Genomic DNA, 72089 nt, shown 5'->3' with positions numbered 1-72089 from the left:
GGTCAAGAGCCCAACTAAAGCAAACACTGATCTCCATGATGGTGGCATCATTTTAACCAATAAAACATCAACATCTGATCCTCTGTAATTCTCAATAACAGCAGGTGTTCATCACTAATGCACAATCAACATTTAATTAGTCTCTCAATTATCTTAATTACCTCAACTCGTTGAGGTCTTGGGATTGACTCGAAACTTGCTTGTGACTTGAAAGGAATGACTTGGTTCCTCCTCTGGTGAAATCAGCTGCTGATTTCATGGGTGGAATAAACACATGGCAGGACTTTTACTTTCTGACCCTGGATTTGACACCTCTGGTCATAAATTAATCTATTACTTTTCCTACATAATTTTTAACAGAAAAAGTGGTAAAATACCTATTTAGGAGTCTTAGACCTTTCCAACGATATATAGTTTGTCATGATTAGATTAGGATTTAATTGTAAAATAGTGAAGTAAAGGTAGGCGTCCCACAGTGGACGTGACAGTTAAGAGGTTAAAACACTTAAATAATATATATATATATATATTGTGTGTATTTTAAATTAACTCTTCAGAATCAAAAAGTAACAACATAAAAACAACAACATGTATTTCTAAATTGTTTAAAAACATAGTTGACCAAAGTGCTTACACTGTGAGCACAAAGATAAATAAAAATACATAAAAACAAGTCACTACTCAGACTCCATGAGGGCAGTTTGAAACAATAAAGACATGCATTTTCATAAAAATTATACCCAATGAGTTACAGGATCTAATATGAGACTATTCCAGAGACTGCCACAGAGAAGGCATACCCTTTAGTCTTTAATCTGATAATGAATACACAATAAGTTCAGGATCAAGCTTTGCACAACAGCAATCCCAGGCAGCTTTCTGGCATGTTCAAATCATGTACACGTACATGAAACCATGTTACAGCTTCGCGAATCTGTAAATATCATACAACACCTTTATAAAGAAAGTCAGATAGTACAAACAGATTGTATCGATAAAACATTTTAACGATGTACAAACTGCTACCAAAATGCTATATGTTCTGAGTTGTCTTTTATTATTTACAGTAGTTGGCAATCTGCAATAGTTCTTAATATGAACAGCTGAAAGGCCAAGTAGGAAAATAGCTATGTTTTTCTATTAAAGCCACAAAATGCAAACACTTTAATCCAGTAACAGAACAGAGAAAACATTAAAATCAACACCATACCCAGTCAGTTGACCCTGGACTTTCCTCTTTTGCACATGGAACAATTGTTCTCTGCATCAAACACTAATGAAAATTGACTTGACAATACAAAGACACATTTAAAAAAAAAATAATATTAACTGAAGCCTGTGGTTCAAGTGCCATAGCTGTTCCTCTGCCATTCTTCTTCAGTAATTTAAATTCCATGTTAGGCAATTTGAAATGCCTCCATGACTGCCTTTGCCATCTAAAAAAACAAAAAAAACAAAGAAACAAAAAAAGACAGAAAGAAAATATGTGATGTACACAAAATAAATACTGTATGTACTGTATATTGCCTACTGTAGTCATTGAAATATTGTAAATCTTCTTCAAATATGAAGCTAAAATAAATACAAAATATAAGCATGAATACAAGTAACTGCACATCTATGTTGTTTATCATGACCATCACACCACAGCTATATATCATGCTGAACTGGGTGTTGCATAACAGCTCCTGTTTAATATCTGCACTCTCTCACGGTGGTGGACAGTCCTTATCTGAAAGTATTCACTGTGTTACAATGAAATGTTAAAATATAATTATTGTTTATATATGTGCAAAAAATACTAAAATTTAGACATTACATAGATGCAGTACATGATTAGATTGAATGAACTAAATTACATAGAATGAAGCTTCTGAATCTATCCTCTGCATTGCTTGAAGGATCCACCAAATACACACAGTGCATCTGTACATCTGCTGCACTGATGTACTGTAACCACAAGAAAAATGCATTATTCACAAAACATTATTCCACAAATATTTACCACAACACCAGAAACATGAAATGCACATCAGTATACAAAGTGTTAAATAAAACTAACCAGAAACTTCCAGTGTATATTATTAATGTTAACAAAGGACACAATAGCTTGGTAGTTGCCAAAGTTAACCTGTAACACATCAAATATTCATTATATGATATTACCACATTGCTTCAGTTAATAAACATTTATCATTATCATCATGTACATACAGTCAAAATCGTTTACATCATCAAACGTCTAAACAATTATCAACCTCAAAACCCATTGTACCTTTGCTAAACAAATTTTGTGATTGAGCATCATTGGTTCTTTATGTACTTCTCTTTGTGTCCTCACTGATATGAAGTCAGATGTGGTCTTCAAAAAAATAATAAATTGATTATTGAATGAATATAATGTACATATTGAATGCAAACAATGTTAAAATACAGAATGAAATCATCTTGAGAAATCATATATTCTTCTTCCTGTTTTGACATATACTTTTTTATAGACATATACCTGTGTTTGATGATAACTGTATTTTTTCCTCAATATTTGTGGCTGTTGCTGTGAAAAGTTCTCTCTTTGTTTCTGTTTAAAAAAAAAGTAACAGTTTCATGTTACATTTGCTTTAAAACAATTCTAAGCACTACAATAGGATGTAGCAATAGTAAAAATTACAAAATGATACTTAGTGTCACTGAAACCTCTTAATAATAATAAATTAATAATTAACCTCTTAATAATAATCATTCATAATTACTTTCAATGACGGGTCCAGCACTATTCTGAGTTTTGATACTTCCTCTTCACTTGAAAGGACTTAAACACATACAAAGTTAAATATTTTACACACAATTAAAAGATAAACAAAAATCTGTACACAGGCCTATTGTTTTAAAACGTGATCAGCAAAAGCAGCAATCTTATTTGGTATGATACTCCACTGAAGTGACTTTATTAACCTCTTAACTGTCATATGTCATATTCTTCACTATTTTACAATTAAACAATCTAATCATGACAAACTATATATGTTGGAAGGTCTAAGACTCCTAAATAGGTATTTACCATTTTTTCTGTTAAAAAAATGTAGGAAAAGTAATAGATTAATTTATGACCATGTCAAATCCAGGGTCAGAAAGTAAAGTCCTGCCATGTTTATTACCCATGAACTCAAAGCTGATTTCAAGGAGGAACCAACTCATTCCTTTCAAGTCACAAAGCAAGTTTGTCAAACAAGACCTCAACGAGTTGAGGTAATTAAGAGATAATTGAGACTAATTAAATGATGATTGTGCATTAGTGATGAACACCTGCTGTTACTAGAATCAAGGATGATGTTGATGTTTTATTGGTTAAAAATGATACCACCATCATGTAGATCAGTGTTTGCTTTAGTTGGCTCTTGACCCTTGACTTGTGTTAGATCTCTCTGTAGCAATGCATGTGCTGTTGTAAGCAAGATCATGCTGTTCTGTGAGCAATGTAGTTGTTTCATATGATGATAATCATCAGGTGCTTACCTGTTTTCATCCATACTGTGTGTGTAATATATATATATACATACACAATTTTCATTTTTAATTTATGTTCTGCTTTTGAATAAACAATACTAAACCACATGCATAATGAGTTACTGCTGTATGTTATAAAAAATTTTAAATCTAATGCATTTAAATATTTACTCAGTCCTACTAACACACACAGACATCAAGAACAGCTATGAATCTCAACAATGGTAATCAAACAAATGTTGCATGCTGGGTAACACCACAGTATGAATAATTGTTGTCACTGTTGAGATCATGATAATGTTCATGTCTAAAAAGCCTGAGCAATATAATTAATTTTTCCAATATTTAATATTACATGGCATTTGTTTAATAGTAAATTCTGCAGTTCTGTAACAGCTGACATAATAATTAACAAAGAGACACCTTCATGATGTTCATTCAAGTAACATAAAAAGCCAAAAGTGTAAGCTCATCTGCTTCCTCAAGCTTTTAATTCAGCAATGTGCAAATGTTTGTTGTTATTGCAATTGCAAAGTAACATTCACAGTTACTAAAGGGTCAAGAGCCCAACTAAAGCAAACACTGATCTACATGATGGTGGTATCATTTTAACCAATAAAACATCAACATCTGATCCTCTGTGATTCTCAGTAACAGCAGGTGTTCATCTAATGCACAATCAACATTTAATTGTCTCATAATTATCTCTTGACCTCAACTCGTTGAGTCTTATGACTCGAAACTTGCTTGTGACTTGAAAGGAATGAGTTGGTTCCTCCTCTGGTGAAATCAGCTGCTGTTCATGGGTTAACACACACATGACCCTGATGATCTGGTCATAAATTTAAACAAAAAAAAATGTAAATTGTTAATCTTTTAAGATAATTAGAAAAGAAATTAAAAATAGTGAAAAGTTATACATTTCATTTCTGAGATGCTTCTTGCAACACTTACCTGTTTCTTTGATTGTTGGACTTTGTTTAATCAAATTCTGGTATGCTTGCCTTGTCCCATGACGTTCTAGATTAAAGACAATTAGAACATTGTAAAAGTACTGGACACGAATACTGTATTGATGTATTGTTTAATAAATGGTTCTCTTAAATCAATTTAACACTTAAATATAACATCATTAGACCACAGAAGCATAAAGCATATAAAGAATGTAAAGCATATAATGTGAGTCATATTTTCAACAAATGAATGTTGGTGTGCAGTAAGTGTTAATCACTAATCAAGTGGTGCACTCTTCATTCTGAAATGATCCATGATCTTGTGGTGACATCATACTGAAAAGCACCTTTCATTATTTCTGACTTATTTCAAATGTATATGTGTAGCAATTTATGTGCTGTGCAGGTAAATTCAGATCTCAAGTGTCTAGCATAATTTGTTGATAAGATTGAAACTACACAGTAATGACATATGCATAATGCATTATTAATCATTTATTATTTAACAGCAAGCTGTCAGCTATAACCAGAGTTATAAAAGTCAGGGTCAGAAAGTAAAATCCTGCCATGTGTTTATTCCACCCATGAACTCAGCAGCTGATTTCACCAGAGGAGGAACCAAGTCATTCCTTTCAAGTCACAGTCTGAGTCAAATCCCAGTCCTCAAAGAGTTAAAGTTAATGAATTAAGAGACTAATTAAATTATGATTGTGCATTGATGAACACCTGCTGTTATTGAGAATAACAGAGGATCAGCTGTTGATGTTTATTGGTTAAAATGATACCACCATCATGAGATCAGTTCTTTAGTTGGGCTCTTGGTCCTGACTCCTGTGTTAGATCTCTGTAGCAATGCATGTGCTGTTATAAATCAGAGAGATCAGTGCTGTGCAGTGAGCACTTGTTAGCTACTTTTAGAGGAATAATAATCGTCACCTGGTGACTTCATCCAACATATTTTTTCATTTGTAGGTTTATGTTTTTGAATAATCAACTGTGAAACTACAGCATCTAGCATTGGTCAACAAGTATAATGAATTTATTTTAAATCTATTGTACATATTTGAACTCTCATTCAATTAGACACACACAGACATCACTAAAGCATATGAATCTCAACAATGACATCTTCAAAATGCTTCATGCTGCAATGCATGCTGGGTAACACCATGTAAAACTCCCATCATGCACTGCAGTATGAAAATTGTCACCACTGTGATCATGATAATGTTCATGTTTAGCCTGAGCTGATACAGTTATTTTTTCCAATGTTAGCATTATAGTGGCACTTGTTTAACAGGACTTTTTTTTCACAGTTCAGTAATAGCTGAATGTCAGTCAACAAACTAAGAGACACCTTGTGATGTTGTTCAAATGATTTGAAGCAGAAGTGCAAGCTAAACTCAAGCTCAAAAGAACCAAATCAAGCTTTTAATTCAGCAATGCACAAATGTTTGCTGTAAAACACTATTGCAATTGCTTAAAGCAAATTCTTGAGTTAAAAGGCCAGAGCCCAACTAAAGCAAACACTGATCTCCGTGATGGTGGCATCATTTAACCAATAAAACATCAACAGCTGATCTCTGTTATTCTCAAACAGCAGGTGTTCATCACTAATGCACAACCATAATTTAATTAGTCTCTTAATTATCTCATTAACTTTAACTCTTTGAGGACTTGGGATTTGACTCAGACTCGTTTGTGACTTGAAAGGAATGACTTGGTTCCTCCTCTGGTGAAATCAGCTGCTGAGTTCATGGGTGGAATAAACACAGGACAACTTTTGACCCTGGACTTTACAACTCTGATGTCTATATAATCAGAATTGGACTTGAAATTAGATCAGTGGATCATCTAACAATTTTTACTTGCTTGCTAGCTAATGTATTTAAATGATCACATTAAACAACCAGTGTAATATTAACACCAAGATGTCAAGGTCAGAGCCCAGAGCCCAACAAAAGGAAACACTGTCTTTGGTGATTTCAAACAAAACAATAAAGCATCTAAACCTCTGTTAATTCTCAATAGCTTTCTAAGTCTGACAGAAATAAAGTCAATCTGATGCTGTTTGTGAAGCTGTTTAATCAGATCTTGAGAGATTTAATGTCTTCCAGTTGATTTCATCCGTCTGTGGCTGAAGTGGTTGTAGTTCTTGTTCTCTTTCCTTGGTGATTCTTCTTGATAACAGCAGCTGTTGTCATTAATGATCAATCATCCATAATTATCTTCTTAACTCCAGCACTGCTCAATTCTACTTTAACACTCTGTGGTGTAAACACATGAACACTGAGCAGTGTGACTTTGCTGTGGTGACATAAATCTTAGCTGTTTCATTGTTATGACTGATGGATATGAATCATATTAACCTCTTAACTGTCAGTCCATGTGGGGCGTATTTTCACTATTTTACAATTAAATCCTAATCTAATCATGACAAACTATATATCGTTGGAGGTCTAAGACTCTAAATAGGTATTTTACCACTTTTCTGTTAAAAATTATGTAGGAAAAGTAATAGATTAATTTATGACCAGAGGTGTCAAATCAGGGTCAGAAAGTAAAAGTCCTGCCATGTGTTTATTCACCCATGAACTCAGCAGCTGATTTCACCAGAGGAGGAACCAAGTCATTCCTTTCAAGTCACAAGCAAGTTTCAGTCAAATCCCAAGACCTCAATTGAGGTAATTAAGAATGTAGACTAATTAAATGTTGATTGTGCATTAGTGATGAACACCTGCTGTTCTGAAATACAGAGGATCAGATGTTGATGTTTATTGGTTAAATGATGCCACCATCATGGAGATCAGTGTTTGCTTTAGTTGGGCTCTTGACCCTTTTAGTAACTGAGAATGGATTGCTTTTAAGCTTGTGCAGTATTTTCACTGTTTGCACATTGCTGAATTAAAGCAGGAAGCAGATGAGCTTACACTTTTGGCTTTTATGTCATGAATGAACATCATGAAGGTGTCTCTTTGGTTTATTTACTGATGTTCAGTTGTTACAGAACTGCAGGAATTTACTGAAACAAATGCCTGTAATAAATATTGGAAAAAATTAAATTATATTGTGCTTTTAGACATGAACACTTATCATTGATCCTCAACAGTGACAATAATTATTCATACTGTGTTACCCAGCATGCATTGCAGCATGAAGCATTTTGTTGATTGTCACCATTGTTGAGATTCATCGCTGTTCTTGATGTCTGTGTGTGTCTGAGTACTGGAGTTTAAATATTTATGTAGATTTAAAATTCTTTCTCTATAACTACTACAGCAGTAAATTGTGTGCTGTGGTTTCACAGAGTTGTTTTGTTCAAAAGCAGAACAAATGAAGAAATAAAATGTTGTATGTGTATACATATATATACACAATATATTGATGCAAACATGTAAGCACCTGATGATTACCTCATCATGAAAACAACAAACAGTTGCTCACTGAACAACTGATCTCTGTACAACAGATGCATTGCTACAGAGATCTAACACAGGAATCAGGTCAAGAGCCCAACTAAAAACACTGATCTACATGATGGTGGTATCATTTTAACCAATAAAACATCAACATCTGATCCTCTGTGATTCTGTAACAGCAGGTGTTCATCACTAATGCACAATCATCATTTAATTAGTCTCTCAATTATCTTAATTACCTCAACTCGTTGAGTCTTGGGATGACTCAAACTTGCTTGTGACTTGAAAGGAATGAGTTGGTTCCTCCTCTGGTGAAATCAGCTGCTGAGTTCATGTGGAATAAACACATGGCAGGACTTTACTTTCTGACCCTGGATTTGACATCTGTTTTGACAAGAGTGCCTGAAAAAAATCTACATCATGACATGAATTCCTTTGTCACAGAAGTCTTCTTAGTTGCCTTTTCTATCACAATTAGAAATCATAAGAAATTGTTTCAGTGTTAAATTTCAAAATTCATCCTTGAAACCCATTTTAAAATCAGACATTGCATTACCATGTAAATGGTAATCATGAACAAAATATTTTCATTCATTAATTATAAAATTAAGTTTGATAGTGCACTGTGTCTCTGTTCAAAACTGTGGGTGACAGTTAATTAAGTTTTGATTTGTTTATGTTAAAACTATGTAATCTAAATGGATGGAAAATTGTTATGCAATTGAATTACATAAAATGTTAATTTAGACCAAATCATTTTGAGTGCAGATGATTTATGGTTTCTGTTACATCATTGTATTGAAAATTTTTGTTTCATACATTTTGTACATATACTGCTGATTTGTGTGCTACCTTGTTGTTTTTTTTTTCATCCTGGTGAAACAGTTGTGCATGATCCTTTGTACCAAAACCATATGCATGACACTATTTATTTTACTGATTCTGAGACTGGAAACAGACATTTCTTTAAAAACTATCAACAGTTTGAACAGAAATTATAGTATCAAACAATTTTTATAATTCATGAATGAAAATATTTTTGTAACATGATTTTTTAATGTACCATTTACATGGTAATGCAATGTCACATTTTTGTTTTAAAGGAAGATGAAAAGACTGATAAATAATTTTCTAATTCTATGAAAAGGCAACTAAAGACTTTTCTGTGACAAACAGAATTCATGTCTGATGTCATTCTTGTCATAAACAGATGTCTCAGGGTCAAAAGTAAAAGTCCTGCCATGTGTTTATTCATGAACTCAGCAGCTGTTAGAGGAACAACTCATTCAAGTCACAAGCATTCAAGTCAATCAAGACCTCAGAGTTGAAATTATTAAAGAAGAGAGACTAATTAAATGATGATTGTGCATTAGTGATGAACACCTGCTGTTGAATCTGGGGATCAGATGTTGATGTTTTATTGGTTAAAATGATGCCACCATCATGTAGATCAGTGTTTGCTTTAGTTGGGCTCTTGACCCTTGACTTTTTAATTTGTAAAATTGCTGTTCAGATTGCTTTGACAACTTTTTCATTGATAATCTATTTTGCATCATGTCTGAAATATGTATGTATATACATACATTTTCATTTTAGTTTATGTTCTGTTGAATAACAACTCTGTGTACAGTACACAATAATTTCTGCTGTAAATATGAAGAATAAATCTGTGCATTAATATTTAAATGTCTCATGCAGTCACTATTCTCAATGGTGACTAACAAAATATTGCTGAATGCATGCTGACAGTATGAATGTCAGCATTATAATGTTCTATATGAATTTTTCAATATTTTCATGTCTGTTTAATAGTAATTCATTTCTGAAGTAAATAAATAAACCAGAAGAATCATGACATTCAGTTTTAAAAACAAAGTGTGTTGCATTTTCAAGCATTTCTTAAATGCTTCAAAAGCAATTTCAGAGCAACCAAAGCACACTGATCTCCATGATGGTCTCAAGAATAAAACATCAACATCTGATGTTCTGTAACAGCATGTTCATCACTGTCAATCACTAATTATCTCTTCTTAATTTTACTCTTTAATTTGACTCTGTCTTCTGGTGATGTGCTATCATGTCACACACATCTCCCTTTTCATAAATTAATCATGCTGACAACAGAGTCTTGTTCACATTATTTGTCTGATTTAATTTACAAATAATTGAAAATTCAGAATTGAATTAATGAAAAATCAAACATCTGTATCCATGGTATTCATTGATCCACTATATTTACTCAAAAATTGTAATCACTATATTTAATAAAATTGTGTCAACAGATTCAGAATAATTAATTAAATTCAACACATAATTTCTTAATCAAATGAGATGATTCAAATTAACCATTCAAAATGAGTAAAAATGCACATTAAGTCAAATTTAAACATATTGGTTTCATTGGAGAAAAAATGCTCTGATACTATATGCATGTCAGTAATTCATCAAGAACACTATAACATTTGAAGTCATTTCACAAATTCATGTTTTTGTTGTTTACATGGAGATGATACAGGCATCATGTTCAAAATTGTGTCAAAAAACAGTTATTGAAGAATGTTAACAAACAGAATCACTGAAGGAAAATCTGTTTTAGGTTACCATTGTGGTCAATGTTTGCTTTAGTTCTCTTGACCCAACATTATCGTTGTTTCTGTAACTTAGACAACAGTTGAACAACAGAAAAATTTGGTGTTGATTATGTTTTGACATCATCATCTGACCTGAAACTCTGAGTTGGATTTATAATGCGATTTCTGTCCTGTGATTGCATGTAATATCTGGAATTTTCAACATAAACAGATTTTTATAAGCTCTTGATCAAATAATAAAAAAAATATATTTTATCTAGGCACACAAACATCAAGTATCAGCGTGAAAACCTCAACAATGGTGACCATCAAATGTTGCAGTGCATTCTGGGTGCCACCAATCAAAACTCATCAATAGCTCATCATGCATTGCATATTTTTAGTAGTTTGTTTTGTGACGTTCAGAGTTGATCTGTTTATCACCGTTGTTGAGATTCATACTCACATTCTTGATGTCAGAGTGTGCCTAAAGAACAATTTTTTGTTGGATCAGAACAATTTTAAGAAACCCTTCGGATTATACTGAAAATTTCAGATCTTATACTGCAGAATTACGGGACTGTTGTAATCAAAGTAAATCTAATTCAGAGATTCAGGGCAAATGATGATGACAATACATAATCAACACCACCAGACCACCTGTTCATTTGGCTTGTCTAACTGTTGTTTAACTCTGCAACAACAGCCAAACAAAATCTGTAAGAATCAATAGAGTAAAGCAAACATTATGAAAAATCATTTCTCTGTTATTTGACATCAATAATAACATTTTGAAAACACAGACAATTTCATCATGTTCTTTCTAAATTTAATGACGTCATGCTGTTTTGGCTGATCTCATTTTCTTTTACATAGTGTTTTTCTATAAATTTTTGTTTTGACAAATTACTCATTTTTAGAATCATAGCGGTCTTGAGTTAGTTAAGATTCTGATTTTTAGAGTTTCATAAAAATCTTGGCGTCTGAGCAATTCCCAATCTATGTTACAAAAGCACCAAATGAACGGGGAGTCTAAATTAGGCACAATTTAACTGAAGGAATTTGGGGATCTTAGATGCACGTCTAGAATATCACGCGACTCCGGGCATTACTAATCCTTTTGATTTAGTACATCGATTCAACAAAAAAAAAAAACAAAAAAACTAGAGCATAAGCAGCTAGCTCGACTGAAATTGATATAAAGAACAATAATTGAGGTGCAAAAAAAAATGTTAACAGAATTGTGAATAAAAGAATTTAATGAAGATTTGATTTTGAACTAAGTCACTTGCTAACCTATTTCTTGTGCCGAATAGACTCTTTATATCTGTTATTTTTTCTTCACACAAAAATGCCTTAAGCTTGTGATGTCTTTTTCACTTATCAGCTAATGAAGGGGTATGTTAAAGCCTTAAAGGAGCACATGCACTCGATGTTCTGATAAATATGAATCCTTGAAAACTTGTCAAATAATGACTAAAGGAAATTGTGTTAGAAATGTATAATTTTATCATATTTAGCCTACATATATTTACTATATGCATATTATTAATATTTACTCATATATATTGCATATTCACATGTTCCAATATTCTTTTATATCACAAGTAATCATATAACATCGTATAACTGTTTGAGCACAGGGCCTATGAGGCCTGCTTCTGCCTTTCTCTGCCTTGCACGAGAATATGTCACAATAACCTGCTTGTTCTTGCTTGCTTAGGAAAAACAGGATATCATGGAGCTTTTGGGAAGACGCGACGTGAGGAATGAAACATATAGAATATGTTCATGAGGCTTGCTTAGCCATATAGTCATATTGGGAGATAGCTATTGAAAACATGGGGCATCACTTATTTTTGTCACACATATTGCAGAGCTCACTGCTGTATTGTCTGACCTTCTTGCAAGAGTAAAATCTCAAAAGACTCTGTCTCTGACAGTGTTCTTTATTAAAGAGAGAAATATCTACAACACAAGTCAGAGAAGTAAAGACAGTAGATGAGCACTGGCTTGACCACTCAGACCCTCAACATTTGTAAGCAAACAATATGTGGTGGAGACTGCTTCTGTAAAAGAGACACCTAGGAATTTGACATGCTAATAAAAACAATGCAAAATGCTTCTTTTCACCCTTATGAGTGTGATGGTGTGTTTTGAATCCTAGTGAATTTTCACGCTTGATGTAAACTTTAAGGGTAATGTGTTTGTTTTTTTGTTTTTTTTTTACATTTAATCATTATAAGTGATCAGTAATGATCAGAAGAGAGGACTGTTATATACACTCAAAAAAATTATTCAGTCTAAATTTACATTTTATGTAATTCAATTGCATAACAATTTTCCATCCATTTAGATTACATAGTTTTAACATAAACAAATCAATAAACTAAATGTGAGTCATATGCATCAGTTATACGTGAATGAAACAGGTAAGTTTTATGTAATAATTCACAGCAAAGTCCCCACACTGCTCAGTGTTCATGTGTTTCCACACTACAGAGTGTTCAAGTAGACTGAAGCAGTGCTGGAGTTACGAAGATGTGATGATTGATCATTAATGATGAACAGCTGCTGTTATCAAGAAGAATCACGAAGGAAGAAACACAAGAACTACAACTGACTTCAGCCACAGCGAAGATGAAATCAACTGAAATAAAGACATTAAATCTCAAGATCTGATTAAACAGCAAAACAGCATCAGATTGACCTGATTTGACTTTATTTCTGTCAGACTTCTAGAAGCTCTTATTGAGAATTAACAGAGGTTTAGATGCTTTATTGTTTTGTTTGAATCACCATCAAGAGACCAGTGTTTCCTTTTGTTGAGCTCTTGACCCTTGACATTTTGGTATTAATATTACGCTGGTTGCTTTAATTGTGTGATAATTTAAATCACGCTAAAGCAAGCAAGTGAAGAGTTGTGAATAGATGATCCACTGATCTCATTTCAAGTCCAGTTTCTGATTAATTACTGTTTTAGGTTTTCATAGCTTCATATCTTGCAGTATTGTAAATATCAGAAAATTTGAATAATTTAAATCACTTTGTGCACAAAAGGTTTCATCTGTAGCAATACAGACCACAGACATCAGAATCAGTATATGAATCTCAACAATGGTGACAGTTAGAAAATATTCAGATGAAACTCTGAACATCACAAAACAAGCTACTGTCACAACTATAACAGCATACGTAAAATAATGAATTAATCAGACAATTCAGCTGCGTTGTTCATGCTGCAATGTGCTGATACATAATCTTGTACTATGCTGGTACCCAGCATGCATTGCAACATCTTTTGTTGACTGTCACCATTGTTGAGATTCATATGATTCTTGATGTCTGTGGTCTTTGATTGCTACAGATGAAAACTTTTGTGCTCAAAGTGATTTGTAAATTATTTAAATTATCTTATTTTACAAGACTACAATCTGAAGCTATGTAAAATCTAATGCAGTACTACATCCATACAACCAGATATTGGACATGAAATGAGATCTCGAAATGAGAAATTTTTTTTTCTTACTGGCTAAGCTAAGTGCATTTATATAAACACACAGTTAAAGCAACCAGTGTAATATTAACACCATGTCAAGAGTCAAGAGCCCAACAAAAGGAAACACTGGTCTCTTTGATGGTGATTTCAAACAAAACAATAAAGCATCTAAACCTCTGTTAATTCTCAATAAGAGCTTCTCTAGAAGTCTGACAGAAATAAAGTCAAATCAGGTCAATCTGATGCTGTTTGTGAAGCTGTTTAATCAGATCTTGAGAGATTTAATGTCTTTTATTTCAGTTGATTTCATCTTGCTGTGGCTGAAGTCATTTGTAGTTCTTGTGTTTCTCTTTCCTTGATTCTTCTTGATAACAGCAGCTGTTCATCATTAATGATCAATCATCATAATTATCTTCTTAACTCCAGCACTGCTTCAATTCTACTTGAACACTCTGTAGTGTGGAAACACATGAACACTGAGCAGTGTACTTTACTGTAATTATTACATAAATCTTACCTGTTTCATTCACGTATGACTGATGGATATGAATCAAATTAAGTTTATTGATTTGTTTATGTTAACTATGTAATCTAAATGGATGGAAAATTGTAATGCAATTGAATTACATAAAATGTCAATTTAGACGAATCATTTTTTGAGTGTAATTTTGTTTTTTAATTTTGTTGCTTTTGCATTGATTGCATTAATCTCATTTAAGTAAACATATAACTTCCATATCCATAGTATAATATATTTGAAGATAATATAACTGTATCTTTTATAATGTCCATTATTAATATGCATGTTAACAGTTTTTAGTGTTTTGGACCACATTTTTTGTCTTTTTGAAATTCTACATTTGTACACTAAAAACACATGAAAGCTGACAGACAGAGTCTTGGGTGTCCTGAAGAAGGATGTATCGAAAATGTCTTGTTAACTCTGAAGAAATTAGAATAATGCCTGTCTAAATGTGAAGGTGTGTTATAATGCGTTGTGGCAGACTTTGCCATTCATTTTCTCCCAAATTCTACAGTAAAATCTCATGAAACTTGACACAGACAGAGTCTTGGGTGTCCTGAAGAAGAATTAATTCCAATTTTCTTGTTAACTCTGAAGGAATTTGAATAATGCCTGTCTAAATGTGAAGGTGTGCTATAATGCATTGTGTCAGACTGGCATTCATTTTCTCCCAAATTCTACAGTAAAATCTCATGAAACTTGACACAGACAGAATCTTGGGTGTCCTGAAGAAGAATTAATTCCAATTTTCTTGTTAACTCTGAAGGAATTTGAATAATGCCTGTCTAAATGTGAAGGTGTGCTATAATGCATTGTGGCAGACTTTGCCATTCATTTTCTCCCAAATTCTACAGTAAAATCTCATGAAACTTGACACAGACAGAGTCTTGGGTGTCCTGAAGAATTAATTCCAATTTTCTTGTTAACTCTGAAGGAATTTGAATAATGCCTGTCTAAATGTGAAGGTGTTCTATAATGCATTGTGTCAGACTGGCATTCATTTTCTCCCAAATTCTACAGTAAAATCTCATGAAACTTGACACAGACAGAGTCTTGGGTGTCCTGAAGAAGAATTAATTCCAATTTTCTTGTTAACTCTGAAGGAATTTGAATAATGCCTGTCTAAATGTGAAGGTGTGCTATAATGCATTGTGGCAGACTTTGCCATTTATTTTCTCCCAAATTCTACAGTAAAATCTCATGAAACTTGACACAGACAGAGTCTTGAGTGTCCTGAAGAAGAATTAATTCCAATTTTCTTGTTAACTCTGAAGGAATTTGAATAATGCCTGTCTAAATGTGAAGGTGTGCTATAATGCATTGTGGTCAGACTTTGCCATTCATTTTCTCCCAAATTCTACAGTAAAATCTCATGAAACTTGACACAGACAGAGTCTTGGGTGTCCTGAAGAAGAATTAATTCCAATTTTCTTGTTAACTCTGAAGGAATTTGAATAATGCCTGTCTAAATGTGAAGGTGTGCTATAATGCATTGTGGTCAGACTGGCATTCATTTTCTCCCAAATTCTACAGTAAAATCTCATGAAACTTGACACAGACAGAGTCTTGGGTGTCCTGAAGAAGAATTAATTCCAATTTTCTTGTTAACTCTGAAGGAATTTGAATAATGCCTGTCTAAATGTGAAGGTGTGCTATAATGCATTGTGTCAGACTGGCATTCATTTTCTCCCAAATTCTACAGTAAAATCTCATGAATCTTGACACAGACAGAGTCTTGGGTGTCCTGAAGAAGAATTAATTCCAATTTTCCTGTTAACTCTGAAGGAATTTGAATAATGCCTGTCTAAATGTGAAGGTGTGTTATAATGCATTGTAGCAGACTTTGCCATTCATTTTCTCCCAAATTCTACAGTAAAATATCATGAAACTTGACACAGACAGAGTTTTGAGTGTCCTGAAGAAGAATTTATTCCAATTTTCTTGTTAACTCTGAAGGAATTTGAATAATGCCTGTCTAAATGTGAAGGTGTGCTATAATGCATTGTGGCAGACTTTGCCATTCATTTTCTCCCAAATTCTACAGTAAAATCTCATGAAACTTGACACAGACAGAGTCTTGGGTGTCCTGAAGAAGAATTTATTCAATTTTCTTGTTAACTCTGAAGGAATTTGAATAATGCCTGTCTAAATGTGAAGGTGTGTTATAATGCATTGTGGTCAGACTGGCATTCATTTTCTCCCAAATTCTACAGTAAAATCTCATGAAACTTGACACAGACAGAGTCTTGGGTGTCCTGAAGAAGAATTAATTCCAATTTTCTTGTTAACTCTGAAGGAATTTGAATAATGCCTGTCTAAATGTGAAGGTGTGCTATAATGCATTGTGTCAGACTGGCATTCATATTCTCCCAAATTCTACAGTAAAATCTCATGAAACTTGACACAGACAGAGTCTTGGGTGTCCTGAAGAAGAATTTATTCCAATTTTCTTGTTAACTCTGAAGGAATTTGAATAATGCCTGTCTAAATGTGAAGGTGTGCTATAATGCATTGTGGCAGACTTTGCCATTCATTTTCTCCCAAATTCTACAGTAAAATCTCATGAAACTTGACACAGACAGAGTCTTGGGTGTCCTGAAGAAGAATTTATTCCAATTTTCTTGTTAACTCTGAAGGAATTTGAATAATGCCTGTCTAAATGTGAAGGTGTGCTATAATGCATTGTGTCAGACTGGCATTCATTTTCTCCCAAATTCTACAGTAATATCTCATGAAACTTCACATAGACAGTCTTGGGTGTCCCGAAAAAGAATGCATTGAAAATTTCATGTTAACTCTGAAGGAATTTGAATAATTCCTGTCTAAATGTGAAGGTGTGTTATAATGCATTGTGTCAGACTGGCATTCATTTTCTCCCAAATTCTACAGTAAAATCTCATGAAACTTGACACAGACAGAGTCTTGAGTGTCCTGAAGAAGAATGTATTCCAATTTTCTTGTTAACTCTGAAGGAATTTGAATAATGCCTGTCTAAATGTGAAGGTGTTCTATAATGCATTGTGGCAGACTTTGCCATTTATTTTCTCCCAAATTCTACAGTAAAATCTCATGAAACTTGACACAGACAGAGTCTTGAGTGTCCTGAAGAAGAATTTATTCCAATTTTCTTGTTAACTCTGAAGGAATTTGAATAATGCCTGTCTAAATGTGAAGGTGTGCTATAATGCATTGTGGCAGACTTTGCCATTCATTTTCTCCCAAATTCTACAGTAAAATCTCATGAAACTTGACACAGACAGAGTCTTGGGTGTCCTGAAGAAGAATGCATTCCAATTTTCTTGTTAACTCTGAAGGAATTTGAATAATTCCTGTCTAAATGTGAAGGTGTGTTATAATGCATTGTGGCAGACTTTGCCATTTATTTTCTCCCAAATTCTACAGTAAAATCTCATGAAACTTGACACAGACAGACTCTTGAGTGTCCTGAAGAAGAATTTATTCCAATTTTCTTGTTAACTCTGAAGGAATTTGAATAATGCCTGTCTAAATGTGAAGGTGTGCTATAATGCATTGTGGCAGACTTTGCCATTCATTTTCTCCCAAATTCTACAGTAAAATCTCATGAAACTTGACACAGACAGAGTCTTGGGTGTCCTGAAGAAGAATGCATTGACAATTTTCTTGTTAACTCTGAAGGAATTTGAATAATTCCTGTCTAAATGTGAAGGTGTGCTATAATGCATTGTGTCAGACTGGCATTCATTTTCTCCCAAATTCTACAGTAAAATCTCATGAAACTTGACACAGACAGAGTCTTGAGTGTCCTGAAGAAGAATTAATTCCAATTTTCTTGTTAACTCTGAAGGAATTTGAATAATGCCTGTCTAAATGTGAAGGTGTGCTATAATGCATTGTGTCAGACTGGCATTCATTTTCTCCCAAATTCTACAGTAAAATCTCATGAAACTTGACACAGACAGAGTCTTGGGTGTCCTGAAGAAGAATGCATTGACAATTTTCTTGTTAACTCTGAAGGAATTTGAATAATGCCTGTCTAAATGTGAAGGTGTGCTATAATGCATTGTGTCAGACTTTGCCATTCATTTTCTCCCAAATTCTACAGTAAAATCTCATGAAACTTGACACAGACAGAGTCTTGGGTGTCCTGAAGAAGAATTTATTCCAATTTTCTTGTTAACTCTGAAGGAATTTGAATAATGCCTGTCTAAATGTGAAGGTGTGCTATAATGCATTGTGGCAGACTTTGCCATTCATTTTCTCCCAAATTCTACAGTAAAATCTCATGAAACTTGACACAGACAGAGTCTTGGGTGTCCTGAATAAGAATGCATTGACAATTTCATGTTAACTCTGAAGGAATTTGAATAATGCCTGTCTAAATGTGAAGGTGTGCTATAATGCATTGTGTCAGACTGGCATTCATTTTCTCCCAAATTCTACAGTAAAATCTCATGAAACTTGACACAGACAGAGTCTTGGGTGTCCTGAAGAAGAATTAATTCCAATTTTCTTGTTAACTCTGAAGGAATTTGAATAATGCCTGTCTAAATGTGAAGGTGTGCTATAATGCATTGTGTCAGACTGGCATTCATTTTCTCCCAAATTCTACAGTAAAATCTCATGAAACTTGACACAGACAGAGTCTTGGGTGTCCTGAAGAAGAATTAATTCCAATTTTCTTGTTAACTCTGAAGGAATTTGAATAATGCCTGTCTAAATGTGAAGGTGTGCTATAATGCATTGTGGTAGACTTTGCCATTCATTTTCTCCCAAATTCTACAGTAAAATCTCATGAAACTTGACACAGACAGAGTCTTGGGTGTCCTGAAGAAGAATTAATTCCAATTTTCTTGTTAACTCTGAAGGAATTTGAATAATGCCTGTCTAAATGTGAAGGTGTGCTATAATGCATTGTGGCAGACTTTGCCATTCATTTTCTCCCAAATTCTACAGTAAAATCTTATGAAACTTGACACAGACAGAGTCTTGGGTGTCCTGAAGAAGAATTAATTCCAATTTTCTTGTTAACTCTGAAGGAATTTGAATAATGCCTGTCTAAATGTGAAGGTGTGCTATAATGCATTGTGGCAGACTTTGCCATTCATTTTCTCCCAAATTCTACAGTAAAATCTCATGAAACTTGACACAGATAGAGTCTTGGGTGTCCTGAAGAAGAATTAATTCCAATTTTCTTGTTAACTCTGAAGGAATTTGAATAATGCCTGTCTAAATGTGAAGGTGTGCTATAATGCATTGTGTCAGACTGGCATTCATTTTCTCCCAAATTCTACAGTAAAACCCAGGGAAAGCTGACACAGATAGAGACTTGGTCGTTCAGAAAAATAATTTATTGTCATTTTTGTATTAACTAATTTGAATAATGCATGTAGAAAATAGTAGGAAATAATCAGTGCTATAATGTATTTTAACAGACTTTATTCTCATGGAAAACTCCACAGTATAATATATTTGAACATAATAAAACTGTATATTTTATTTTTTGTGCTTTGGGGCACATTTAATTCATAACCGCTGAAATATATGTCTTCGTCAGCTTTTTGGCCGCTCCGTGTCTCCGTACCGTAATACCACAAATAGACGTGCAGCTGAAACCTGGTGGCGGCTCACTTGACCGGGTGTTCACAGATGGCGGCTCACTTGACCGCGGTCACTTCTCCCAGGGAAAAAAAACGCCCATCCGTAAAAAAACAAAACAAAAGGAGAAAGCGCTGCCATATAATCCGTGAAATCCTCGTCGCCAACTGTTGTGTTTGTTCCAGAACACAAATAAAAGTCGGGACAATGGTGGGCAGTTCTTCTTTCTTTAATTCTATACTGTACAATAACTGAATCACGAACTCCGTTAACACAGGTGTCTCTCTTTCTTTTTTTTTTAACTGGACAACCAAAATCTAACCCAGAGTGGCCAACAGTGCTTATTCTTGAGTTTAGTCTGGGTGTATTCAACACAATACACTACACTTACCATCCTTTAGATCCCGAAACAGACCATTTTCAGCTGTTTGTGAGTGCATATGTTCATACTGATCCATCACAGACTGGCACTGAAACAGAGCACTGATGGTCTGCTTAACTGGGACATACTGAGCAAAGCACTCTTTCCTACGGAGCCCCTAAAGGGACATTGGCAAAAAAATAAAAAATAAGACTTTCTCGTGCGCACGAGAAACTATCGCGTGGGCACGAGAAACTATCGCGTGCGCACGAGATACTATCGCGTGCGCACGAGATACTAACGCGTGGGCACGAGATACTATCGCGTGCCCACGAGATACTACATTTACAGTTTCCTGTTGCATCACTTCTGCCATCTTACACAGAAGAAAACAAGAGCATGCATGTGCATGAATTAGCCTAATTGAGATCTATTTTGGCCTTCAATACTAAAACATTGTTTCTGTTCTTGCATTCGGACACAGATAAATCATCACTGAACAGCACAAGAACGGCTTTTTCTCTCAGCCTATATTCCACCTGAACAATGCATAGCCTAACATCTCAGGATTGTCCATCTGTACATAACTTCTCAAAACTTTTCATCTGTAAAATAGCACATTCATAATTCTTTCTATTTTCTCTATAGGCCTATGTTGTACATAACCTAAAACATTTGCACATTAATAATTCTATTTTATCTATATTATTATTACCATAGTTATTGTTTTTTAATGTATTGTCTATTCTATTATTAGCCTTATATTTCATTCTATTACCTTAAATTATATGCATGACTACACTCTCTCTGTACTTTCTCCACTGGATGCTCCTGTCACCAAGACAAATTTCTTGTGTTTTTGTGTGTGTAAACACACTTGACAATAAAGCTCTTTCTGATTCTGACATTTAAAACGCATTTTGAGGTCTAGAAGGATTGGTAGCTACAGTATAAAAGCTCAAATTTTAGATTTCGATATGGCGATAGCCTATTGTCCCACATAAAACTTTAAAAGCTGCAGTCAAATATGTATATAATCGAAAGCGATTATTTATTTTTGATAATTATTACTTTACTTCAGTTTGGTTTTCAATAACTGCTGTTAGTTTCGTTTCATTTTCGTTTTTATTTCTTTGACATTTTTCTTTCTTTCTTGATAAATAAATGCCTTTATTTTCGTTAAATACAGTTCCTAATATAACATGTTTTACGATTTTCAAACATATGCTGACGAAAACAATACGATCACGCTGACTGACATTTGCAAAGCTAGTGCATAAGACGTGCCTTTCCTCGAGTGCGCGATCTCCCTTATAAAGTACAATTATTGCGTATTGATCTATGCATTACAGTAGGTCTTAATATAGATCTGTCTCAATGTTAATCATACATAAAAAGAAAATGTGGAATCACTTGCATGCTCTTGATTAAACTACCGTTTATTTGCATATTTGTTCTTATATTGAATAACAAAGATTAAAAAATAGCTATATTGTGATTTATAAATATATAGCCATTATTATTAAGAAAAGAATTGGAGTAAAATATGTAACGTTGCTTGGTGATTTTGCTTTGTAATCGTTAACTCGATTTTTCTCGAAATCAGATCTGCTGCCTGCCTCTATTGCCTTCAAACGGCTGTAGCTCAGTCATTTTTTGTCCGATTCCAACAAGTCATATATAATTTTAGAAGGTATTTTAAATGGAGAATGTGAAAATAATATTTTTGAAAATTTGCGCATTCCTACTCATTTTGCCAGCACGGGTCACATTTATTTTTTATAATTATTACTTTATTGTAGTTATAGGCTTTCAATAACTGTGCTTCATTTTAGTTTTTCATTTATTTTGACATTTCTTTCTTTCTTTGCCTGCATGCCTTTATTTCCGTTAAATACAGTTCTTAATACAACATATTTTACTGTTTAAACATGAATACAATATTAATTACATTTAAACTCGTTTAACAAGCATTTTAGAAGTAAATGAAATATCGTATACATATTTAAACGGTAAAATATGTTATATTAGGAACTGTATTTAACGGAAATAAAGGCATTTATTTATCAAGATAAAAGAAAAATGTCAAAGAAATGTCAAAGAAATAAAAAACGAAAATGAAACGAATCTGTAACGTGGCTGACGAGACATGAGACATGTGGATCCATCTGCAAGCTTTTATTTATAGGCATGGTCAAATACAGGCAGGGTAGGGCAATGGCAAACAGGTATGGCAGAGACAAGACGAAGAGTAATCCTAGGGTAAGCAAAGGTCGATGATCGGCGAACAGTGTCCAGAGGGCAAGGCAGACAGATAATCCAGGGAACACAGGCTAGAATCCAATGGGGGTGCAAACAGTGTCAGAACAGATAGACAGGGGTAAATACAGGGAACACAGACTAGAAAATAACAAACGTTCCGTAAAGCAGCTGACACTTGGGGAGTGAAAAACGCAGGACAATACAGGAACAGAACAGAACCACGGAATGGCACGGAAAGGGTTAATCCAGGAAACACGGGCTCTGTAGAGTTGCTACGGCTTGGGGAGCGGTAAACGCATTCAATACTCGGCCCCGAGGGAGAGAAAGTCCATGGCTTAAGTAGGGAGTGTGATCAGTGTGTGCGTGGGATCAGGTGTGCGTGTGATTGGTGACAGCTGTGATCAGTGTTGGATGATGGGAAATGAAGTCCATGTGATGTGTGGTGTGAAAATCCATGTGGTGAGCGGGTGACCTCTAGTGGTGAATGAACGGAAGTGCAGACCAGATTCGTGACAGAAACTAACAGCAGTTATTGAAAACCAAACTGAAGTAAAGTAATAATTATCAAAAATAAATAATCACTTTCAATTATATACATATTTGACTGGCTTTTAAAGTTTTATGTGGGACAATAGGCTATCGCCATATCGAAATCTAAAATTTGAGCTTTTATACTGTAGCTACCAATCCTTCTAGACCTCAAAATGCGTTTTAAATGTCAGAATCAGAAAGAGCTTTATTGTCAAGTGTGTTTACACACACAAAAACACAAGAAATTTGTCTTGGTGACAGGAGCATCCAGTGGAGAAAGTACAGAGAGAGTGTAGTCATGCATATAATTTAAGGTAATAGAATGAAATATAAGGCTAATAATAGAATAGACAATGCATTAAAAAACAATAACTATGGTAATAAAAATATAGATAAAATAGAATTATTAATGTGCAAATGTTTTAGGTTATGTACAACATAGGCCTATAGAGAAAATAGAAAGAATTATGAATGTGCTATTTTACAGATGAAAAGTTTTGAGAAGTTATGTACAGATGGACAATCCTGAGATGTTAGGCTATGTATTGTTCAGGTGGAATATAGGCTGAGAGAAAAAGCCGTTCTTGTGCTGTTCAGTGATGATTTATCTGTGTCCGAATGCAAGAACAGAAACAATGTTTTAGTATTGAAGGCCAAAATAGATCTCAATTAGGCTAATTCATGCACATGCATGCTCTTGTTTTCTTCTGTGTAAGATGGCAGAAGTGATGCAACAGGAAACTGTAAATGTAGTATCTCGTGGGCACGCGATAGTATCTCGTGCCCACGCGATAGTATCTCGTGCGCACGCGATAGTTTCTCGTGCGCACTAGAAAGTCTTATTTTTTATTTTTTTGCCAATGTCTCTTTAGGGGCTCCGTACTTTCCCATTTGTTTCACTATCTCCTAGTAAAATAGGGACTGGCTCAAAAGTGGAAATCTTGCTTGAAAGCAGTTTTTCCCTCTGTGCTGTACTGAAAACACCACTATTAGCTGTCAGCAAATCCTCCCTAGACAACTGATCAATCACGTCATTAATCCTCTCTTCTGATAATTCAAGCAAAGCAAGCTTTTCTTTCAGTTTGCTAAGAAAATAAGACTGCCCAATGTCATGGATATTTTGAAATTCTTCAGCAATGCCTTGAATGGTAGACTCAGGTAATAGCAATTTAGCTTGCAGTTTCAGATAGAAAAGGGTAAAATTTCTTTTAAAAAAAAAAAAAAAAGAGATTCAACTTCAGGAAAATTGTGCTCTACAACGTCTGATCTCTCACTCTCAGACGCAACATCAGAGTCCGTGATACATGTGATGCGAATGTAGATCTCACCTTAAATGTCCTGTTTCAACCGAATGGGCACCGGATCTCCAGACCTGACTGAATGTGGCTCTTCAAATGAGACAAAAGCTGTGTTAAGGTCCCACATTGAACTTCACAGAATTCTACATGGAATTTAAATGTTTTATCACACATCTGTGCCTGAAATTCTTTAGCAGATGTGCGAAGTTCTTTGTGATGTCTGTATATGTGGGACTTCAATGAAGAAAACTTTGTGAAAACATGTTGGCAGTCAGGCACACCACATCTAAATTGTGAATTAGGCACATTTCTATGCAATTTCACATGCTGCACAAAATGTAGGATTGTGCTGCTCTCATTCTTGCAGAATTGACAGATAAACATGTTCAACTGCAATAATAAAAAAAAATTGCTAATAACGTTACATACACAGCAGTAAAGCATGTGCACAGCAATTTCCAATGCACTTTGTAATGAACAACTGAAGTACTAATATGACTACATGCACCCTTATAATATTAACATAAAACTAAAACTTAAAAAAAAAAAAAACTACAGCATCTTCATCGAACAAACACGTGCTAATTAGTTAATAGCTTGGCAGTCGAGTAAACCACTAACCTTACTGAGTTGCATAAAACCTCCATAATTTAATGTAATTGCAATGTTTTAAAGTTTACGTGACTACTACCAACAATCCACACTAATTTTATACCGAAAATGTAATAGTAATATGGCAGACAGTCACACTTTCAAGATGAAAAAAAAAGTCAAGTGAGCCGCCATCCGTGAAAACCCGGTGAAGTCAGCTGCCACCTGGATTCTGCTGCACATCTGTTTGTGGTATTACAGTACGGACACACGAAGCGGCCAAAAAGCTGACAAAGACCTATATTTCAGCGGTTATGAATTAAATGTGCCCCAAAATACAAAAGATAAAAGATACAGTTATATTAGGTTCAAATATATTATACTGTGGAGTTTTCCATAAAAATAAAGTCTGATAAAATACATCATAGCACTGATTAGTTCCTACTATTTTCTACATGCATTATTCAAATGAGTTCAGAGTTAATACGAAAATGTCAATAAATTATTTTTCTGAACGACCAAGTCTCTATCTGTGTCAACTTTCCCTGGGTTTTACTGTCGAATTTGGGAGATAATGAATGACAAAGTCTGCCACAATGCATTATAGCACTGATCAATTCTTACAATACAATACAATATTTATTTGTAAAGCACATTTAAAAACAACGAAGGTTGACCAAAGTGCTGTACCTTCTTCCAGAGGGTAAGAGTTCATAACAGGGATAGAGTATGAGATGGATTATAGGATCCTTTTTGCCTCATTCAGTGTACATTGCTCATACAGAGTTTGAATACTGGGATAGTCTTTCAGTCCTATCATTTTCATAGCAGTTCGAACAATATATAGTATCTTTGATTTGGATTTTACAGAAAGATTATTATACCAGGTGGACAAACCATACCTGATAACACTCTCTAATATAGACTGATAAAAGAGATACATAATTTTCCTGTCAACTCCATAAAACCACAATCTACGTAGATAATACGTCTGGTAGTTTTTCACAAACCCAATTAACATGAGTGTCCCACGTAAGAGATTTATCTATATGCACTCCTAAATACTTGTATGATTGCACCTGTGTAATTTCTCGATTGTGAACAGATACAGGCATATGATCACCAATACCCTTAGGATCAAATATGATTTCCTCAGTTTTCTTTTTAAAAAAATCACACCACTCAACAAATGAGTTGATCTCAGAACAATAAACAGAAGAATAGTCTTGTTTTTTCAACAGACTTAAAATTACTGTATCATCCGAGTACTTCAGAACAAGGTTCTGTGGGTGCCAATTTGAGCACTCATTAGCGTAAAAAGAACTGGCAAACTAACACAGCCCTGTGGGATAACAGTACTACAGTATTTTTTGTGGGACAAACTATTATTTACTTTAACTCTCTGAGTTCTGTTTGTTAAAAAGGAGTGATACCACTGTATAATTGTAGGATTTACACCTAACTGCTTTAATTTTTTTACTAAAACATAAGGTTGAATAGTATTAAAAGCTGAACTAAAATCAATAAAAAGCACACGTGTCAGAATCCTCCAAATGATTTAAGACCAAATGCATTAATAGCATCACCTGTTCCCCTTCCTTTGCTATAAGCAAACTGAAGTGAATCTAATTGATTACTAACATTTTCTCTTAACATTGACACCATACACTTCTCAAAACACTTCATCACTACTGATATAAGAGCAATTGGTCTAAAATTATTGTTATTCACAATAATTATAAGAGACTTCTTACAAATTGCTGTTACTACTTTAGAATCAATAGACCTTTGAAATATAGAGTACCATACATGTGACAATTCCTCTACACAGACTTTTAATAAAAAGGACGAGATGTCATCAGGATCAGTGGATTTCTTTGGACACATCTGTTTAAATAGTGATTGAACCTGGTCCCAATTAATCAACAACCTATTCTCCCCCAAGTCAGTAGTAGATATAGAGCTTAGCTTCGTTTTACATTCTAGATCAAAAATTTGAGTATCAAACCTCAAGAAGAAACAGTTCAAATCATCTGCTTTTTGTGTGTCATGGGTAACATCTTCCTAGCCAGTTGCACTTCGAACTGCGTGCTGGCCATACCAGGGTGCAACCATGTTTCCATGAGTATGATAAGGCCGGCTCCTCTGTATTCAAAACAGACCTTGGATTTTACCGCAGCTCTTCAATTTTGTTCTGTAGAGATCACGTTTCTCAGGATTATTTTGGTCAAGGGAGGAGGTCTGTTTCCTCGCCGCCGGAGACACAAATGAACACAACCTCTTTGTCCTCTTTTCCTCTGGGGTAGCTTATCCGCCAACCTTCTTATATCGAATGGCAAACCGAACAGATCCAGTAGTTGGACCAAAGTAGTTGGACCAAAGCAGCAGGAGAGCGTCTCTAGTATATGTGATTGGCGTCCCAGTGTCACATGGCATTATCGGAAAAGTGTTGCAGATTATCGATGACAAGACCAGGATCAAAACCCAAACGAGCAACAGTCTTTGAGCTGATTTTTGTATTCAAATTCTCAGGAGCCCACACAAGTTAATTCGGAATAAATTTAAATTAAAATGGGCTATAGATTAAATTAAGTTAAAATAGTATCACAGCCGAAGCATGCGCTACAAAGTCTGAGTCGCCAGCAGTGCAGCGCCACCGGAAGAACATGTTTTGTCGGAATGATCAGAGGGTTTCTCTCCAGCATCACCCTTCGCTTTTTTGTCAGTATGATCAACGAGTTTCTCTCCAGCAGCACCCTTCGGTTTTTTGTCAGTATGATCAGCGAGTTTCTCTCCAGCAGCACCCTTCGGTTTTTTGTCAGTATGATCAGCGAGTTTCTCTCCAGCAGCACCCTTCGGTTTTTTGTCAGTATGATCAGCGAGTTTCTCCAGCAGCACCCTTCGGTTTTTGTCAGTATGATCAAGCGAGTTTCTCTCCAGCAGCATCCTTCGGTTTTTGTCAGTATGATCAGCGAGTTTCTCTCCAGCAGCATCCTTCGGTTTTTGTCAGTATGATCAGAGAGTTTCTCTCCAGCATCACCCTTCGCTTTTTTGTCAGTAAGATCAGCGAGTTTCTCTCCAGCATCACCCTTCGCTTTTTTGTCAGTATGATCAGCGAGTTTATCTCCAGCATCACCTTCGCTTTTTGTCAGTATGATCAGTGAGTTTCTCTCCAGCATCACCCTTCGCTTTTTGTCAGTATGATCAGCGAGTTTATCTCCAGCATCACCATTCGCTTTTTGTCAGTATGATCAGCGAGTTTCTCCAGCATCACCATTCGGTTTTTGTCAGTATGATCAGCGAGTTTCTCTCCAGCATCACCCTTCGCTTTTTGTCAGTATGATCAGCGAGTTCTCTCCAGCATCACCTTCGCTTTTTGTCAGTATGATCAGCGAGTTTATCTCCAGCATCACCATTCGCTTTTTGTCAGTATGATCAGCGAGTTTATCTCCAGCATCACCATTCGCTTTTTGTCAGTATGATCAGCGAGTTTCTCTCCAGCATCACCATTCGCTTTTTGTCAGTATGATCAGCGAGTTTCTCTCCAGCATCACCTTCGGTTTTTGTCAGTATGATCAGCGAGTTTCTCTCCAGCATCACCCTTCGCTTTTTTGTCAGTATGATCAGCGAGTTTCTCTCCAGCAGCATCCTTCGGTTTTTGTCAGTATGATCAGTGAGTTTCTCTCCAGCATCACCCTTCGCTTTTTTGTCAGTATGATCAGCGAGTTTATCTCCAGCATCACCATTCGCTTTTTGTCAGTATGATCAGAGTTTCTCTCCAGCATCACCCTTCGCTTTTTGTCAGTATGATCAGCGAGTTTCTCTCAGCATCACCCTTCGGTTTTTGTCAGTATGATCAGCGAGTTTCTCTCCAGCATCACCCTTCGCTTTTTTGTCAGTATGATCAGCGAGTTTATCTCCAGCATCACCCTTCGCTTTTTTGTCAGTATGGTCAGAGAGTTTCTCTCCAGCATCACCCTTCGCTTTTTTGTCAGTATGATCAGCGAGTTTCTCTCCAGCATCACCCTTCGCTTTTTTGTCAGTATGATCAGCGAGTTTCTCTCCAGCATCACCCTTCGCTTTTTTGTCAGTATGATCAGCGAGTTTCTCTCCAGCATCACCCTTCGCTTTTTGTCAGTATGATCAGCGAGTTTCTCTCAGCATCACCCTTCGCTTTTTGTCAGTATGATCAGCGAGTTTATCTCCAGCATCACCATTCGGTTTTTGTCAGTATGATCAGCGAGTTTATCTCCAGCATCACCATTCGCTTTTTTGTCAGTATGGTCAAAGAGTTTCTCTCCAGCAGCACCCTTCGCTTTTTTGTCAGTATGATCAACGAGTTTCTCTCCAGCAGCATCCTTCGGTTTTTGTCAGTATGATCAGCGAGTTTATCTCCAGCATCACCATTCGCTTTTTTGTCAGTATGATCAGCGAGTTTATCTCCAGCATCACCATTCGCTTTTTTGTCAGTATGATCAGCGAGTTTATCTCCAGCATCACCCTTCGCTTTTTTGTCAGTATGATCAGCGAGTTTCTCTCCAGCATCACCTTCGCTTTTTGTCAGTATGATCAGCGAGTTTCTCTCCAGCATCACCCTTCGCTTTTTTGTCAGTATGATCAGCGAGTTTCTCTCCAGCATCACCCTTCGCTTTTTTGTTAGTATGATCAGCGAGTTTCTTTCCAGCATCACCCTTCGGTTTGTCGTCAGTATGATCAGCGAGTTTCTTTCCAGCATCACCCTTCGGTTTGTCGTCAGTATGATCAGTGAGTTTCTCTCCAGCATCACCCTTCGCTTTTTTGTCAGTATGATCAGCGAGTTTCTCTCCAGCATCACCCTTCGCTTTTTTGTCAGTATGATCAGCGAGTTTCTCCAGCATCACCATTCGCTTTTTGTCAGTATGATCAGCGAGTTTCTCCAGCATCACCATTCGGTTTTTGTCAGTATGATCAGCGAGTTTCTCTCCAGCATCACCATTCGCTTTTTTGTCAGTATGATCAGCGAGTTTATCTCCAGCATCACCATTCGCTTTTTTGTCAGTATGATCAGCGAGTTTATCTCCAGCATCACCATTCGCTTTTTGTCAGTATGATCAGCGAGTTTCTTTCCAGCATCACCCTTCGCTTTGTCGTCAGTATGATCAGCGAGTTTCTTTCCAGCATCACCCTTCGCTTTGTCGTCAGTATGATCAGCGAGTTTCTTTCCAGCATCACCTTCGGTTTTTGTCAGTATGATCAGCGAGTTTCTTTCCAGCATCACCCTTCGCTTTTTGTCAGTATGATCAGCAAGTTTCTCTCCAGCATCACCCTTCGCTTTTTGGCAGTATGATCAGCGAGTTTCTCCAGCAGCACCTTCGGTTTTTGTCAGTATGATCAGCGAGTTTATCTCCAGCATCACCTTCGCTTTTTGTCAGTATGATCAGCGAGTTTCTCTCAGCATCACCATTCGCTTTTTGTCAGTATGATCAGCGAGTTTATCTCCAGCATCACCATTCGCTTTTTGTCAGTATGATCAGCGAGTTTCTCTCCAGCATCACCCTTCGCTTTTTGTCAGTATGATCAGCGAGTTTCTCCAGCATCACCCTTCGCTTTTTGTCAGTATGATCAGCGAGTTTATCTCCAGCATCACCCTTCGCTTTTTGTCAGTATGATCAGCGAGTTTCTCTCCAGCATCACCCTTCGCTTTTTGTCAGTATGATCAGCGAGTTTCTCCAGCATCACCATTCGCTTTTTGTCAGTATGATCAGCGAGTTTCTCTCCAGCATCACCCTTCGCTTTTTGTTAGTATGATCAGCGAGTTTCTTGCCAGCATCACCCTTCGCTTTTTGTCAGTATGATCAGCAAGTTTCTCCAGCATCACCCTTCGCTTTTTGTCAGTATGATCAGCGAGTTTCTCTCCAGCATCACCCTTCGCTTTTTGTCAGTATGATCAGCGAGTTTCTTCCAGCATCACCCTTCGCTTTTTGTCAGTATGATCAGCGAGTTTCTCCAGCAGCATCCTTCGGTTTTTGTTAGTATGATCAGCGAGTTTCTTTCCAGCATCACCCTTCGCTTTTTGTCAGTATGATCAACGAGTTTATCTCCAGCATCACCCTTCGCTTTTTGTTAGTATGATCAGCGAGTTTCTCCAGCAGCATCCTTCGCTTTTTGTCAGTATGATCAGCGAGGTTCTCTCCAGCATCACCATTCGCTTTTTGTCAGTATGATCAGCAAGTTTCTCTCCAGCAGCACCCTTCGCTTTTTGTCAGTATGATCAGCGAGTTTCTCCAGCATCACCCTTCGCTTTTTGTCAGTATGATCAGCGAGTTTCTTGCCAGCATCACCCTTCGCTTTTTGTCAGTATGATCAGCGAGTTTATCTCCAGCATCACCCTTCGCTTTTTGTCAGTATGATCAGCGAGTTTCTCCAGCAGCATCCTTCGGTTTTTGTCAGTATGATCAGAGTTTCTCTCCAGCATCACCATTCGCTTTTTGTCAGTATGATCAGCGAGTTTCTCTCCAGCATCACCCTTCGCTTTTTGTCAGTATGATCAGCGAGTTTATCTCCAGCATCACCATTCGCTTTTTGTCAGTATGATCAGCGAGTTTCTCCAGCAGCATCCTTCGGTTTTTGTCAGTATGATCAGCGAGTTTCTCTCCAGCATCACCATTCGCTTTTTGTCAGTATGATCAGCGAGTTTCTTTCCAGCATCACCATTCGCTTTTTGTCAGTATGATCAGCGAGTTTATCTCCAGCATCACCATTCGGTTTTTGTCAGTATGATCAGTGAGTTTCTCCAGCATCACCATTCGCTTTTTGTCAGTATGATCAGCGAGTTTCTCTCCAGCATCACCCTTCGCTTTTTGTCAGTATGATCAGCGAGTTTCTCTCCAGCATCACCCTTCGCTTTTTTGTCAGTATGATCAGCGAGTTTCTCTCCAGCAGCATCCTTCGGTTTTTTGTCAGTATGATCAGCGAGTTTCTCCAGCATCACCATTCGCTTTTTGTCAGTATGATCAGTGAGTTTCTCTCCAGCATCACCATTCGCTTTTTGTCAGTATGATCAGCGAGTTTATCTCCAGCATCACCATTCGCTTTTTTGTCAGTATGGTCAAAGAGTTTCTCTCCAGCAGCACCCTTCGCTTTTTTGTCAGTATGATCAGCGAGTTTCTCTCCAGCATCAACCTTCGCTTTTTTGTCAGTATGATCAGCGAGTTTATCTCCAGCATCACCATTCGCTTTTTTGTCAGTATGATCAGCGAGTTTATCTCCAGCATCACCATTCGCTTTTTGTCAGTATGGTCAAAGAGTTTCTCTCCAGCATCACCATTCGCTTTTTTGTCAGTATGATCAGCGAGTTTATCTCCAGCATCAACCTTCGCTTTTTGTCAGTATGATCAGTGAGTTTATCTCCAGCATCACCATTCGCTTTTTGTCAGTATGATCAAAGAGTTTCTCTCCAGCAGCACCCTTCGCTTTTTGTCAGTATGATCAGCGAGTTTATCTCCAGCATCACTATTCGCTTTTTTGTCAGTATGATCAGCGAGTTTCTCTCCAGCAGCACCCTTCGCTTTTTTGTTAGTATGATCAGCGAGTTTCTCTCCAGCATCACCTTCGCTTTTTTGTTAGTATGATCAGCGAGTTTCTTTCCAGCATCACCCTTCGGTTTGTCGTCAGTATGATCAGCAACAACCATCTGCGGATTCTCAGCCAGAATAAGGAGTGATGCTTCTTCATCATTGTCCTGAAAGAAAGAGCACAGATTCATAGAAGGTAAAACAAATGATTGTGAAAAAAAAAAATATTTGAAGATTCAGTTACACAAACACATTTTTCCCTCTACAATAAGGAACATATCTCTAAACTCTTAGAATATGTATTACCTTTTAGTCTACTTCTTGTAAGATTGAGACATTTCAAATAATACATGACTGTGAATATTGTGAATATATATGTAAGATAAGATAAGATTAGATAAGATAAACTTTATTGTCCAGAAGGAAATTTGTGTTGGACACATACAATATGATCACTGTTGTTTTACACAAATAACATACTACATTCATATAATACATACAGCGACCCGTCTCTGCCCTCCCCACAATATACAGTGAACAACTAAATTGCACCCTACCTATTGTGCAACATCTTTAATCATCATGTTTGTATATATTTGCACACATCAGATGGGGTGGAAGAAAAAAAAAAAATATATATATATATATATATATATTTATATAATTATTGACCTCTAGCTAACTTATCATTTAATGCTTTAAAGGACAATGGGACAAAGGAGTTCTTAAAATGGTTAAGCCTACACTGAAGAACTCTGAAGCGTCTTCCCAAGGGTGGGATCTGAAATAATTTTTTGAGCAGGTCTAATAACTGTTTCTTCAAAAACAGCCTGAAGTGTGGGATGCTGCTTAACTCCCATAATTTTCATGTCTCTCTGTGTTAGCCGTGTAATCTGGGCTTTCAAGTGTACACTAAGATTGCCAAACCACGCTGAGATGCCACATCAAAAAATGCTCTCGATTACAGCATGATAGAAGAGAAGCAACACTTTCTGGTTAACACCAAAGACCCTCAACCTTTGAAGAAAATACCCTAAAAAAAACCCTAATGCAGACATTTTCAACCTGAACACTCCATGTTAGTTTATCAATGTGAATGCCCAGATATCTGTAAGAGTCCACCTGGGCCACCTGTTGAACATTATATTTTGCTATTGACCATTCTGAGTTAAGTGAGTGAAGGGAAGGAAGTGGGGGAAAAGTAACAAATATATAGGTGAGAAAGAGGATTGATGAGAAAGATGAGTGAGAAAGGATTGATGAGAAAGATGTCCGTATCTCAGGAGAAAGTATCTGAGGTTCTTCCAGCCTTACAAGTTAGAATAACTTCTTCAGTTTCTATAAAGCAGCTCTCCAGAGTATTCATGTTTTTACTCACAGACATCTGAACTTGAGGGACTTAACAGAATACATCAGCTGGAAAAGATTTCTACATCAAAGAAGGTGGAGCCCCAGAGCCACATCTACTTATTGCATAACTGCCACAGACCAATGGTAGTTCAAAGCAAGTTGTTTCAAATTCCCAAAACAAACTCCAACAAAACAAACTTTGGGTAACACTTTATTTTAAGGTATCTTAACTAGTTGCTTATTAGTATGCATATTATGAATATTAGCCATTTATTAGTAGTAATTAAGCACATATTAATGCCTTATTCTACATTACCTTATTCTACATCCCTAATTCTACCCAATACCTAAACTTAACAACTACCTTACTAACTATTAATAAGCAGCAAATTAGGAATTTATTGAGGGAAAAGTCGTAGTTAATAGTGAATAAGTGTTCCCTATTCTAAAGTGTAACCAAACTTTGTTCTGGCCTAATTTTGTTCAAAATGACACAATACCAGTTAGTTATTCAATTTTGCTTTAAGTATATCGGAGCCTTTCTCAAATAAGTCAATATGTTGTAAATTCATAGTGTAGGTGTTTACAGATTTTGTGCACATCTTACCTGATCCTGATCATTGTGCTGTGTCCTTTCTCCTGTTTGAACAATAACAAAAATGTACTTTGGTCAATCAGAATAAAACTGCATGCTTTTACATATTTTTAAAGATTTTTATTTATTTATTTTATTGTTTTTTTGTTTGTCAGATCATCTGTATGCAATTCTTGCCTTTTTTTCCCCATTGTGTAGCTCGCCTGTGGTGACAGTAAATCACACCAGCAACTACAACCAGCAGAACAGCAACAACAACAACAACAGCAGCAGCAACAACAGTTGAATCTGGAACAGCTAAAGAGAGACAGTCATTATTAGATGGACTGATAAACAACGATACAAAAAACTTTGATATTTAGTGAAAAGTTGTATAACATTGATTTATTTGATAAAGGTGTCATCTGGTGGGTTTGTAAGGAACAGCAGCTAAAACAGCAACAAGAAACATCAGTGTTCAGAGTTATATATTGAAACAGCTCTGATCTCAGTTATATATTGAATCAAAGTTCACTTCTTCAAACAGACCACAACGAAAACATTTACTGGGTCGATTTAAATGTATCAGTTTTCTAAAATAGTTCAAGTGAAAAAGTACTGAATGACTAAAATGATACTCACCAGTGACACTAACACTGAATGTCTTTACGATGCTGAATCTGTTGCTGCTGATCTGTAGTTTATAAAGTCCAGAGTCGGTGGTTCTGGTGTTTGTGATGGTCAGAGATCCAGTCTGATTGTCCAACTTCAGTCTGTCTCTGAATCTCTCATCACACTGATCATCTGTACAGATCTCACTCTGATCTCCAGTGATTACAGTGATGAGAATGTCATTAAAATACCACATCTTTAAATTATTTGTTTTTTTTACTCCATCCGAATGTAAAGTAATAGATTCTCCCTTCTTCACTGACTTTCTCTTCATTTTATCATGTTCAGCAGCAGGAACACCTGAAACACAAACCAACAACTGCTGGAAGATCGTTCTTTTGGGGGAATTGCACATTTTTTGCTATTGAACTCATTTTAAACCAAATACTTTGCACTTTGGACTCCTGGTGGGAGAAAAAAATGACTGTAAAAAAAGAGCTGGAATTAAATAGATGATAAGTAGAAAATAACTGATAAAACTAATAACAAATGGGGAAAAAATGTAAATCATACTGAACCACATTTATATTCAAGCCTACAAATTCCACTTTAACAGTAAATCTGTTTTTGATTAAATCTATATACTCTATGTAAATTAATATACAGGTAAGAAGAAAAATCACCTCTAAATTTCACAACAAAATGATAACAAATAACACATGAACGAAGTGATTTATATGTATGACAGTACCTTTCAAACATGACTCACCATGTACAATAACATTAAAGATATTTTCACTGTCGAAGTTGCTGCTGCTTATCAGTAGTTTATAAACTCCAGAGTCTGTGGTTCTGATGTTCATGATGGTCAGAGATCCAGTCTGATGATCCAGCTTCAGTCTGTCTCTGAATCTCTCAGTACCTTCATTACACTGAACATCTGTACAGATCTTACTGAGATCTCCAGTGATGTGAGCGATGCGAGTGTCATTGAAATACCATCTAATTTTGTCTTGTTGGTTTGTTTCAACACCAGTGTGTAGAGTGACTGAATCTCCCTCCATCAGTAACACTCCGTCTATATCAACACCAGATGCACCTGAAGAAGAAATGAATCACAGTTTTTAATCAATTCACAATTTCTTCCAAATGAATGCAGATGAAATAAAACTGCTGTTCCTCTAAATTAATGGCAACACCATTGCATTTGAGACGTCAAACACTTCCCCTTAAAGAATGTACCATAATAATAAACAAATGAACCCAGTTCAAAAGTTTACATACCCTTGATTCTTAATTTTGTGTCACCATCTAAATGATCAAAATCTGTTGTTATGTTTGTGATAATTGTTCATGAGGCCCTTGTTTGTCCTGAGCAGTGAAACACAGTTTTCCAGCATCTCAAGTATTTGAACACTTTCCAGTGACTGTATGATTTGGAGATCCATCTTCATACTGAACAAAAATGAAGGACTCACAGGCAAATATTACACAAGGTAAAAACGTACCGCAATACTAAAGAAAATAAATAAATATAATCGAGTGATTACTTATTTTGTCTAAGGGGAAACATGTAAATAGTTTATGTAGCTTCTATACTTGTTTAAAATGCTGATCACGACTTTTTCTTTTGTTGAGATCGACAGATGCACAGCATCTCGTGCGGCAGCCAATCAGAATTCGCCGATCTACGCACAGGCGAGCATCCCGCCCACGGCGCTGAGAGTTGAGTTTGTGGAGAGAGCCGATGCGGTTGCTAAACTTCTGCCATAGCGCGTACTATATATTTATTAATTTCACGGGTGTTGTGCTTCAATGAAAAGAAAGTGTGTGATATTTGATCTTTGTAACTATCATATGTGCATTACGTTTAATCTGTTTTATATATACCTTTGCCATTCTGATGTACATTATCGTGTGTAAGCTATAGCAACATCGTGTCTTTAAACTGATGTTGCAATCTATATATTACTTGTATGCTTAGTTGTTCATATTGATGTTATTTACTTAAGTTTATAAGTCCTACTAAAAGTCCACACATTTACCATATTTTTTTACCATAGTAACTGTCACTCGACCATGTCATGTGTAGTCAATCCCTTACGAAAATGAACCATGGTTTTATTGTAGTAAAAGTGTAGTAGTTTTTTTTTTTTTTTTTTTGACATATTTATGCCGCAGTAAAGATAGTTTGCGGTTCGATATTCAGATTTATTTTGGCTATAAATACGCAGTGCGCATAGACACGCAAATAATACTGAATGACATTCTCCATGATTTGTGAATTCATATGACAGTGTCCTCTGAAACCGGTGTCATCTTCACCAGCTTGATCTGTGAATTTTTTCACAGAAAAGCTTTTGTCCACAGACCCCTTAAGTCCGCTATAAGGAAAGTGACATCACTAACATCATATCCCACACACACACACACACACACACACACACTCACACACATAGCCTATATAGCGACTCTTTAAGGCCACGATAAATAAGCAAAAGGTGCAAAGATCAAAATGTACAAGAGGAAGAAGAAGAAGAAGATGATGATGATCAATTGCCGGTGCATTGAAATAATTGTGCTCAACATTTTGTCCTATGTGCAAACGCACTGATGTAGGCTATTGTTTGCTGAAAATATATGCATAAATTAAATTGATCCTATTGGCTTTTTATAAATAAATAAATATTTGCATGCCGGCAGTAGTTCAGCACTTCAAAAGAGGACAGCGACTCTTAATGGGCACCATCAAAGTGCAAAATGCAAAATGCAAAAAAAAAAAAAAAACCTCACAGCTACTGAAGTGCTAACCAATTTTTCCACATTAAAAAAAATAATAATAATTTTAAAAATAAAAAAAGGCTACAATAAATATCCACTCTTTTTTAAAGACCAAATTCTTTTCGTGCGTTAATTCCCTCAGAGGACACAGGGATCCATCACACGTGGACTGCATGGTTATTACATTGGCATATTGCTTCAGCTTTTCGTGCTTTATTCATATTTTTACCCCAGGCTATCACAACAATACTTGCTGAATACCTCATTACAGTAAATCCTGCACGTTTGTTTTCAGAAATATCATGCTAGATTAATCAGCATGGTATATAGACCAGCATGGTAAAACCACGCAAAAAAATAGGTCTGAAACATGGTGCTCCAGACCTTTGGAGTGAATGTGGAGGGGTTGAAAGACTAGTTGAAAAGTTTCTAAAGTCTGAGATTAATCTAGAGAAAAGGATACCATGGAATTCCATCATATGGAGTGAGGTTGCCCAAAATGTTTTTGGAAGTGACACACTTAAATACCGAAAGTGGCTCTCAGTTGTATGGCACAGTAACCCGAAAAAATGTGCGGTCAACTGTTTTTACGCGTTTCCGAAAAAAAATTAAACTTACTGACCACCTGGATAAGAATGAGGAAGACAATACAGATGCAGAATCAGATCATGATTGTCTATTCAATGACATGGCTGAGGAAATCAATGAGCTTGATTGCTGCTTTGAAGAAATTCATCCACATGAAGACTTTGTAGAGCATGAGGGTGACACCAGGGATGTACCAGACAATACAAAACAAAACAAAGAAAGCCAGTGGAGACCAACAACAACAGGTAAAAAGAAATTCAAAATTCACATCACGAGTAAAGACTGGAGAAAAATAGCACCTAAAGAAGGACAACTAAAACTCAGAACTCCTTGGACTCACATAATTTACAAACAGTTTAAGAAAATAAAACCATCGTGTCCAATTGCATTTAAATACCAGAGAGTTAGATGCCTTCACAGTCGGAAACATGGACCATATATGAAGTTACAGGCTGTGTGCACATTCTCTGATTGCAAGGCCAAATATGCATTTACCTGTAAGGAGCCACCACAACACAACAGAAAAATTACCTTCTGTGTCACCCAATTTGGGCGTGTCAGACATGCAAAAGAAGAACTAAAATTTCGTAGGGCAAGTTACACACGCAGAGGCAAAATAGCCAAGGCATTAAAAATTGGAATTTCAAATTTCTACTACAGAAAACTGAGTTCCACTCCAACTGCAGAGCTCATAGCTGGAAACATTTCAAAATGCCTCACAAAAAATGTTCTAAAAACCATATCCTCAGAATTTAAAAAGAGCCTCCGGTTCCATGATAATGTTGTCATGGAACTAATGATAACTCAGAAAATACTCAAAGAGTGTGATACAGGATTTTTCAACTTCCCTGGGTACATGCAGCATTTGCAAGTTGATCCTTTTGCGGTGCAAATGTACACAGAACAGGGAATGGAAATCCTTCTGTCACACCTGAAGGACAACCACAACACATCCCTCTATCTGGATGCGACCGGAGGAATAGTGAGCAAAATACCAAATCAAGCTAAGAAAGTGCTGTATTATGCTCTTGTTCTTCCAGGAGATGGTTCAAACAAACCGCCACTTCCAGTAACAGAGATGTTGACAAATGAACACAATGTGCCAAATATTTCAAGCTGGCTGCTGAAATTTGTGCACAGTGTCAGCAAATTGACCTCTGTCCGAGTACTTCGCATTGAGACAGATTTTAGTTGGGCACTGATCCAAAGTGTTCTCGTATCGTTCAACAAAGAAAATGTTGATACGTTCTTAGATAGGGCACACAAAATCTGTCATTTCCAACTTCAACGGAAGGATGTAATAAGGTTCACTGTTGTGCATATCTGTGCTGCACACATGGTAAAAACCTTTTCGAATGCAGCCAGAAAACATACAACAGACAAAGGATCGCACAACTTTGCTGTGTTCTGCTTTGCACTTTTGCAAAATAGCATAACTCTTCAGCAGGCTAAGGCAATCTTTTTGCAGATGTGCTTTACATCAACTGTGGAAGCTGCAGTTGTCAAACTCAACAATTACATAAAGCAAATTGCTTTAGATGTTGAGGATGACATTTTCCTCAAGGCAAGCATCCCTGCAGAAGATGATATTCAAATGTCCAAAAACACAATCATTGGACGATCCCAGTTCACCTTGGAGTTTCTCAAAGTCATGGAGGAGTCCATGGATGTATTGGAAAAAGAAGAGAGGACTAGCAGTGTGGATGACAATGCGTACAAATGTGAAGGGATTATCAATCTCCTGACAGGGCACTACTTGGGTCTTTTCCCACTATGGAGTGGCATTTTCCTTGGAAACATGGCAAAGTATGCCACTGACTCAACAAAACCACCTGAACCAACGGTAGAAGCCAAAACCAGGGATACAAATAGCCATGTGGAATGTTGGTTTGGCATTTTGAAAAAATCCATCTTACAAAGAAGAAGAAAAATGAGACCAGCAGATTTTATCTGCAGACTTCATTCTTCTTTACAAGGACGCTACCGTGAACACATAATTGGACATGGTCTGTTGGCTGGATCCAAACGTTCAAAAGCTAAAAGAAAAAGTGAAGCCACAGACCTAACTGAAGAGCAGTGGGCAAAAAGGGTAACTGCTCTCCGAAAGTCCAAGTATTATAGTGTCCCTGTAACCATGCCTGTCCCCAAAAAAATAAAAAACAAAAAGGCAGACAAAAGGAGAAACAATTCCGCTTCTGATAGAAATGGCATACCTGACACTGATGTCAAAGCCTCTACAACAGGCATTCAAACAATGGCATGTGATGTATGGAAGGAGGATGTACAACAGTTGCATAACACCAAGCAGCTAAATACATGGTCAGAAACAGCTGCAATCAAAGATCCCCAGGAAAAGGTAATCTTTTTATCTTGTCAGGGAAAAAATAAATAAATAAATAAATGTAAAAAATATATATTAAAAAAAATATATATATATATATATAATGTAAATAAAAACTGTCTTCTAGACGCTTGCTCTCTGGGAGACGGACATCGAAGAAGCTGTCATTGCTGCACTGCCTTTGAGTCAAGAAGACAGCCCTATGGTTTTAAGAGTTACAGACTTCAAAACACTTTGTCCTCAACAATGGTTATGTGGAGAGGTAAGATGTTTTAAGTAAAATACTGAACATCAATCATAACAATCATGTTATTCATATGCATCTATGTACATGTACAGTATTGTTTGGTACTACTTTAACAATGTAAATGTTCTGTGCAAATACTATTGTACAAATCAGTACAAAATTGAAAGTCAACAACACTATTCATTATAATATTCTATAAAGACCTCATATCATTCTTTCCTTAGGTTTTCATATTTTTACTGGAATGATTTCAAGTTGTAATATGCAGTGAGAATCATTTAGTTTGAGTTTCAGTAGTCATTTTAACAATATATTAATTAAGCAGCAGACAATGCAACACACATATTTTCAAAAGGCATTTGTTGTCATACTGTAATGTAAAAATGATGTATATGATAAATTATTTATTGAGATATAAATTTTTCATTATTTACCAATTCAGATCTGTAAATAACCCTTTTAGTTTCACTTTTATTAGGTTGGCTTGATGAATTATTATTATTAATTGTATTAATTAATTTTTGTTTCACCCGCTATATATAGACCATTGAATACTACCTCTGGATGGTGAAAACTCGACATGAGGCAGCAAAAAAGTACTGATTATTAATCATTACACAACTGGTGTAATAATGAATGCAAACGATGAGGTCATAAAGAGACATTTAATGTCAAAGGTAATGAATTTGCCTAATTTATTCATATATTTTTATTAAATAATATGTTTTGTTTAAATTGCATTTATTACTTTTTTGCACAGTTGAAATTGAATGATTATGATGCAGCAGTTGGGGCACTTAATGTACATGGAGCCCACTGGACCTTGGTGGTAAGTGTTGTAGTTAGTACAATAATTTCATCCTGATAACAGGCTTCCCTTTTTCATTAGTACATTTCAAAAAAATTTAGCACGAAAAAACTGTTTGAACATTATGTATTTTTAATATTTTGTGTAAATGTTTTTGAAAAAGTTAAATGTGTATTGCTGTGTATAATTTAAAGTTACTATGAATATATGCAACTGTGAGGTAAACAACAAATAGAAAATGTTGGCATACTACAGGTAAATAAACAGAAAAATATTTATTATGACTATAAGTGACAGTTCCAGGCATATTATTCTTCATTAGACAAGGCCAAACACACGTAGTCCATTACATACTGTAAATCAGAGTACTACAGAAAATGATAGACCACATGACTACAGTAACATTACATGACATAACCTCAACTAAAAATAAATAAATAAATATAGTACAACAGCAATATAATCAATGGTATGTAAACAAAAGACAACAAAAGCTGAATTAAAATGAAACTAAAACCACAAGATAAATGAAAAACACTCATGAATAAGAGTTATTGCAATATAATAGTTATTATAATTATTAAAGAAAAATGGGTTGCCTGTTAAATTCTTTCAATGCATTTAATCAAGCTATACATATAGATGCTGAGAATGTTTGCAATTGTTTTTAGAAGGTTCTTCCAAATGCGCCACAACATTCTGGACAGAAAAGATTGGTGCAATATCAGATTATCAGAAAATTAGAAACACAAACCAGCAGGATGGAAGTAGTTGTGGGATTTTTGTTATGAAGGTATAGAAATATTTTTAACACAAATGAACAAACTCATTCAGACAGTAAGGATAAATGTTCTATATGATATAACACCCTTTTCTGTTATTACTTTTAGTTTGATGAGGTAATACTCTCAGAATTCCCTGATGTCCCCAACAATATTTCCATTGACGCAAGCCTGGAGGCAATAGCTGAAATTAGGCAACAGATGGCAGCTACTATTTTAGCGTCTTCAGGTATGAACAGTTGTTTATTGATAGGGAAAAATAAAAAAATAATTTCTTAATTTGTGATTGCTGCTATGAAGTGAACTTTAAAAATGATCCTTCATTGTGTGGCAGAGTCTATTCAAAGTGTTTGTCAGCTGTGTGGCTGCAATGAGACTGCTGAGAATGCACTCTGGGTGAGTATAAAGTAATTTCCAGTCTCTCTGTCATATTTTTTATAACCATTGCAGCAAAATTATTTTGGGTAAAATGATTAATAATACAAAACTTTTTTATTACAATTTCATTACAAATCAGATCCAGTGTGATAGCTGCTTGCTCTGGACACATACAAAGTGCACTGACCTGACACAGAAGGAGGTGGACTCAGTAACCAAGGATAACAGTCTATGGTTTTGCAAATTTTGCATTGTGTACATATACACATGATATGATACTGCAACTGAAAGCAATACCCTAGCTTGGCTGTTTAAAAAAAGATTCTTTAAAAATGTCAAAACTAAGACAATGTTGTTTTGGAAGCAACATAAACTAAAACCATAAGACAAATGAAGAAGGACACATACCTGTTAAAAAAATAATACAGAAAATAAGTTGTGTTAAAGACTTTCAATGACTTTCAAACTCTATTTTCAACATCTTGTATCAATCTGAAAGGTTCATTAAAAATATCAGTGAAATACAGTGAAGTTGACAAGCCTTATAAAAAGGTACAGGAAGTAAAAACTTAAGATTAATGAAAAAGGACAATATGATTGAAGCTGAAAACTGTTAATGTGAAAGTCAAGATTATTTGTTGGTTTCCTCTTCAGGTGTGTTGTTAGCTCAAACAAATATTAACAATTAATACACCTCATATTTACATAATTTAAATTTAATTGAATTTAAACTTTAAAGTTACATGTATCAGGCAAATGTCTTCCTCAGCCCTGTAACACTACCTTTTCAATAAAGTTGTTCATTTAAAATGTTTCAGACTGGTGAATCAAAAATATCACAGATCAGAATAGTGATGTTAGTGACCCAGGGAAGGGTCAGCTGACCCATACTGAACTGTGAAAGTTTTCACAGATCAGAATAATGATGTTAGTGACCCAGGGAAGGGTCAGCTGACCCGTACTTACCTCAGAAATGTTTCACAGATCAGAATAGTGATGTTAGTGACCCAGGGAAGGGTCAGCTGACCCATACTGAACTGTGAAAGTTTTCACAGATCAGATTAGTGATGTACATGACAGCTGACCCAAATTTGTATATCTTTGAAAATATATTTTTACATTTTAAATACATTTAAAAAAAAAAAAAAAACATACAAAAAATGTAAAAAGATAAATTGCTATATTTCCTTAAATAACATATATTTACCTATATTTAGGTAAATAATACATACATCAAATATATAATAATAAATATATATTTTTTTTTTTTATTAAAAAAATATATTTACTTAAATATATTTTCTACCAATACTTCTTGGGCCATTTATTTTTTTGTATATTTTTGAAAATGTATTTTAAATACAGAAATATATATTTTTAAAAGCATTTGACAGTCCAACAAAATGCATTTTCTTGCCCCTGAAAAACCCATTTAGAAATATACTTTGGTATGTAAAGATTGAAACTAAATATATTTATTTTATTAACAAAATATTTTTCATTGAGCTTCCTTGTTTGCAACATATATTTCATATATGTTTTTGGCTAAAAAACATATAGACTATATATTTTTAGCATTATGACCCGTTATTCAATAGCGCCATATAACATTGTTATAGCCTACAAGAAAAGGGGCCAGAGCAAAGAGAAACACTGCCACGCGATAAAATGCGATTGTGAAAGTTTCCACAAATCGAACTCGAGCTAAAACAATATTTTTTTTTATTCCAGCAGTCTGCGTTATTGGCAGTAGACGTTTAAACATGAAGAACGCCTATCTTTCACTTTCCTTAGTGCGGACTTACCAAGGAGTCTGTAGACAAAAGCTTTTCTGTGAAAAAAATTCACAGATCAAGCTGGTGAAGATGACACCGGTTTCAGTCTTTCAAGTGTCCAATTTTTGGAGCTATAGCCATTATAAGATTAAGGGTCCCTACGAAAAAAAAAAAAAAGATTTCGGCCCGGAGGACACTGTCATATGAATTCACAAATCATGGAGAATGTCATTCAGTATTATTTGCGTGTCTATGACAGCGCACTGCGTATTTATAGCCAAAAGAAATCTGAAACCATTTGTATAACCACAGTTTTACTACAAATACCATGGTTAAACTATGGTTAGTGTAGCAAAACCATGGTTAATTTGTGGTTACCGTGGTTTCACTAGCCATCGTGATTTATTTTTTTATTTTTTTGGTTTAATTTGTAGCTATGCCCACTTAAAAAAAAATACTATAGTAATTTATAGTAAATACGGCTCCCAACCTGTCCTCCAACCAATACGCCCGTATAGGTCGTTTGTCCAAATCCCTGAAATACGACCCATCAGTGCGTATACTACAATTGCGCCCCTATCGGCAACAGGACATTTTCATATTAATGTTTTGTACCCTTTTATCTGCGTCATAGTTCAGGGTTCGTGTAGCTCGGTTGGTAGAGCATTGTGTTATACAACGATATGTAGCCTATATATACTTGATCATGCGATCATGGGTTCGATCCCATAACGCACGCGCTCATAAAATGTGCACTAAAAATCATGATTTTGCATGATTTCTGTAAGGGGTAGGTTTAGGGGTAGGGTTAGGTGTGGTCATTCGTACGAATTAGCCACCAAGTAAAATATGTAAGAATACTGTGAGATCGGTGTAAAAAGTCCACACATTGCATTTAAATAAACACGTATTTTGATTGGTAATGACAGTCAAACATCATTTCATGACGACAGACGCAACACGAGACTGTCATTATTTTTACGCGCGCTAGAGGGCGCTTAACTTAACGTAAATATAGGTCGTAATAAGGGCTTGCACAAACGACCTATAGGGTCGTTTTTTGTTGGAGGACAGGCTCAACAATTAATGTATCATACTGAACAACAGCCTAATCAACAAAAGTAGCATAACCCATATTAATCAACATATTTTAAATATTGCAATGGTTAATAATATTTGACAGAGGTTTGTACATTGTAAATGTTAATAATGTTTTTTTTTTTGCAAATATTAAAATTATAAATACATTAATATTTCAAATATAACCATGTGTAGGCCTGCTGCAATGTAAAGTGGATTAAAAACCTACTAAAAGTGTAATCATTTTGTTATGTTCTTACACTAAGTAGGCCTACACATAAAATATACTTTAAGTAAGGGTAACATAGCCTATGTTTTCTGTAAATACACTAAAAGTATGCTTGTGTATTCCTTAAAAGTGTAATTAAGCATATATTTATTACCAACGTATTTCTAGTATACTTTTTTTTTAATAAAAATACGCTTGTGTTTAGCATATTTCTTAGAAGTATAACTAAGCATATATTTAATACTTTTTAGAAATATATTAAAATGCAATTCAATATATTTTTAATGCACTTCAAATAAGCATGTTGTGAATACAAATGTATTATAAACATACTACTTGAATTTCAATTATATTTTTAATACATTTAATACTACGTCTTTTTCACCTGGGATATACAGCCGAAGCAATACATTCGCTGCGTCTATACGACGCACTGTAACTGGGCTTACAGAATACAGTCACTACGGAAGACAAACCAACGGGCTGCTGTCTCTGCATGAGTCCAGTCTAGTCACTGATATAGCCCGTTATAATAAACCAGCCTGACGCTGACGTAAATCCTTCTATTGTGCCCCACGCAGCATGTTTGGTAGAAAACACCGTTTTAACCGCAAATTTCGGTTAGAGATCAAAATACTGCAAGAGAGATATAAACCAATGTCTTACCATGGTGGAGCAAATGCCAGAATAATAAGGGCGACATAAAGAGAAGCTTCATTTTCACCAGGTTTTCTAAAAAATAAACACAGATTTTGAATAGCGCTATGTTCCTCTTCAGTAAACCCGAAGCCATTGTGTGTTCTTCTTCTTCTTGTTATTATTATTGTTTTACGGGGGTTGGCATCCAGCGTACTGGTGCATTACAAACCGCTGCGTCACGAATGAAAGTGAAAATGTGATTTGTGATGCTCCCTTTACGCACTGCAGCGCGATGACGCAGAGGCTTGACATCGCCTTCTTTTCCCTTTTGGTGGCTGCTATATTTCTTAAATTAATAAATAGTATAATTTGGCGCTTTACTATTTTGGTTATAGATATTAATTATCAGAAACTCTTATGAATTGGCTTATTCGGAGCTCTAGCCTAGCCTCGGGTTCGAGCCTCCTTCGTGGACAGCAAGCCAAGTGTGTTTACCAGCTGGCAGGGCTGAATGAGCAGGCGAACTCGTGAATTGGCAAACAATAAAGCCGAGATGTTCAGCTGCACACATCTGAAATCGTGGGTCTCAATGCTCTGTTCCTACCATTCTGTGCGTTTATTTATTTATTATTTTTATTTAATTATTTTTTTTTTTTTACCTCTAGCTGTCATCTACAATTATATTTCATACATCAAGACGTTGCATTTGATGTGACTCTCTATACCTTACCCTCATGACTGTTATTTCAGGTTAACATGACTCTTGCATGACCATATGTTCAGTATAGGTAACTTCTGTCATATGAGTTCCATTAATTACTGCTTTGAAAATACATATTTCTTATGATACACATACTTGTGATAAAGATGTAGAAATAAAGAAATAAAACTACTACAGTTTCAACATTTACTCTCATAATGCAGTATCAAGTATGCTGGGAACTAGATTCACTGTCCAGTTAATTACTATGAAGGTAGCCTATGTAAAGATTAAGTTAACCTTAAATTTCAGAAATATACGATGGAACCTTTTTTTTTTTTTTTTTACAAAAAGTTCTTATTTTAATATGATGCTAATTTGAACAAAGTAGCAAAACATTTTCTTTTCAGTGTACTTATCTTGTGTTCAGTGTCCAGTGGGGGGACAGCATCATAGCTCTCAGGAGAGTTTGAAAGCATCAGGGCTAATGGGGCTAATATACTGTATATAGGACTAGATGAGAAGGTAAACTTGAACAACTAAATGCTAATGAACAACATTTTTAAGACTGTCATAGGCTGGAAAGCACCGGGACGCTTGAGAAACCTGGCTGCACGAGCCATCAGCAGCAACCTGAAGCTTCCACCTGCACAGTTGCTGAAGCTAAACAGGGTTGAGTCTGGTCAGTACCTGGATGGGAGAAGTCCTAGGAAGACTAGGTTGCTACTGGAAGATGTGTTAGTGAGGCCAGCAGAGGGAGCACATCCTGTTGCTCTGAGTGGGTCTTAATTAAATTATAATGTAAAAAGGCACCTGTGTATTTAATATGAACCCCAGAGTCTTGAGAATGATGTGTAAAATAGTCCATACATTACCACCCAAATCATTGCAGGTAGTTAGTTTAACATCACGAGTGACATAGTACTTTATTTAGTTCTTACAATTTAAAGCAAATCCAACATTACAATTTTTTGAGTGCAACCAGGGATGGGCAGTATTACATGTATTTAAAATACGTACAATTTTGTATTTTAAAGCCTTTGGAGAAAAATCTATGTATTTTCAAAATACATAGAATATTTTGTGGCAGTCAGCCTCTTTATCAGGGTGCTGATTTTGTGCGTCAAATAGTTCAGACACGCCCCTTCCCCCAACCCCAATATTCATGCACTTGAGCTGGAGCTGTACAACTCCATTCAGCATTGGGTGAGCAACTTTCTGGAATAAGATAAGGCGAGGATGTCATGGTGAATTATACTTGACATAAAGTGAGAATCAATTGAACTTTTTCTAAATCATTTACATAGGCCTGTTGGGGTAAGCAAATATATCCGTGCAGCTTGTAGTGGGCATGAATTATTCAAACGTTGGAGTGGAAAAAGAAGAAGCATGGGACGAATGAGCACTTGAGTGTGATGTGCTTGGTGCAGTTGCAATTAAGTGCAGTGTGCCGCAAAAGGAAATTCAAATTCACACTCACACGTTGGCAGGCAATTTGTTGTGCACACACTCTGAGACGGAATGAAACGCCCACAAATAGGCCTATACTTTTGACATAAAGGCCCTTTCACACGGGACGTGACAAGCGGTGCCGCTTTCTGTCATAGTGAAAGCGTTTTGTGCAGTTGAAGCCTTGTTTATACGTTCACTTTGCACTACGCCACAGACCTGCTGACTGCGCGTGCTCCTCCCTTAGTGGACTAAGTATAATGTTATACTTGTTACTTGTATGTTATACTTGTTTGTATGTTATACTATACAAACGTTATACTTAACGTACCCGCCATTGTATAATTCTGTGAAACGACAGGGGGCGACTCGGAGTACTTCTTCTCCAAGCCATCAGAAAGCAGCGGTGAGAGGAAGTAGTTTGTGGAGTAATTTGTGAATAAATAGATATTTTAACAAATAATCTGATTAGGTTGTGGGTCATTTTGGAGGACACATGTGAAATGTTTTAGAGTACACTTCGTAAAGCCACATAAAAGAATCAAAGAATCGTGTAAAACCCAGCAGTAGCGTGTTTAGGCACCACGCAATTGGTCTAGGTCTTTTACTTAATGTTTGCATTAAACACAGACCATTACTTTATTCATTATTTCTGCTATTGCCAACTTTTTTGAGACCTGTAGTAGGCATCAAATTTGAAATTAGCTAATTTAGTGGATACAAGTGTAAAATTTCTCCGTTTAAACATATATGTTCTCCATGTTCTATTGTGAATAAAATATTGGCTCATGTGATTTGAAAGTCTTTTACACTGTAAAAAAAAAAAAAAGTTGAGCAAACTTAAAAAAATTATTTTTACCAGCTTCAGCACATTTTTAACTTATTTTTGTGGGAGATTCTCAAATTTTTGTTGTATAAACTTAAAACGCTAATTTGAGAAAACTCAAAAATCTGCTCAAGCTGGTTTAAAATTTTAAGTTGGCTCAACTTTTTTTTTTACAGTGTAGTTTTCATTTTATTCAAATTTAAAAAACGTCCCAACATTTCCGGAATTCGGGATGTATGATTCTGACTGTTCAAACCTGATGCGACAAGAGATTTCTGATCTACATTTAGCATTATTAATCTGTAGGCTAAGAACATTAAAAAAATAAATACATAATAATAATAATATACACTATATTGCCAAAAGTATTGGGTCACCCCCTTCTAATGAACAGGTTTGACTACTTTAGTAATTTCCATGAGTACAAATCTTAATGTTTAAGCATATGATGATATTCTAGGGAATTGTGTGCTTCTAATTTTAAAGCAACAGTTTGGACAGGACCCTTTTCTATTCTAACATGACAATGTCTCTGTGTATAAGGCAAGGTTCAAAAAGAAATGATTGATTGAGTCAGTGTGGAAGAACTTGACTGGTCTGCAGAAAGCCAAGTCCTGATCCAAGCTGAACACCTCTGGTGTGACTTTAAATGCAGATATTGAGCCAAAAACTCTTTACCAAACACCAATGACAATGATAGTTTACCTCTTTGGTACTGTTAAAGTACATTTATTTATTTTTCTTAAGTTTCTTTATTACCTTTAATTAACAAATGGTTTAGTCCAAGTAGGAGGGGCTTTTCTTTTAAGATGGCCTCTGATTTGTTAGGGAACTCATACAGTGAGTTGTGAGATGATTTTGGAGTCACTGTCTTTTGGGTAAATTTGTTTGACATGGCCAAATGGTTGTTTGAACAGTTTTTTTTGTGTGTGTGTGTTTTTGAATTTTCATTGTAAATATCTTTGACACACTAGAGGGAAAACTTCATTTTTGCACTCCTGGGAACTTTTGACTCCATTGTCATGTCACCTTATTTTTACGCCTGTCACGAATCCGGTTCTTGCTCTTCCGTCCACTCGCCATCGGAGGTCGCCCTTCCATCATATTGACTCTCTCACCACACAGACTGTTGCACGTCACACTGGACTGCATTTCCCATCATCCATTGCACTGATCACACAGCTGTCACCAATCACACGCTGCACTGATCACACAGCTGTCACCAATCACACGCTGCACTGATCACACAGTTGTCACCAATCACACGCTCACCCGAGAGCTATTACACACTCTATTTAATACCCACTCAGATCCTGTTCAGATCATCTAGCGTCTAGCGTTTATCACTCTCCTAGTGTTAGCTACTTTACCAAGCCATTCCTTGTTTATGTTCTGTTTAGTCTCTTGTATTGTTTATCTCCCACCAAGAGATAGCTGCTTTACGGAGTCTAGTTTCTAGTTCTAGTTCTAGTTTAGTCTTGTCCTTTCGTGTTGCCTTATTTCCTGTTTCCTGATTCCTGACTGTGTTCCTTGGATTAACCCTTGTTTCACCGCTCGGACTCTGTTAGTTCCTCGTCTGGATTATTGCTCATGTTTTCGGACTACCCGTCTTGTCAAGCCCTCTGGATGTTGTTTGCAGATCGAAGACCCACGCTTTTCCTAGGAATACTCTTGTGTCTTGCCCGTGTCATACTTGTTTGCTGTTGTTCGACCCTGCCTGTGTTATGACCATGTTAAAGAATAAAAGCTTGCACTTGGATCCACTCGACTCCCATCTCGTTGACACTTTTACAACGCCTCCATCTGCCGTTACATTTGGAACAGTGGTGCTTATGCTCTTCAGAACATCTTTGGGGCCCTTTTTTCTGCAGTTGACACACCACTGGCTCCCTTACAGTGCTGTTTGTAAAGTGCTGTGTAAATACTGTTTGATAGTTTTAGTACATAATTGGTTTTGTCTGAAAATGTGAACGCTTTTGAGCAAAACAGTAATTAATGTTTTAGTTTACTATTTTTATTTGATTTGATTTTAATTTTTTGCGCTTTTGGTGGCTGCTGTATTTCTTAAATTAATACATATATCATAGTATCCTATAATTTGGTGTTTTATTATATTTGGTAATTGTTACAGGATGAAGGAGACGTGAGGCGTGCAGATCCATGTGCAAGCTTTTTATTAATAAACATAGTCCAAACGGCAAGACGATAGGGTAATCCAACATACACAAGCAAGAATAGAACATGGGAAAATAGGCAAGGCAAGACTAAGACTATGAAAACTAGAAAAGGCTCCATAGAATAGCTATCGCTAGGAGAGAGATAAACGCTATACAATACTCGGTCTGTGTGGTGTGAGAGTCAATAAGATAGTAGAGCGACCTCTGGTGGCAATTGGACGGAAGGGCACAGACCGAATTCATGACAGTAATAGACATTATTTATTTGGAATTCTGGATGAATTTAAACATTATTAATGGTGGGGTAAGCAAAATTTCTGGTAACCAATGTTGATATTTGAAATCACCAAAACAAACACACCCCTACCCCAAAAGGGTCTCACCCCTATTTTGATAGCTCCGCCCCACACATACGTAGCCTGCACAACCCAGGTGTTTGACGCAACGGTGTTACTCACCTATCGAGAAGAAACAAAGCAACCTTGCCGTCTGATCGCAGGCCTTCCGCTCCTTGAGTTCTCTCCAGTGCTGGAAAGCTGATCCGATATTTACACGGGTCCTACATCTTTCCTTATCGTTCCGCAGACGTTTTCCTCTTTTGTTTTTTATCCACCATCTCTATCTTTCTGTCGCTCGGCTCAGCTGTTCACTGAACGCTCTCTCCTCCACATCATGAGTAGACATGCCCCTTACTGCTGATTAGCTACAAGTTTGTTTTGGTACTCTGCTCCGACTCAGTTTTCTAAAGCGTTTTTGAAAAATTACATACCCCACCTTTAAGCTTTCACAGACACAAACAAAAGAGTAAGAGACCACTGCATAATGTGATTATTTAACCAGTAATACTTTCTGTTTATGTTATATATTCGCTATAATTCATTGTTGAGGTTTTGATTTTGTTATTATTTATTTTGTTATTATCAAACAAAGCATGCTGGGAAATAGATTCACTATCAGTTACTTATGCCAACAAAAATTATAAATGTAGCCTAACTAAAGATTAAAGATTAACCTTATATTTCAGAAATATAAAACTTTGTTTTAGGTTTGATGGATTGATTCAGTAATTAATTTCACTGTAAAGCAGTTTTATCTAGACAGGAAGTCAGACGGTGAGTTCATGACACAACAACTGAACACACATCAAACAAATGGTTTGTTTAAAATCCTATGTAAACAGTTTTAACCATAAACAAATTCACACCATACTTTGGAAACAGCAGCTGAAACAGCATCATAGCTCTCAGGTGCATTTCTAGGATTTGAAAGCATCAGTAATGGGGCTAATACAGTATATATAGGACTGGATGAGAAGATAAAGTTGAACTACTAAATGCTAATAAACAACATTTCAAAGACAGTGATGCTGGTCTAAGTCCGGACAGCTCTGGGACTTTTGAGGAGACAGGCTGCACAAGACTTTCACCTGCATGCCCACTGAAGCTAAGCAGGGTTGAGTCTGGTCAATACTTGGATGAGAGATTTACTGGGAAGATTTGCTTACTGCTGGAAGAGGTGTTAGTGAGGCCAGCAGAGGGAGCTCATCTTGTGCTCTGAGCGGCTCCTAATAAACTATACTGTAAAAAGGCACCTGGCTGTGTGGTTAATATGAACCCCAGTGTCTTTCTCATAAAGATTAGGGGTGTAACCCTGGTGTAAAATAGTCCCTACATCACCCACCACCCAAATCACTGCAGGCAGTTAGTTCAACATCACAAGTGACATAGGCCCGTTTACACTAGTGCATTTTCGTTTTAAAACGCATAACTTTTACTATGGTTACGCCTATCATTTACGCTTCTTCCGGTGTTTTTGAGGTTGAAAATGGTGATTTTTGAAAACGCTGCAGACCCTGTTTTAGTTTGAAAACTCTGGGGTTGCGTTTCAGTATAAATGGACCAAAACGGAGACTTTTGAAAACAATGGCGTGGCTGCCCACATTCACACTGCGTATCCTTGATGACCGTGTAAACAATAACATCATGTTCATTGTTGTACCCATAGATATGTATGGGTTGATTCCCCATTCCTCACTCCTACTCAAAGCATATGCAGATGTGTTCATGCAACCAAGTAGTGATCACAGCATATTTTCACAGACTCTTGTCTAGACCCTCCTGAATATTATCCTTTCAAGGCTGGAAAATTGATTCATGACTAAAAGCTTTAGAAGTTATCTTATGTTCTTATCGTTCTTCTTTGTTATAACTATAACCACCAATGTTTTTTTATTTGTTATTTTTTTTTGACACTGAGTGTATATATTGTTGTTGTTACATTATAAAGAGAAAATATAGCCTACATCTCTCTTTATAAAACCTTTTTGGCATAAAGACAGCTTAAAAATTGAGTCTAGAACCCTAAGGCCCTATATAAACTGAACTTCTGCATGAATGTTTGCATGAATGCACCTGCATGCTTTGAGGAGGAATATGATATTTCAGTTTCTCATTTTTGTGTGTTGTTACCGTAGACTTAAGCAGGACAGGAAGAAGCCCCTCTCCTACAAACTAAACACATACGCTCTCAATGCCCAATGTCATGCACGAGATCAAACCACGTTTCTTAAGAAAACCAACTACAGCAGGTTTCAGTTTGACTAAGAGGCTGAGCTGTGAGTGCCGGTGTATATTTCAGTAAACCTGGTTATGTGAGATGAGAGACATTGTTCACTGTAAAAAGCGGTAACCTGCAATTGTTTACTCTTACTTTCAAGAGCTATTTTCACCTGATTTAAAATTAGGTCACTTGTAAAAATGAATGCATCAGGGTTGGTTCAATGATCTTAAAATATTTTAAACTTGACTAAAATTGGTAATACCCGTGTTACCGTTTTCTTTTAATTTTTTTTTTTTACTTTAAGTTGTAAGAATGAAAAAGTTTTTACCTTTTTTCAGTGTACTTTGATTATTCTATATACAAAATCTGAGAAAAATATATAAATATATACACACACACTCAATTTATTTTTATTTTTTCAATTTTTCATTTAAATACAAACAATACTCTAATACATTTAGCTAAGTTAACATAGTCAGGCAACAAAAATAAAATGAAAATAAATATAAAATTGAACATTCAAAATGATAAAAAAAAAACTGTTTTTCACTAATATAAACATTTCTAGTCATTTCAACTATATATAACATGCGTTCGTATAACATTCTGTTCCCCGAACTAGAAAATACAGAAAACATCCAAACCAAAGTAATAGTAACAATTTAATTGATGTTCAACAAATAAAAAACCGATATAATACAGATAAACACATAATAAAGCTTGGCTTATTGAATATTCGATCCCTTTCTTCAAAAGCACTTTTTGTAAATGATATGTTCACTGACCATAAACTAGATGTGTTTTGTTTGACAGAAACCTGGCTAAAACAAGATGATTACATTACTTTAAACGAGTCTACACCCCAAGATTACTGTTACAAACATGAACCGCGTCCAAAAGGTAAAGGGGGAGGTGTTGCTACAATTTATAGAAATATTTTCAGTATCTCTCAGAGGCCAGGTTTCAAGTATAATTCGTTCAAGTAATGGTGCTTCATATAACGTTATCCAAAGAAACAAGTGTTAATGATAAATCCTGTGATGTTTGTACTGGCTACTGTATACAGGCCACCAGGGCACCATACAGACTTTATTAAAGAATTTTCTGATCTTCTATCGGAGTTAGTGCTGACTGCAGATAAAGTCCTAATCGTTGGTGATTTTAATATCCATGTTGATAATGAAAGAGATTTGTTGGGATCAGCATTTATAGACATTCTAAACTCAATTGGTGTTAAACAACACGTGTCAGGCCCTACTCATTGTCGAAATCATACTCTAGATTTAATACTGTCACATGGAATTGATGTCAGTGGCGTTGAAATTTTGCAGCAGAGCGATGATATCTCAGATCATTATCTAGTCTCCTGTATATTCCATATAGCTAAAGCTGTAAAGCCAACTTCTTGTTACAAATATGGTAGAACCATTACCTCTACCACAAAAGACTGCTTTATAAATAATCTTCCTGACTTATCTCAGTTCCTCAGCATATCCAATAGCTCAGAACAACTTGATGATGTAACAGGAACTATGGACTCTCTCTTTTCTAGCACTTTAGATGCGGTTGCTCCTTTACGCTTAAGGAAGATTAAGGATAAGAGTCCAACACCGTGGTATAATGAGCACACCGCGCCTAAAGAGAGCAGCCCGGAAAATGGAGCGCAGCTGGAGGAAAACTAAATTAGAGGTATTTCGTTTAGCTTGGCGGAAAGTACCCTATCCTACAGAAAAGCATTAAAACTGCTAGATCTGATTACTTTTCGTCTCTTCTAGAAGAAAACAAACATAACCCTCGGTATTTATTCAATACAGTAACTAAATTAACGAAAAATCAAGCATCAACAGGTGTTGGCATTTCCCAAGAGCATAGCAGTAATGACTTTATGAACTACTTCACTTCCAAGATCGATACTATCAGAGATAAAATTGTATCCTTGCAGCCGTCAGCTACAGTATCGCATCAGATAGCGCACTATAGATCCCCTGAGGAACAATTTCATTCATTCTCTACTGTGGGAGAGGAAGAATTGTATAAACTTGTTAAATCATCTAAACCAACAACATGTATGTTAGACCCGATTCCATCTAAACTACTAAAAGAGCTGCTTCCAGAAGTCATAGATCCTCTTTTGGCTATTATTAATTCATCATTGTCATTAGGATATGTCCCCAAAACCTTCAAATTGGCTGTTATTAAGCCTCTCATTAAAAAACCACAACTTGACCCCAAAGATCTAGTTAATTACAGACCGATCTCAAATCTCCCTTTTCTGTCAAAGATACTAGAAAAGGTAGTATCCTCACAATTATATTCCTTCCTAGAGAAAAATGATATCTGTGAGGAATTCCAGTCAGGATTTAGATCGTATCATAGTACTGAGACTGCTCTCATTAGAGTTACAAATGACCTGCTTCTATCATCTGATCGTGGTTGTATCTCTTTATTAGTTCTACTGGATCTTAGCGCTGCGTTCGACACTATCGACCACAACATTCTTTTGAATAGACTAGAAAACTTTGTTGGCATTAGTGGAAGTGCCTTAGCATGGTTCAAATCGTACTTATCTGACCGCCATCAGTTCGTAGCAGTGAATGAAGAGGTATCATATCGATCACAAGTGCAGTATGGAGTACCTCAAGGCTCAGTACTAGGGCCGTTACTTTTCACGCTTTATATGTTACCCTTGGGAGATATTATTAGGAGACATGGTGTTAGCTTTCACTGTTATGCTGATGATACTCAGCTCTATATTTCTTCGCCCGGTGAAACACACCAAATTGAGAAACTAACGGAATGCATAGTCGATATAAAAACTGGATGACGAATAATTTTTACTGCTAAATTCTGAAAAACAGAGGTGTTAATTATCGGACCTAAAACCCCACATGTAATAACCTAGAACATTATCTAACACTTGACGGCTGCTCTGTCAATTCTTCTTCATCAGTCAGGAACCTAGGTGTGCTGTTCGATAGCAATCTGTCATTTGAAAGCCATGTTTCTAGCATCTGTAAAACTGCATTTTTCATCTCAAAAGCATATCTAAATTGCGACCAATGCTCTCAACGTCAAATGCAGAAATGTTAATTCATGCGTTTATGACCTCAAGGTTAGACTATTGTAATGCTTTATTGGTGGTTGTTCTGCACGCTTGATCAACAAACTACAGTTAGTCCAAAATGCAGCAGCTAGAGTCCTTACTAGAACCAGGAAATATGACCATATTAGCCCGGTTCTGTCAACACTGCACTGGCTCCCTATCAAGCATCGGATAGATTTTAAAATCTTGTTAATTACTTATAAAGCCCTGAATGGTTTAGCTCCTCAGTACTTGAGCGAGCTCTTATCGCATTATAGTCCTCCATGTCCGCTGCGTTCTCAAAACTCTGGCCGTTTGATAATACCTAGAATATCAAAATCGACTGCGGGCGGCAGATCCTATTCCTATTTAGCACCCAAACTCTGGAACAGTCTACCTAACACTGTTCGGGAGGCAGACACACTCTGTCAGTTTAAATCTAGATTAAAGACCCATCTCTTTAGCCTGGCTTACACATAACGCATTAATACGCTTCTATTATTCAAATCCGTTAAAGGATTGTTAGGCTGCATTAATTAGATCAACCGGAACCGGGAACACTCCCCATAACACACGATGTACTCGTTACATCGTAAGTTGAATGGCATCTACGCTAATATTTGTCTGTTTCTTTCCTAGTCTGTTTCTCAGTCCGTATCCGATCAGATGGTGGATCAGCACCAAGAGATGATGTCTACAGCCCTGATCGTCAGCGGAGACCAGGACACCCAGATGACCCCCAGAGATATATCCCTAGATATATCAACCAAAAATAACTAAAATATAATAAAATACCTAACTACATAATACTACTATTGTTAGAAATTGCAACAAAATTAAAATATAAATATAAACTTTTGAACTGCGGGTTTCGTCTGGTCAGAGGAGAACTGGCCCCCTGACTGAGCCTGGTTTCTCCCAAGGTTTTTCTCCATTCTGTCACAGAGGGAGTTTTGGTTCCTTGCCGCTGTCGCCTCTGGCTTGCTCAGTTGGGGACACTTAATTTCTAGCGATTATCGCCGATTTGATTGCACAGATACTATTTAAACTAAACTGAGCTAGACAATGACATCTCTGAATTCAATAATGAAATGCCTTTAACTGAAAATTGAAAATTGAGTGTTTAATCTTATCATTATACATTACTGACACTCTATCCTCCAATTTGATACTGTTAAGTGCTTTGACACAATCTGTATTGTAAAAGCGCTATATAAATAAAGGTGACTTGACTTGACTTGACTTCAGTGTGTGTGTGTGTGTGTGTGTGTGAACTAGGAGGGTCAAACAGTCAACATTCTGCTGTTTTTTTCGGCAGACAGTCTCATTAGATCAGACTCTGAGCTGTTGAATAAAATGTTTCACATGCTTATTTTGTTCTTTATGTGCTGGTGGTGCCTGATTGGTAAGTTATAAATGTATTTTTATGGCTTCATTTATTTTTATTTTTTCTCCATTACACAATAATAAAGCTGCCGCTACAGTTAGTACACTCTTAAAAATAAAGGTGCTTCACAATGCCATAGAAGAACCCTTTTTGTCTAAATGGTTCCATAAAGAACCTTTAACATCTGAAGAGCCTTTTTGTTTCACAACTCATTTGTGGTGAAAGAAGGTTCTTCAGATTATAAAAAAGGTAAGAAAGAGATGGTCCTTTAAAGAAACTTTGACTGAATGGTTCTTTGTGGAACCAAAAATGATTCTTCTATAGCATCACTTGAATAACCTTTTGAAGCACCTTTATTTTTAAGAGTGTATATTGCAAAATAGAGTATTTTCATCTGCTTTTCACTCGCTGCTGTTCTTCAATTCACATTTAAAACCATTACAAATTGATTTCAGGTTTTGTAAATTATCAGGAGACCTAATCTGTGACAAAACCTCTTTTAATATTGTCAGGTGTGTTTGGTGAGTCAGTGTCAGTGATGGAGGGAGATTCTGTCACTCTAAACACTGATGTTACTGAAATACATGAGGATGATGAAATACTGTGGAATTTTGGAGCTGAAAGGTTTATCGTAGCTAAAATAAATAGAGGGGCTGGAATCTTCTCCATATTTGATGGTGTTCTTGATGGGAAATTCAAAGAAAGACTGAAGCTGAACAAACAAACTGGATCTCTGACCATCACAAACATCACAACTCAACATGCTGGACTCTATAAACTAGAGATACATGGAGCGAAACTGACAACAAAAGCATTCAGTGTTTTTGTCTATGGTGAGTAAAGATCATGTTTCAAACATTCACATTTTATTAAAATAATATTTTAGATTCGATACTAGTTAAGCTCAGTTCGCAACATTTTGGAATAATGTTAATAATACAAGAATGAATTTTACAAAATTGTCCTCCTCCAAAAAAATAAAATAAAATAAACTCCCTAAAATAAATACATAAATAAATGGTTATGATGAGGCACTTCGAAGTCAAGGGTGTCTATATTTGGAGCATATACAAGTAAAAATGTGAAGCTTATGATTTAATAAAAACACTTACATTAATTGTTCTCTTAAAACGTGTATTGTTTCAACTGTGACACTGTCTCAATTATAATTTTTACAGTAGGGGTTTTATGTTTCTAAAACTTATCAAAGTGACAAAGTTGTAAAATTATATATAACTTTACACAGAGAAGGTTAGTCAGTGATTTTTCACACTAAAATCATGTTAACATAATGTCTTGTGGCTTTAGTATTAAAACAATGAGTATTTTATGTTTATGGATCTGCCTCATTCACTGCCATTGTAAGCACCTTGCTGTAATCCAGAGTTCTTATGTATTTAATTATGGAAATGAGGAAAAAGTGGACAGCCATTTTTTCTTCTCATTCTCTCATATTTTCCAGCTCATCTACCTGTTCCGAACATTACCAGAGACTGTTTTTCATCATCATCTTCATATTGTTCATTGGTGTGTTCGGTGGTGAATGTGGGTCATGTGACTCTCTCCTGGTACAAAGGACACAGTTTATTGTCCAGCATCAGTGTGTCTGATCTCAGCATCAGTCTCTCTCTACCTCTGGAGGTGGAATATCAGGATAACAACACCTACAGCTGTGTGCTCAACAATCCCATCAGCAACCAGACGAGACACCTCAACATTACACAGCACTGTCAGCCATGTGCAGGTATGCTGATGTTGAAATTAACATTAATTTACTAAGCTGATATCTCACAGTTATGCAGTGATATTGTATGGTAGTGATTTTTGTAGATCAGACGAACAGATTCAGTACAATAACAGCTAATATTGTCCATTACAGATCAGGGCCTACCGTTATCTTATTTAGCGGTGATCTCTATTCCTGTTGCTGTATCTCTGTTGATTGTCACCGCAGTCGTGATCTTCTGGATCTACAAGAAATATAGAAAAACTGATCAAGAAGGCAAGTGTTACAAAGAAAACACTACTTTAAAAGTATTCTCTAAATTTTTGGATTAATTGATAGCCCTGATTACCATTTAATCACAATTATTACATAATTCTTGTAGCTAACGTCGTAGTTACTTTTTATAAAAATAAATTTAAAAAAAATAATTATGTACAGTTATCGGGTTTGGTGATTCCTATGGTTTACACTCATGTCAGAATACATATCTATATCTATATAATGGCACTGGGCAGCTATCTTTACTCGTCTCATTAGCACAAAAACAGATTCTGCATTTCACAAACTGCATCACTGGAAACAGTGGAATGCAAATTTGCATGAATTTAATAATACAACTTTCCCCACACTTTACAAACATAATCTTACCTGTGTAAAGATACACTGGTGTTCATCTCTATGAATGATGAGCATATTATGTTCCACTAAAAACATTTCATCATGCAAAGAATGCAAATGACTTCACTTGTGTTAAGCATCTGGGTTTGATTTACAAATTATTTGTAAGTAATGTCACTTCACATTTAAGCATAAACATACTTTGCTAGAGATTTGTGAGAGAAAAAAAAGTTAAAATGTCAAATTAAATTTGTAAATGTCGTTTTTAAAAACTGCAGCGTTAAACATTTAACTAATTGTTTACACTAACACTTTAGCTTTAACAGCCCTAGATCTAGATGAGACTGCGTTTTGTTGTTTTAATCTATCTATTATTGCTGTTGAAACAGTTGAGACTCGTGATGATGAGGTTACTTACACTGAGCCAGTGTTCTACAAAAGAAATGCACATAAATCGGTAAGATCATTTACTCCTGTGTCGTGTGTCTGTATGATTTCAGCAGTAAATCAGATTTCGATCAGTGTGCGCTTGTGTTCTTGTCTGTAATAATCCATCACTCACACCAGCACAATATCCGATAATTATAAAAGCCTCCTTTTTTATTAGGCCAAATGTTATTTTATAATTTTATAATTAATTAAATATTCCAGTACAATTCAATATATTTGTTGAGTGTTGCCCATAACATTCCTATATCTTGTGAACAAAAAAACATTCAGAGGAAAAATACCAAGTTTCAAGTTTCACTTCCTCTGATGAGTGCTAATCATCCATTTCAACTGACAGATGAAGGCTGTATTACCAATGTCGTCCACTAGGATTAGAAATACTTCTGAGTCTTGTTTTGTATCCGTTTTCACCAAAAAACTTTACATTTTCAATTCAAAATGGCCATATTTGACAAAAAGGGCATTTTCATCTGCAAGATGAATTATCTGCAATATGTCTCTAAGACGTTTTCTGTCAGATGTTGGCGCCGATTTACAAAAGCACACGAAGACTGTTCCCTTTATAATAACTAGTTTTTCATCATTAACATCACTTACTAACATAAAAAAGACAATACAAAATATGCTATTTGAATTTTGTTCGGAGACTTGTCATTTTATAGAATGGAGTTTCAATTTTGAAACTGAGTGTAAAAAATCTGTAAGAAAAAAACTGGGCCACATGGGTTTGGAATGATGTAAGGGTGAGTAAATGAAGAAGACCTGATAAAAATTGATCTCTGTTTAAAACAGCTCTGCTATTGCTTATTTTTTTTGTGGACAAACTACCATGTAAAAGGACCATGTAACACTGAAGACTGGAATAATTATGCTGAAAATTCAGCTTTGATCACAGGAATGTATTACATTTTACAAAATATTCAAGCAGAAAGTTATATTAAATTGTAATAATATGTCGCAATATTACCGTTTGGTACTGTTTATCAAATTAATCCAGCCCTGGTCAGTATAAGTGACTTCTTTCTAAATAAATACATAAATAAATCTTATTCATATTTTTCACACAAACACACACACTACAAGTGATTTTGAATTTGTCACTTTTTTCTTTAAAATATATTGATTTAAAATATGATTTAGATATGATTTTCTTTTTTGTTGTTTTGTTTTGCAGAATAAGAAAGATACAGAGGAAGAGCATGTGGACTATACACCTGTCGCCATGAGAAGAGAGGAAACTCGTACCGAGTCTGAGTCTGTGGATGAGTTTTGGAAGTGGTCGGCTTATTAGAATGACTTCTGAAGGATCATGTGACACTGAAGACCGGCGTAATGCTGATGAAGCTTTTAATTTAATTTTACAATATATTCACATAGAAAACGGTCATTTTAAATTGTAATAATATTTCACAATAATACTGTTTTTACTGTTATTTTTCATCAAATAATCACAGCCTTGATGATCAGAACAGAAATCTTAAAAATAAAAAATAAAAATACTTCAAACATTTGACCAGCAGCGCAAATAATCAGGAAATCCCAGAAAACATATAAAGTAAAAAAGAAAACAAGAAATATACATGTCTCACACACTGATCATTTACAATATTTAAGCAGCTTACTAAAAAACAAACAAACAACAAAACAAAACGTTTGTAAAATTAAAACATCCTTGTCCGGTTAGTTATTATGTAATATTCTAAAATGCTGTATATGTGTAAATGACACTATTTTAGAAACTCACTCTAAAAATGTTAATGAATTTTCTTAAAACATTTACATCACAATAATATGCTTTATCATGTACTTATATTGAGGCTATTTACAATGAGTACCATTTTACAATGAGTACATTCAAATTAAACTCAATGAAAATGACAAATGTTGCTTTGGCAGCGAGGTGATTATTTATTTTTTTATTTTTTTAGTTAACATTTATTTTATTTCAAATAATGAAGTAATTTTAGTTTTGGTTATATAGTCTACTTTAATAACCCTGGTGCTACCAAAAGACTGGACCTGGCAAAGCAGAGTATTCATGCGAAAAACATATTTTCTGGATTTTTAAAATAAAATGTAAGGCTTTTTTAAGACCTGCACAATTAAAATGAATACCGTATGAGCTTATTAAACTGTAAAATGACTGCAACAACAACAACAACAACAAAAAGTTCAGATACAGGTTTTCATAAAGAGAAAGCTTTCTAAAATGCTAAACCTTTTAAGAAAAGGGATGAATCAAAAATGCCAATTATTATATAAAATTAAGTGTCTTAATTGTTCAGATTTTTATAATGCATTAGCAGCTTATTGTTGATTCACTGGTTTACATTTACAACTGCGTAAAAGTATGGGTTGATTTTCACACTGTTCTGAACAGAAACAGCAGATGGGCTGATTGAAAATGCAAATTCATTCTCTGACAGCAGGTGGCACTTTTGCAATGGCGGAAATATAGCGACTTCCCTGGGAATGTTAAATGATACTAGGCATTATAGATATAAGATAAAATAAAAATGCTATTAATACTTTTCTGAAGACAATTCAATTCCCCTTGATACATTCACATAAATGTGCTGCGTTTTGACTTTGAATGAATATTGTGCATTTCAAAGAAATCATAGCCTTTTAAAATTTACTCGCATTAAACCATATCACGGTTCCTGTTCCTCAAATTTAGAACCTCTTGAAATCGTAATTACGATTTTTCTGAAAGTGAAATAAAAAGTGAAAGAGAAAACATTCTCATACCATTTAAGACTTTTTATGCCCTTACAATTTTAAGGACCCACGGAAACACTGGTGAAGGTTAATCATCTCCATCACACAGTAATGATAACTCTTTAACGGTGTACATTTATGTTACACCATGACACTAAAGCGGGGACATAACATCCTGCAGATACAAAAATGAATTCACACCACTGTTAATTTAGACAGTAATTTTACACAGTATATGTTACAATCAGTGTTGGGGAAAGTTACTTTTAAAAGTAATGCATTACAATATTGCGTTACTCCCTAAAAAAGTAACTAATTACGTTACATTACTTTTGCGTTACTTTATAAATATGAGCAGGGCTTGATTGTTTTTAATATAAGAAGTTCTATTTATAGCAAATGTAAAAGCCCTTTCACACTAAAAAGTGTAATGAATAAACCTCAGGCTGAAGGAAAAGTAAATTCACGTCTGTACAGTAGAACGCAGGAGAAGGAGGTTCAACACTCGTCAGCAATAAAAAAAAAAAACAATGAAGCACAATTGTTAGTTTATCTAAAGTAATTTTTGCATATTAGTATGGTTAAACTGGATCATCAAAGGTCAGCAGCAAAGACATTGGTTAATAAAATGAGATTAGATACATTTGTGTTATTTAACATATTTAATTATTGCAGGTTTGCGTCATATTCTGAGTTTGCATTTCACTGTTTTAATTCATTTTGATGAATACATTTTGAATAAATCTTTTTTTTTTTTTTGTGAGTGGGATGAATTAATGCACATTCACATGTAGAACTACAGTAACATCATGTTCACACAGCGCACACAACGCCTCTGTATTCCCGATATCTTCCAATATGGGGACAGGAGACTTATCAGTCAATAAATGGGAAAACAAAGTAACTCAGATATTTTGTTGTAAATTAAAAAGTAATGCGTAACTTTACTAGCTACTTGAAAAAAGTAATCTGATTATATAACTCTCGTTACTTGTAATGCGTTACCCCCAACACTGGTTACAACACATCATTAACTACATTGTTCTTATGGCCTCTACTGCAGCACCAGCGCCAGCACTTTACACAAACTACAGTTACAACCACCAGCACAACAACAGCAGCAGCAGCACATATTCCTGTTAGAACTCCTAAAGGCAGACTTGAATCTGTAATGATAAAGACAGACAGTCATTATTACAAGAGATCAACTGATAATCAAGGTTACTGCTTTCTTTTTCTAATATTTACATCCTTCTACATAGGTCATCAACTGTATGACATTAATTCAACTGATTAATGACGCCATCTAGTGTTCTTCTTAAGAACAGCTTCTAAAGCAGCATCACCACTGAGAGCTCAACATAATGCAGCAGCATTAAGAGGGCAACTGACTATTACACGAAACTGAAATGAAAATAACACTCACCAATGACAGTAATGCTGAATCTCTTTATGCGGATGATGCTGATGCTGTGACGATGGCGGATGCTGCGGACGATCTTTAGTTTATAAAGTCCAGAGTCTGTGGTTCTGGTGTCTGTGATGGTCAGAGATCCAGTCTGATGATCCAGCTTCAGTCTGTCTCTGAATCTCTCTTTACACTGAACATCTGTACAGATCTTACTCTGATCTCCAGTGATTTCAGCGATTCGAAAGTCATTCAAATACCATTTCATTGTGTCCTGTTGGTTAATCTGAACATCAGTGTGTAGAGTGACTGAATCTCCCTCCATCACTGACTCTTCACCTGTATCAACACCAGACACACCTGAAGAAGAAATACACAGTAAATTAAATTTAAAAACAAACATTGATTGTAGCTCTATATTGATGAAAGAAACACCATCATTTCCATGAGAGAACTGTATATATGCACTTTCTTGGCTTACACTCTGAAAAGCAATATTTCTCCGTTTATTGGTAAAAGTTGGCAAATGTTATGAATAAATTATATGTCTGTATGTTATTTAAAATACAGGAGAATAAGTAGTGTACATCTAAAGGTAATATATTTGAATGTCACTACTAGGGGTATGTGATATGTATCAACAATAATATCGTAATTGTTGTTTAAACGATACGTGATTTGACATTAACGAATATATAACAAAACCAAATAAAAACACACCCAGAGAGTGCACGCTTTCATTGTGTAATTTAGTCTATTAAAATACATTTAGAATTCAACCAAAATTCAAGATAAGTGGACAAAAATGACCCCATATTACTTTTATATTTCATCTGATTCAGTTAATATAACACAAAGAGTGATTTTTTTCTCTCTCCAAATATCATGATGTTGATTTGATGAATGAATTGGTTAAATGAATGATTCACTCATGCAGTAAAAATTATGTGATTTAGGCTTATTTAACATGCTTTAAAATGTTACATGACTCACCATGAACACTAACATCGAAGATCTTTTGAATGATTTCTCTGCTGATTGCGTGAAGTTGGAAAACTCCAGAGTCTGTGGTTTTGGTGTTTGTGATGGTCAGATCACCTGTCTGACTGTCCAGCTTCAGTCTGTCTCTGAATCTCTCATCACACTGAACATCTGTGCAGATCTTACTCTGATCTCCACGGATTTGAGCGATGCGGATGCCATTAAAATACCATGTCATTCTGTCTTGTTGGTTTGTTTTAACATCAGTGTGTAGAGTGACTGAATCTCCCTCCATCAATAACACTTCATATTTATCATCATCATCATCATTACTACCTGAAAAAGAAATTAACAAATAGCCTAATTATAAATCACTGCTGGAAGAGAGGGATAAGACTATACAAGAGGACAGAGGTGTCAAATCCAGGGTCAGAAAGTAAAAGTCCTGCCATGTGTTTATTCCACCCATGAACTCAGCAGCTGATTTCACCAGAGGAGGAACCAACTCATTCCTTTCAAGTCACAAGCAAGTTTCGAGTCAAATCCCAAGACCTCAACGAGTTGAGGTAATTAAGAGATAATTGAGAGACTAATTAAATGTTGATTGTGCATTAGTGATGAACACCTGCTGTTACTGTGAATCACAGAGGATCAGATGTTGATGTTTTATTGGTTAAAATGATGCCACCATCATGTAGATCAGTGTTTGCTTTAGTTGGGCTCTTGACCCTTTTAGTAACTGAGAATGGATTGCTTTTAAGCAATTGCAATATTGCTTCACAACAAACATTTGCACATTGCTGAATTAAAAGCTTGAGGAAGCAGATGAGCTTACACTTTTGGCTTTTGAATGAACATCATGAAGGTTTCTCTCTTTGGTTTATTTACTGATGTTCAGCTGTTACAGAACTGCAGGAATTAAACAAATGTCATCGTAATATTAAATATTGGAAAGAATTATATTGCTCAGGCTTTTAGACATGAACACTTATCATACGATCCTCAACAGTGGTGACAATAATTATTCATAATGTGGTGTTACCCAGCATGCATTGCAGCATGAAGCATTTTGTTGATTGTCACCATTGTTGAGATTCATACGCTGGTTCTTGATGTCTGTGTGTGTCTGAGTAGGACTGGAGTTTAAATATTTAAATGCATTAGATTTAAAATTCTTTCTCTATAACTACTACAGCAGTAAATTCATTGCGTACTGTGGTTTCACAGAGTTGTTTATTCAAAAGCAGAACATAAATTAAAAAAATGAAAAATGTTGTATGTGTATATATATATATATATATACACACAGTATATTGGATGCAAACAGGTAAGCACCTGATGATTACCTCATCATATGAAAACAACTAACAGTTGCTCACTGAACAGCACTGATCTCTCCGCTTTACAACAGCACATGCATTGCTACAGAGAGATCTAACACAGGAGTCAAGGGTCAAGAGCCCAACTAAAGCAAACACTGATCTACATGATGGTGGCATCATTTTAACCAATAAAACATCAACATCTGATCCTCTGTGATTCACAGTAACAGCAGGTGTTCATCACTAATGCACAATCAACATTTAATTAGTCTCTCAATTATCTCTTAATTACCTCAACTCGTTGAGGTCTTGGGATTTGACTCGAAACTTGCTTGTGACTTGAAAGGAATGAGTTGGTTCCTCCTCTGGTGAAATCAGCTGCTGAGTTCATGGGTGGAATAAACACATGGCAGGACTTTTACTTTCTGACCCTGGATTTGACACCTCTGCAAGAGGACAGTGCTGTACTTTTTTTTTTTCTAAAGATAATAATGATTATAGGTAGAGAAATATGTCTAGATTCATAATGTAATACATGCAAACAAACAAACAGCAGAAGAACACCATAGATTTACACATTCACTCATCAGACAAACATACATGAGCCTCATTAATGAATCATAGGCCTACTATAACAATCGTGAGTCATAACTATAATAACACTAGCTATGTCAGACATCAGTTACTTCAAACAGCAGTGACTAATACATTTATGTCTAGTTAAAGCTGCAGTCAGTAACTTTTGGCCCTCTAGCGGTTAATAAACAGAACTGCATGAGTTTTGCGGAAGAACAGAACCAGAACCAGTCTGAAATAGTCCGAATATAAACACTTATCATAGGTGTACCGTATTGATTCAGGATAAGCCAAAAATACGGTTTGGAAATGAATTCCTGATGTAGGCCTACTCACTTATTATGTAACTTTAACACGGTTACGTTCTGCGCAGCTTTAATTAGACTGGCACAGAATGAAACTAAGCCAGTTTAGCTATTATCGTTTACGGAAATATATATTTAAACGACTTACCAGGAACGAATAATATACACAATATGAGCAAACGAAAGACTTTCATTTTCAACACTTTTTAAAAATTAGTGGCGATTTTGTGGCTTTTCTGCCCATTTTGGTCCACATAATAGCCAACGCCTCCGAACCAAGAATGAAAGAGAAAGTTCAAGAATTCACACGACGCCAAATATCCGAAGTTTGTGTCAAAAACAAGACAACACAACTTGGTTGTTTAGCTTTCGATTATTTGATAGAGCGTGGCTTCTCAGTCACCTGCAGTGAAATGAATCTTTTTGAACCTTCGAATCAATTGAACCAATTGCTTCGCAAAATGATTCACTGTTTCGAAGCGCTCGAAACACCACACGCTACTGACGCCTGCTGGTCGTGTGTAAATGCAACAAAAACTCAGGCTAAAACATGCATAAAAACAGCTTTTAAAACCCCATTGCAAATGTTTCATTGAATAATATATAAATGCAATAAAAATAATAAAATACCTGTATGTAAAATATGGTTAAAAATATTTAAAATGAATTTACAGGGATTGCTTTTTGTTTTACGGACAGCTTGTATATAGAGGCCAGTAGAGACCATTAACTACTTCTCATCCTTTTAATTACACAAATGTCTCTTTTTGAATGTCTACAAATTGATGAAACTGATCCGAGATCAGGTAAAATCTATATAGACGCTGGTTTAATGGTTCGCTGCTGGGGGGCGATCTCAATGAACTCGCATGAGTCACGGGTTCACAGAGATCGCCCCCCAGCGGCGAAATATTGACATTTCGAAACGTTTCGAAACAGTTATGATGTAATGAAGCCTCGTTTGCTGAAGTCACGTGACTTTGGCAGGTTGATATACGCGCTCCGAACCACTGTTTGGAAACAATTGATTCACAAAAGTTTTGGAGCTTCACAAAACACATCCCTGTGAAACAGCAGTAGGGAAGATTTGCTTTTTTGTCCAGTCCCTCTCTCAGGAATAGAAAGATTAGGCAGCTGTAATATCTTATTAAAGTCATTCCTTTGAAGGTATTCCTTGGAAGAAAGTGAGGTCCTTACCTAACAAATATTTAATTACTAGGTTAAAGAGATATATTTTAAGTTACTACACCAATTTTAACTTTATCTTAAAAAAATCAAATGTTTATAATGAGATGGATCCCCTGAGATGAGTCTGTATGTCATCTTTTTAGGGATTGTGTCCATGTAGCTACTTTTTGGAAGTAATTAGGTATATTTGTACGTGCCTCTATATTAGAACATTTTTCTTTGGTTGTCTTATTTAAGGATGTCTTATTTGGTTTGTATTACTCTCGCAGGAATGTACAAGACAAGTTTTTTTTTTTTTTTTTTTTAAATAAATAAATCTATTTATTTTCCTAGCTAAGTTTTTTTTTTATACATAAATGCAAATTTTTGTCTGTTAAACCTCAATTAAATTTTTTTTGTAAAGACCTGAAATGTTATTTGGATACTATATCCTCTTCCAGCAATGTCAAATCCTTAAAATCGTATACGCTGTGCACAACCAAAATAGCCAAAAACAAACCATTAAACCAGGGGTAATATATAAATTACCCCTGGCTTAATGGTTTGTTTTTGGTTATTTTTCAAGATCTTGGTATATTGTTTATATCAAAACTATATCTAGTTTTGTTATGTTTTATTCACTGATAATAACAATAACTAAAAGTTACATTGATTTAGCCAACAGGCTGCTGCTCTTATTGTTCAGATGCTATTTCCCATGATAGTACTCCGTTACTAATCATACTTATATTGTATTAGGTTTATTACATAGCATGCACGGTGAAAGCGCTTGTATTGGATATAATTTAGCATCCTTGCTGTGCTTTGTATTCTTACATTAAACAAGGATTTGTTATCCTGTGGCTCCCTCTGGTGGACATAATTAGTGTTACAGCCTTCAAGAAAGTGCTGTAAAGTTTATATATATATATATATATATATATTGGATAATCATTAGACATTCATTCTTTTCTTCAACATTAAATTATGTGCCATTGCAAAATAGTGTCGGTTTGTGCTGTATCTCTTTCAGATCATGCATCTAAAGCATAAAGCGCCTGATTCAAGTTTTGAAAGCAAGACTGAGACACAGAAAACATTGCATGTTTCCGTTTGAAAGGTCAGAGTCTGCTTTGCAAAAGATCAACGGACTGGCAATGATGTAAGAGTAACTGATTCTATTGTAAATAATGAGTTGAAAGCAAGTGCGGCAATTCAGAGCAGAATGGACCTTTTGACAGCTACTGGAAATGTAAAATATTCAATCATGTTTTGCTGTTTCTTGATTCCAAACTAGTACAACAATATTTCAGACTTGATCAATCACATGTGAGACATTATTGTGGATCCACCAGATGCATATGATTGGGGTAAAGCCATGAGACAATGGTTTTCTAATTGGGCCACGTATTTCAATATGCTGTTAGGTAGCAATGCCATGAGACCAGGTAGGTTATACCTGTGTTGATAATTCTGCTAATCATTTGTTTGGGGCCATGTGTATTGCAGTATTTGGAAGGAATGATTGAGACAAGCTTTGCTGTTCATTATAGACCACAGTATTAAATTATGAATTGAAGATTTTGTATTGCCATTATTTGAAAGGTACTGTTCTTTTAAAAAACCTTAAGCCTTAACGATTTCCATCAAAAGTGAAGCACTGCATCATAATGTTGATATTGTTTGGTAATCCAGTGTCAGTGATGGAGGGAGATTCTGTCACTCTAAACACTGATGTTACTGAAATACATGAGGATGATGAAATACTGTGGAATTTTGGAGCTGAAAGGTTTATCGTAGCTAAAATAAA

General features: G+C 35.6%; 4 protein-coding genes and 1 long non-coding RNA gene across 5 annotated transcripts in view; 2 read left to right on the top strand and 3 right to left on the bottom strand.

The window, feature by feature from the left end:
- Positions 1-32545: 32545 nt before the first annotated feature.
- On the bottom strand, positions 32546-34636 carry LOC131529870 (uncharacterized). The gene is made up of 3 exons (XR_009268241.1): positions 34599-34636; positions 32677-32808; positions 32546-32629 (listed from the first exon to the last, which is right to left on the bottom strand). It is a non-coding gene; the product is annotated as an uncharacterized LOC131529870 (long non-coding RNA).
- A 132-nt stretch (positions 34637-34768) lies between these two features.
- On the bottom strand, positions 34769-47338 carry LOC131529857 (uncharacterized). Its single transcript, XM_058759802.1, has 4 exons — positions 46853-47338; positions 35947-36276; positions 35208-35537; positions 34769-35015 (listed from the first exon to the last, which is right to left on the bottom strand). Exons 1-4 carry the CDS (start codon positions 46977-46979, stop codon positions 34987-34989), a joined length of 816 nt encoding a protein of 271 aa, XP_058615785.1. The 5' UTR covers positions 46980-47338; the 3' UTR covers positions 34769-34986.
- Positions 47339-48068: 730 nt separating this feature from the next.
- Positions 48069-63090, top strand: LOC131530212 (SLAM family member 9-like). The gene is made up of 6 exons (XM_058760366.1): positions 48069-48303; positions 59518-59838; positions 60468-60749; positions 60885-61007; positions 61739-61806; positions 62974-63090. The coding sequence occupies exons 1-6, from the start codon at positions 48069-48071 to the stop codon at positions 63088-63090; spliced, it is 1146 nt and encodes a 381-aa protein (XP_058616349.1).
- A 39-nt stretch (positions 63091-63129) lies between these two features.
- On the bottom strand, positions 63130-69530 carry LOC131529854 (uncharacterized). The gene is made up of 4 exons (XM_058759797.1): positions 69261-69530; positions 66922-67245; positions 65947-66288; positions 63130-65686 (listed from the first exon to the last, which is right to left on the bottom strand). Exons 1-4 carry the CDS (start codon positions 69304-69306, stop codon positions 65538-65540), a joined length of 861 nt encoding a protein of 286 aa, XP_058615780.1. The 5' UTR covers positions 69307-69530; the 3' UTR covers positions 63130-65537.
- Positions 69531-71374: 1844 nt separating this feature from the next.
- LOC131529852 (natural killer cell receptor 2B4-like) overlaps positions 71375-72089 on the top strand; it is a 4309-nt gene continuing 3594 nt past the window's right edge. The window contains exon 1 of the mRNA XM_058759795.1: positions 71375-72089. This exon is cut by the window's right edge and continues 188 nt beyond it. Coding sequence (XP_058615778.1) covers positions 71950-72089 — 140 coding nt within the window. The 5' untranslated portion in view covers positions 71375-71949.

Source organism: Onychostoma macrolepis, chromosome 22, assembly GCF_012432095.1.
Source record: "Onychostoma macrolepis isolate SWU-2019 chromosome 22, ASM1243209v1, whole genome shotgun sequence".
In the NCBI taxonomy this organism is placed as follows: domain Eukaryota; kingdom Metazoa; phylum Chordata; class Actinopteri; order Cypriniformes; family Cyprinidae; genus Onychostoma; species Onychostoma macrolepis.
Note: the sequence above shows the minus strand (reverse complement) of the source record. Positions and strands in the feature narration are given on the sequence as shown.

Bases quoted from the DNA above. Each gene is read 5' to 3' on its own strand.
- LOC131529857 (XM_058759802.1), bottom strand. From the start codon at position 46,979: ATGGCTTCGGGTTTACTGAAGAGGAACATAGCGCTATTCAAAATCTGT. The intron at 36,277-46,852 runs GTAAGACATTGG...TTTCTTCTTCAG, and splicing joins CTGGCATTTGCTCCACCATG to GTGCATCTGGTGTTGATATA. The intron at 35,538-35,946 runs GTGAGTCATGTT...TTTGTGTTTCAG, and splicing joins CTTTAATGTTATTGTACATG to GTGTTCCTGCTGCTGAACAT.
- LOC131530212 (XM_058760366.1), top strand. From the start codon at position 48,069: ATGCTAATGAACAACATTTTTAAGACTGTCATAGGCTGGAAAGCACCG. The intron at 48,304-59,517 runs GTGGGTCTTAAT...TAATATTGTCAG, and splicing joins AGCACATCCTGTTGCTCTGA to GTGTGTTTGGTGAGTCAGTG. The intron at 60,750-60,884 runs GTATGCTGATGT...TGTCCATTACAG, and splicing joins GCACTGTCAGCCATGTGCAG to ATCAGGGCCTACCGTTATCT.
- LOC131529854 (XM_058759797.1), bottom strand. From the start codon at position 69,306: ATGAAAGTCTTTCGTTTGCTCATATTGTGTATATTATTCGTTCCTG. The intron at 67,246-69,260 runs GTAAGTCGTTTA...TTTCTTTTTCAG, and splicing joins GTGTATATTATTCGTTCCTG to GTAGTAATGATGATGATGAT. The intron at 66,289-66,921 runs GTGAGTCATGTA...TTTCTTCTTCAG, and splicing joins CTTCGATGTTAGTGTTCATG to GTGTGTCTGGTGTTGATACA.